Source organism: Mesoplodon mirus, assembly GCF_964341445.2.
Source record: "Mesoplodon mirus genome assembly, chromosome: 6".
Taxonomy (NCBI): domain Eukaryota; kingdom Metazoa; phylum Chordata; class Mammalia; order Artiodactyla; family Ziphiidae; genus Mesoplodon; species Mesoplodon mirus.
The window spans coordinates 14474593-14546681 of record NC_138982.1 but is presented as its reverse complement, the minus strand read 5'-3'; the positions used below and the strand labels follow the sequence as shown (position 1 = coordinate 14546681).

Genomic DNA, 72089 nt, shown 5'->3' with positions numbered 1-72089 from the left:
TGGCGCAGTGGTTAAGAATCCGCCTGCCAATGCAGGGGACATGGGTTCGAGCCCTGGTCCGGGAAGATCCCACATGCCGTGGAACAACTAAGCCCGTGCGCCACAACTACTGAGCCTGCGCTCTAGAGCCCACGAGCCATGACTACTGAAGCCTGCACGCCTAGAGCCCGTGCTTCGCAACAAGAGAAGCCACCACAATAAGAAGCCCACGCACCGCAACGAAGAGTAGCCCCTGCTCGCTGCAACTAGAGAAAGCCCATGCGCAGCAACGAAGACCCAACTCAGCCATAAATAAATAAATAAGAGAAAGAAATGGTGAAACCTGGAGTCAAACATGCCTGACATGCGTGGGTGCTGCCCTCACCCCTACTCCACACCTCACTACTTGTGTCCCCAGAAAAGCTGGGGGCTTGAGAGAATCAGCACCTCACATCTAGGACATAGGCCTCTCCTTGCACGATCTTGGTAGCACCATGCGGTGTTGACATACTGCCCTGGGGCTCGTTGGTCCTGCTCCCGGCACTGACTCAGTGGCTCACTGGGGGCACAGGTTTTCAATCACTGCAGTTTCGTTTTCTCATTATAATTTAAAGGGACTGCACAAGGCAGCCTGAGAAGATTCATTCAGCATTAGTCCAGTGATTGAATCTCAGAAAAGAAAGGCCAAGACCCAGTATTTATAAACGGACCAAGCTGCCATCCAAGCAAGCTGGACTCTTGAGAAGAGTATTGGTCGCACTGCATCATGGAAGCAAACAGTGCGGTGGGAAGGGTGAAGACGAGCAAAGACTGCGAAGTGCCGCAGGATTAGACGCGGGTTCCGACTCTAACTCCACCCTTGCCTAACTGAGTGACCTTAAGAAAGCCATTAAGCTTCCCTGAGCATCAGTTTCATTTGCGAACTGGTCACACAGGGACGTGTCTGGCAGGGTTCTTTGGAACATTAAATGAGACAGTGTCTGTAAATGTCGGCCGCACCTTCGTTCCTACCCTCATCCCGCGTGGAAATCACTCCCGTGGATCTCGAAGTCCCGTCTGCGAGATGAGTCCTAAGTCAGAAGGCGCAAAGTCTCAAAAACGCAGCACTAAGCACGCATCTCTATGAGAAGAACTGCGGAGAGCATCTGGGCGGACGTTTCCTTGATTAACTCCATTAAAACTCTGAACGGTTAATATGCTGTTTTCAGGCAGTTTTGATTGCCCCAGCATTTTGCTGTTGCTGTGTCACCAAAAGAAGAATGATGTTTCAGGACCCAGAGGCTGCTTCTCGAGGAAGTGGGGAGCGCGCCGGCCGCCCACTGTGATGATTTGGCGGGTGCCAACGACTCTGCTTACCGGCCACGGAGCCTCGGGACTTCACTGGAGCCCTGTTGCTTTGATATGTCACCTTGTTCTCTCTGGAGCCATTTGGCTATCTCCAGCAAAATCGTACTTTTCAACACATCTGAGGGATATGATACACCCCTCTCCTTAACAGTACAGTTGTCTGGGGAAGGAGGAAGGTCAATTGGGGAGAAATGGTGGCTCTGGATATTGAAGCAAGCCCCCAGCAGGTGCTTCTGTTACATCACAATTTCCTGGAGAAAACCTCAGTCAGGAATCTAAGCTAATAATAAAGTAACCTACTCAATAACTAACTAGAAAGGCCCATCTTGTTAGACTTTACCTCATCCTTAGATAAAAATATGTTTTGGACAGAATTGTGGATGGTTGGTAAGGCATGATGTCACTAAGTGTGGTTTCGTAGTTTCATAGCAAAACGAAGAAAATTTCTTTTTTTTTTAGTCTTTGAAATGAGGCCCGGAACTACTTATTAACCTCTAAAATTCTTGGTGGCTTGTTTAAAGCTCAGCCATAGGTTCCTAAGGACATAAGCAGCATGGATGAGGGAGGTGAGACCGAAGCTTGGGGTGGCGTGGGAAGGAGGCATGGGGTGGAGATTCAGAAGTGAAAGGAACCAGAGCAAATGGCTTTTAGGCGGAAGTAAGAAAAAGAGCACTGAGATTACCGCCGGGGTTGATGGGCACTGGGAGCTGGTGGCAGGGTGGGACTGAGGCAGAGGCGGGAGGCACCTAGGTGCTAAATTTAAGGAGACACCCACTGTCAGGCTCCTCTGAGTGCAGGGTGGGCACCCGAGAGTGAGTGCCTCCTTAAATTTTGCATCTTGGGTGCTTGGCTTGCACATCCTAGTCCAGGTCCTAGAGGTAGAGTAAAATGGAGAGAGAGTCTGGTTTCTCCAAGACAGTTGCAAAGAGGTTCTGATAAAAATCTAATCAGCACAACTCGGGGAAAGAAAGTCTCAGGTGAATACCAGGCTTATAATATAGCAAAAAATAACGATCACAGCTTAACAAGATGTAAATATTTGTCATGTAAGGTAAAAAAGAAAAAAAAATCTTCCTCCAAATTAGGGTCCGTTTATATTCCAGGTATGAGGCTGGAGAGCTGAGATTTTTTTCCTCCTCCTTTCTTTTTTCTTTTCTCTTTCAACTCTTCCCTTCTATTCCTTTCTCCCCTTTTCCTTCTGCTCTGTGTGACGCTACTGAAGTGATGGCCCTTGTTTTATCCCCCTTCCTTCTTCCTTTGCTTCCGTTGCTTATAACAGATTCGGAGGGGAAAAAAGAATCAAATATCTGTTTCACAGCTATTTCATAAACAGTACTGGCTCCTTTCTTTTGATACCACTAGGCAATGAAAAGCACTGTAGGAGGACATTTGTGACAGTATAGTGATGAATTCATGACGCCTCCATAGCATCGACTTGAAACAGACCCACTGTGTTTCTCTGCATTTAGCCGAGACCAAACCAGAATGAATGCCCATGGGTGCTCAGCTGGATATATGAAACAAAGAGGTTTTCTATTTTGTGATGAAAGGAAAATAATTTGGGTAGAAAAACCCTACCCAGATCAGAAGTTGAGTTTGTGTTTGTTTCAGCCAAACTGCTTCAAGCCCTGTCATATACTTCCGTGGACCTTGATTGTTGCGGAAATGTTTTTAAAGCCTTTCAGGTTTTTGTTAAACCTCTCCGGAAGTTTACTTCAAAATGGAGTCACTAACACAGCTTTCCCAACATTAGATCATATTCAACCTTCTTGGCTTTTAAACAACTTGAACTTTTGGAACCAAGTCTCTTTTTTAAAAATTGCATTTTGAAGTAGTCTCATCTCATGTGAAATGGATTTGCAGGACTTTATTTTAAAATCTGATAAGGATAGAAAATAGTCCAGTTTACCACAACAGGAGGAAGGATTAACATGGCTTATATCATTCTTCTTTTTCTTGTTTTTTAAAACTTTTCATGATCAAGAATATGCAACATATTGCATAAAAACAAGAAAACAAACTTACAGCTGGAGCCGGAAGCCTGACATATGCTGTTGTGTAGAACAGACACACACAATGCTGGGGAGTCCATTCACATCAGAGCCATTGTACATTTGTATATTTATTACAATAATTCCCTAGCAAATAGCTTGGAAACATTTTGGGGAAGGGGCTCCCCCTTCACCCTTCAATTTGCAAAAAGGTGACATCTGGGAAAGCAGTGGCCCTGATGCTGTTAGTATGTAAAAGGTTTATTTTTTGCCCCTTTAGTCTTAGGCCTCTAGCTGAATTGAAATGATTAAGCTGGATTGGTTGTATCCTACTGTGCTTAAACTTAGGACCTTTCTCCCAACTTGTGGGTCATTGCAAGACAAACAAACACATCAACAAACAAAACACGGGGTATTTGCGTTCTTCAGTTCCCCTTGTTTCCATCTGCTTTCTCCTGCGCTGGAACTGCTTCTTCTCCTTCTTCTCCTTAGTTCATACTTTATGCCAGATGTTGTTCTAAGCTCCTGATGGATGCTAGCTAACTGAGTCTTATACGTTAATCCTTTTTTAGGGATGAGGAATCTAAGGCCCAGAGAGGATAAGTAATTTTCCTGTGGTTACACAGCCAGTAGGTGGCATAACCAGGATTTGAACTCAGGCAACGTGGCACCAAAGTTCCTGCTTTTAACCACTCTGCTCTTCTGCCTCTTCTGAGTTGGTCTCTTTCCCCTGAAGCCTGGGCCACTGTCTGAGGCCCTATTTTAAACAGCTCTGGCCATCCACGGCCCCATGGTAGATCTGCCCCTCCTTCATTGTGGCACTCAATCAGATTTCCTCTGGGCACGGTCATTTGGTGTCTCGCTACACCTCCTTGAGGACCAGCCTAATTTGGATCAATTCCCTTAGCGCCGGTCCCCTCCGATTCCAATTTTCTGCCATTCTCTGTTGCGTTCTAGCTGAGGTCTCAGCACACCTTCTGGTGGACCCCAGCCGCCTGTGACAGATGAAGGATGGGTGAGGGTGATTGCTGTTGAATTTGTTTTTACCTCCTGGTGTGCCAAAGCCTCAGGAGTTTGCCACAGGCTGTGTTTGGGGAAACAGGAAGTCTCCTTTGTTGGTGGGAAGATAAATTGGTGCAACTGCTCCAGAGGGCAGTTGGGCAACCTCTACCACGTACTTTCAAACTTTAGTTAGACTCGGACCGCAGCTCTGAGTCACCACATCTCTCACCTGGGTTGCTGCAGTAGACTCCCCTCCCATCTCCCTGCTTCCACTCTTGCCTCCCAAACTGTATTCTCAACACATTCTCTACTCTCAGTACATTCAGACTAAGTATTTTAGAACAGAAGTCAGATCATGTCCCATGTCTTGCTCAAATCCTTCCATCGGCTTCTCGTTTAATTAAGAGCAAAAGCCAAAATTCCCGTAGTGGGCTACAAGGCCCTACAGAACGTGGCCCCAGCACCTCTTTGATCTTATGTCTTATTCCGTCCTTCCTGCTCCCTCTGGCTCCAGCCACACGGGCCTACTTGCTTTTCCTTGAATGTATCAGAGATCCTTCCATTCTAGAACCTTTATATGGGATGTTCCTTCTGCTTAGAACAGTCTTCCCTAGATATCTGCAGGGCTGAATCACTTACCTCCTTCAGGTCTTTGATGAAATATTACCTTCTCAATGGGGCCTTCACTCACCACTCGATTTAAAATAGCAAACTCTTGATCCCATTCCCTTTTACTTTTCTCTACTTATTTTTAAAGCTATTATCTAACATACTGTATGACTGACTCATTTGTTTTGGTTTTGTCTGTTTCTTTCCATATGATATAAGCTCTACAGGGCAGAAATTAATTTTTCTGTTTTGTTTATTGACAGTGCCTGGCAAGCTGTCAAATATTTATTTATAAATACATTTTAAAAATACTTACTGGATATTTTTTGAATTGATTGAATGGTATTTGACTCAACAGTTCCACTTCTAGGAATTTATTCTACGACACACACATGCACAAAGTGACGTAAACACTGAGAGCCACTGAACATTATTCATTGTATGAAAAGACTGAGCATCTATCCCAAGAGGCTTAGTGTTACCTGAAGGGTCTATTGGACAAAGCCTCAAACCAGATAGGAATAAAATTGCTTCGTGTTCCCACTACCTCCTAGAAAGTGGGGGCTGATGTGAAGACTACATTGGTTGTAGTCAAAACCACATTTTCTTTGCACCTCTGAGTCAAAAACTGGAATGTATACCTGTGTGGAGCTGTACTTTTCTTATTTCTCCCAAATTAGTGAATAAGCTTCAATGTTGAGAACAAAGAAGTGTTCACGTGCTGAAGAAAGCTGACAAAAATTAAGGTCAGACACTTCCCTCTGGGCTTCCCAAGAGGTGCCAAACTGGGGCTGCCCCCTCAATCGTCTCCTCTGCCCCCATCTGCTTATATAAACAGATTATGGAATAAGTCCAGTGGTCAAGGTTCTGTCTCCCAAGATATGGTGAAGGGGCTCCAGAAAACTCACTCTTAGGATGGGGGCTCCTGTAAGGAGTGGCATTTCCTTTCCTGGATGGATGTAGCCCCATCTGGAAGCTCACTGTGGTGTTGCCATTGGAGTGAAGCTCACTTGCTGGGAGAGCTTGAAAGTTGCTCCAGGGGTTGGGAGATAATCTGAACCCAGTGACTACTGCTTATCTGGGAATTTCTGTAAGCAGGAGGCCTGCAGGGGTCATCCACTGCAGCAAGGTGAGAAGGCATGGGGGTCGTTTGCTTGGGAAGGGGAAGGGGGCTGCCCCATCTTCAGCTCTCCATGCCCTTAAGAAAAATGGAAGATGAATTCACAGAGTACTGGATCTTCATGTAAAAGAGCATGAGGGACAGAGTTGAGTGTAGCCTATGGGGTTGTCCAGGCAGCATCTGGTGCAAGCGGGTATACAGGGTTTGGGGACGGTATTAGTTTGTTAGGGCTGCCATAACAAAATACCACAGACTGGGAGGCTTAAACAACAGAAATTATTTTCTCACAGTTATGAAGGCTAGAAACCCAAGATCAAGGTATTGGCAGGTTTGGTTTCTTCTGAGGTTTCTCTCCTTGGCTTGAAGATGGTTGTCTTCTCACTGTGTCCTCACATGGTCTTTCCTCTGTGTGTGCAGCCCTGGTGTCTCTTGTATGTCTAAATTACCTCTTCCTAAAGGGACACCAGTCAGATTGGATTAGGGTCCAACCTAACAGCTTCATTTTAACTTTTTTTTTTTTTGGTAACTTAAAACCCTTTTAAAGACCCTATTTACAAATACAGTCACATGCTGAGGTACTGGAGTTTTGGGCTTCAATCCATAAATTTTGGGGGGACAATTCAGGGACCTAGTCTTTTAGTGGGGCTGGAGGGAGACAGGGCTGCCACGTTCTGAGATGGTTCTCAGCAATGGAGGAAGACATGGGGAAGCTGAGTACCATTCCAAGAAAACCATCCCACCTGTGGGGAGACCCCCCCATCAGCAGAGACTACCAGTAGCAGGTAGAACTAAACTGAGCCAGAGAAGGACCAGAGAGGCCTCCTAAACACCCATAAGTTGCCAATAATGTAAGACAGTCTTTGCTTCTCTTCTTCCTCCTACCCCCCGACTCAATCCAAAATGCCTGATCCGGGAAAGGAACCAAACTCCCACTTCCTCCATCCAATGAAAGAGCTTCTTCCCAACTCCAAGTCCCTTGAGGCAATGCCAGGTCTGGGGAGAAGAGAGGAGATGAGATTTACATTGAATATGAGGTGGGGATTTAAAACAAATTAAAATGGAATTTAACTGAAAGTGGCAAGAAAGTTATAGGACCTGCCTAAGCAGTTGTATAGGAGGAGAACGGAGATTCTTCAGAGCTCAGTTGAATATAGTGCTTGAAAAAAATAAAGCTATCTCAATTTAAACTCCACTGAGTTGATAGTTCTCAACAAACTGGCTATCCATCTCTCTATACAAATAAAGGAGCATGTCTTGGAAAACACAACAAACTGTTTTCAGTAGTTATCTCTGGGAAAGGGGAATTAGAGATGGGAGTTGGTGTGGGAAGAAAATGTACTGTTCACTCTATACACTTTTGAACTTTAAAAAAAAATACCATGTGCAAGTGTTACTTAAAAAACAATTTAAAACTAATTAGAATCATATGATACTAATAGAGCAAAGACTGAGTTAAGAAATTGTCCACAAAGACACGTCAAATCCAAATATATTAAAGGAGTTTTTCACCAGTGGGAAAAAATAATTATTCTAAGTTAAACCAGGGAAACTGTAATGGAAAGAAGGTGAGGTTTGCTGGATGTGAGGAGAAAATCTTTCCTAAGAATTTGGAGAAAGATCTATAGAAGATGGAGGAAGGGAGACTTGGACTAGCGCTCCAGTGTTAGAAAACAATGTTAACCGCTGATGCTGTTGCTTGAAGGGAGATAAATGTTGTGACAGATGCCTGCAAAGAATTTGGCAAGGAATGGGGTTCCATTTGGTATAATGCACTTCAAGGTTAAGCTCTTTTGTGTCACGTAGATGTGGCATGTTTTTGGCTCAGTGCTGAACCTTGGGGCTTGGGATTGATATAATTGTGGAAGACATTAAGTCAAGCGGCAATGCACAATGATTTGGCCAGTAACATTTGAAATAATATCTCACACATATGTTCAAGCAATAGAAATCACTGCCAAAATACCAGGAAAGGATTCCAGCAAAATAGGAAGGAAACAGAGAGGGGTCAATTATGTTAACACACCATAAGTTTATTCACGGATCATTATTTCCCCTTATATGATTAATTCTATTCTCAATGTGTTGAGCAAATAAAAATTGAGAAATCATCACAAAAATTGTGAAATCATCCACATTCTGTGTGTACAGACAGTGGCTTAAGAATGGGATCATAATCCCGTCATCTGAACTGAATTAAGCCTGGATAGGAGTTCTGAAGAAATGAGGTGCAAAACTGGACATCAGAATGGATGCAACAAATATGGCCAGTCCACACTACCTGCCACAATTCTTTCCCCTGATAGTCAGAGATGAAAGGGGAAAAACTATAAAATAGTAAGATAAATAGTAAAAAATGCGGGTTTCTGCCTTGTTTTAGAAGGAGCCTTTCCCATTGAGGAGCACACTCCAACGACTCTATAGGATCTTAAAAAAATGCAGTTATTGGCTTATCTTGATGCTTGTTACTCATTCAAGCCACCGATCTGATGGGGGGGGGCGGGTCAGGCCAGTTACGTTGCATAGGAAGTGTCTCCCCAAGGGAGGACTCCCATACTAACTCCTCTTGGCTCATATACATGCTATTTCCATTGAATTTTAAAATGGAAGTTTTTTGTTTGTTACTTAGAGCCTGGATTATGTGAGATGTCAGGAAGCTACTGTTTCACTAAACTTATCATTTCAGCTTTTTGGTGAGACTTGCAGTTCTGAAAAGTATTTGTTTCTGAAGAATCATCAATAAAAAGGCTAGAGCATCGACTGTAGGAAGGTGGAGAAGAGGCAGCCAGGAAACAGGGAAGAAGCAGGGTCCCCAGCCTGCCCTGATGTGATGTAGGCTCATTTGACCATTCTGAGGTCAAGCATTGTGTTGAGCATTTTAAAAACAACATAAAACTATGGAGGGTAGATGAAGTAGATACTGGCTAGTTTTTGTCTACGCACCATTCTTTTTCTCCTTTATGGGCAATGTATTCCCAGTTTGCTTCTGGGAAACCTTCCTCTTCCACTGTCAATTAAGGTGCTTTGACTGAGGCTGTGCCTTCAGCTCCAGGAGTCAGCACTTGACATGGGTCTAAGTCAGTTAATAAACGCTCCTGGGTCACCGTGATTGCTTCAGACTCCAGGAAGAGGCACGGGGCTCAAGTGGAGCCAGTCATAGTGAAGTCCTGGTCCTGAATAGAGCTGACTGGTAAGGAGCGGTGCTCTCTCTCTCCTGAGGGATTTGAGTGAGGAGGGATGTGGTAGGCAGAAACTGTTTTAGACATCTTGCCACCCTGTGGGTGGCGGTGGTGAGGCCTGTCTAGAATGTAGCAGCACAGTGCAAGCATGGAGAGAAGTGGGCCCTGATGAAAACTTTTGCTTTTTTTTTTTTTTTTTTTTTTTTTGCGGTACGCAGGCCTCTCACTGTTGTGGCCTCTCCCGTTGCGGAGCACAGGCTCCGGATGCGCAGGCTCAGCGGCCATGGCTCACGGGCCCAGCCGCTCCGCGTCATGTGGGATCTTCCTGGACCGGGGCACGAACCTGTGTCCCCTGCATTGGCAGGCGGACTCTCAACCACTGCGCCACCAGGGAAGCCCTGCTCCAGGCATTTTGAGTGAGGGCTTCTGTCACATGCAATAGAAGGATCCCTACCTGTTACCGTAAAGTATTATGAGCTAATGGTAAAAATTTGAGATGTAGGAAGAAATTAAAAGGAAAACCAGAATCTAAATATGACAATTAAATCCCAGTAAAGACAAAAGACTGGGAGCTGAAATTATGGATAAATAGGTGATTTAAAATAAAGATACAAAGAATCAAAGTTTAAAAATATAACAGAAGAAGAAGATGTGCACATAAAAGACTAAAACCCATGATATAAAGGTTTAGAATATTAAAGTAAAGGGGATTAAGGATTAAGAAAAAGAATTGGAAACAGTAAAGATAAAATTGAAGATTAAAAACCTCAGAAGAATAAAAATAGTTATGAAGAAATATTTTTGAGAGAAAACAAAAACAAAAACCTTAAAGATTGGAGAGAGTGATAGGAAAGAAAAATAACCCAGTCCAAAGTAAATCAGTGAGAATTCACACAAAGTTCAAGGTGGTGACTGAAAAAATTCTGTTGATGGGATGTCATTCAGTGGGGTAAAGAGCCAAGAAGGCAGAAAGCCCATAGCTTGAGTGGTATCTGTAAATACACAGGGTTTGTCTGCTTAATACTGACACATGGCAGAGCAGTGGGGAAAAAAAGAAGCCTTCTCATCCTTGGGGAACTTGAAAAGTTAGTGTCACTCACCTCCCTCCACCACCACGCACGACAGGTCTAGTTCTTTATTGTCTGAAAATTTGGAACCTTATGTGTACAGCCAATAGAGCCTAGTTATAGTCAATTAGACAACTGGCAGGAAAAGCAGGGAGTCACTCAATACATTTTTTCAAATGATTTTTTTTAAAGCAGAAATACTTGGAGAATATGCCGGAAATAAAGTAGCCCAGCTATAATTAAAAATGAGATTATTCAAAATGAACATTTCATACTCATCAAAAGTCTGAAAATATTAAGTATTATTGAAAACGAGGGGAAGTAAAAACTCATACACTGCTGGCGGCAATATAAACTGGTATACCACATGAGAGCAACTGGACTATATCTAGTATAATCAGAGATCCCTACGTGCTTAGATATATGCCTTAGAGAATGCTTACAAATATACATAATTAGACATACCACAATTACTTGTAACAGCTAAAATGTATATGAAACATATTAATAGAGGAATGAATAAAAATTGTGGAATACTGAATATATAGAGCAGTTAAAATGAATAAACTATTGTAATTATCAATGTGAATAAGTATAGAAAACATAATGCTAAATGAAAAAATAAGTTGCAGATTCATAGGATAGGCTACTGTTTACGTAAATTTTTTAAAACACCCCACACTACTATTTTTACTTTGGGACAAATACACATGTAGTGAAAGTATAAACATATGGAAAGAAACAATAGACACCATGTTCAGAGCAGAGGAATAAAGAAGGATGAAAGATTTGGGAAGATTACAAAAGGAGTTTCAAATATAACTCTAATGTCCTTTTACTTAAACCTGGTGAGGATGGGATAGAAGTGAGAGAGGAGAGAACAGCACTTGCTGAAAGCATTGCTGTAGGAGTGGAGTGGCTGCTCCAGTTTTTGGTTGGCAGCGTCTTTGCATTTTGGAGCCAGGGCAGACAGTGGGGAGGGGCAAAGCATCTTTCTACCTTCTTTTCAGCCATCGGGTTTTCTGCAGCCCAGTGCCAATATATTCATGGGTCACCAGTTTTATTTCTCAATCCAATTCTGAGGGCTCTGCAAGTAGTTGCCATTCTCCCAGATTTTGCCAATTAATTGTCAGTTTTAGTTTTCTCTGCTGTGAGTTTCCAACATTTTCTGGGGTCTTTTAAAGTATCTGTCTGTATTAGTCTGAGTAGGCTAGACTATGCTGTAGTACTAAATACACACCCAAATCTCAGTGGCTCAATTCAGTGAAGGTTTCTTTAAAGCTCCTGCAATGTCAACGCAGATATTCTTGGTTAGGAGGCTTTCCTGGGTGGTTCTCCTCCAAGCAGTGTATACTAATTTACCTAGACTATGCCACCTTCTTAGCCACAGAGATGGAGGAAAAAGATGGTGGCAAATTGTGAAGGATGTTTAATGGCCAATTCTGAAAGTGGTGTCCTTCACTTTTGGCCAATACCATCAGTCAGAATTCAGTCACATAGTCCCATCTAGATGCAAGGGGATGCAGGGAATGCAGCCTTCCTCCGTGCCTGGGAGGAAAATAAAATAGTTTGGCGAATTCATAGCATGGTCCAGCCACCACATTTTATTAAGAACATAAGACCCTGAGACATCATTTAAAACCACCATCTTTTTTTTAACTTTTGCTTTTAATTATTTAGTTATTATTAATCATGCGATAAGCACCTACAAACTCACCACCCAAAAGAAGAGTAAGGACCTTGACAATAATGTACAACTAACTATATGGTCTTCTTTCCTGCATCCCCTGACTCTATTCACAAGATAACCATCATCCTGAAACTGCAAGGATCATCCCATTGTTTTCCTTTTTTCAAAAAAATTAACCTTTTGAGATAATTCTAGATTCATATGTAGTTGTAAGAAATAACACAGAGTGATGCTGTGTGTCCTTTACCCAGATTCTCCCAATGGCAACTTCTTGAAAAATTGTACTGCAGTATCATAGCCAGGATATCAACATTGATATAGTCAAGATACAGAACATTTCCACTATCACAAGGATCAATTATATGGTCCTTTAACAGTCATATCAACTCCCCTCTGGCCCTCAACCTCTCCTTAGTCCCTGGTAACCACTAAATTGTTCTCCACTCCCACAGTTTTGTCATTTCAAGCATGTTATACAAATGAAACCATTTCCTTTTGGGAAAATGCATAATTCTTTGGAGATTCATCCAGATTGTTGCACGTACCAACAGTCTATTCCTTTTTCTTTCTCAGTAGTATTTCATGGACGTAGTGCAGTTTGTTTAGCCATTTACTCATTGAATAACTGGATTGTTCTTTTTTTCTTTCTCTCTCTCTCTCTCTCTCTCTCTCTGGCTGCATTGGGTCTTCGTTGCTGTGCATGGGCTTTCTCGAGTTGCGGTGAGCGGGGGCTACTCTTTGTTGTGGTGTGCGGGCTTCTCATTGCAGTGGCTTCTCTTGTTGCAGAGCACGGGCTCTAAGCAAGCAGGCTTCAGTAGCTGTGGCATGTGGGCTTCAGTAGTTGTGGCTCACGGGCTCTAGAGTGCAGACTCAGTAGTTGTGGCGCATGGGCTTAGTTGCTCCGCAGCATGTGGGATCTTCCTGGACCAGGGCTCAAACCTGTGTCCCCTGCATTGGCAGGCAGATTCTTAACAACTGTGCCACCAGGGAAGCCCTTGATTGGTTTTCCTTTGAGCTATACAAATTAAGTTGCTATTAATATTCACATAAACATTTCCTTTGTGTGTGTGAACATAAATCTTCATTTCTCTGGAATAAATGCCCAGGATTACAATTGGTGAGTTGCATGCTTCAGCTTTTCTAGTTCTCTCACCTTTCCATATAAACTTTAGAATAAACTTGTCTATATCTGCCAAAAATCTTGCTGGGATTTTGTTAGAAACTGCATTAAACTTGTGTATCAATTTGGGGAGAATGTTGACTCTTCCAATCCAAGAACTTGGTGTGGCTCTTCTTTTATTTAGATCTTATTTGATTTATTTAATTAGTGTTTTGTAATTTTCGGCATACAAGTCCAGTACATATTTTGTTAGATTTACACTTTATTTTTTGTGCAATTTTTAATGATGTATTTTAAATTTGAGTGTCCACATTGTTTAAGTATATAGAAATATAATTGATATTTCTATGTTTATCTTGTATTTTGCAAACTTACTGAATTTGCTTATTTCTAGGAGTTTTTTTGAAATTCTTTGGGATCCTCTATGTATATAATCATGTCCTCTGCAATAGGGACACTTTTATATCTTTCTTTCTTATCTGTATGCTTTTATTTCATTTTCTTGCATTATTGCACTGCCTAGACCTTCAAGTACTATCTGGAATAAGAGTGGTGAGAACAGATACCCTTTCCTTGTTCCTAATCTTAAGAGAAAAGCATTAATCTTTCACCATTAAGTATAATATTAGCTGTCAGGTTTTTTTTGTTTATTTGTTTGTTTTTGGTTTTATTTCATTTTGTAGATGTTCTTTATCAAGCTGAGGAAGTACTCCTCTATTCCTATTTTTCTGAGAGTTCTTGTAATAAATGAGTGTTGAATTTTGTCAAATGCTTTTTCTGCATCCATTGATATAATCCTGGGACTTTTCTTTTGGGAGTTTGTTAAGCTCCACTTGGGCATGGTATGTAAATCTTTTTATATCCTGTTGAATTCTATTTGCTAATTTTTTATTAAGGATTTTTGCATCTATATTCATGAGGGATATTGACCTATAGGTTTCTTTCTTCATACTGTCTTTGGTTTCAGTGTCAGGGTAATATTGGCTTCATAAATGAATTGGGAGTATCTGCTCTTCTTCTATGCCTTTTGTTGGAAGAGATTTTTAGAATTGGTATTAAATTCTGTTAATTTTTTTCCATTGTTTTAGATTGGGTAATTTCTACTTATTCTATTCTATTGTTTACTTGTCTGTCTACTCTGCTGTTGATCCTATCCACTGAGGTTTTTATTTAGTCAAACATTTTTGTTTGAATTCTTAAATTACCATTGGTTCTTCTTTTTAATCTTATGTATCTTTGTGGATACTTTCTATTTTTTGCTGGGACTTTCTAGTTTTCACTTGTTTCAAGTGTGCTCCTAATCACTCACTGAAGCATTTTTTTTTATCATGGCTGCTTTACTATCTTTATCAGATAATACATTTCTTTCATCTCTGTCTTTTCAACTATTGTCTTTTTCATTTAGTTCTAGATCTCAGTTTTGGGTATGCTGAGTAATTTTCTTTTTTCTTTTTTTTTTATTGTTTTGATGATTTTATTGCTGAGTAATTTCCAAATGAAACCTGGACATTTTGGGTATTACATTATGAGATTCTGTTTAAACCTCCTGTTTTATTTGGCTTCCTCTGACACCTCTCAGGCAGGGTAAGGGAGGGCACTGTCTTATTACTGCCAGGTAGATGTAGAAGTCCAGGTGGCTTACTTGGCCTTTGTTGATACCCAAGGGTGGGGTCCCTAGTTTATGCTGGATAGGATTGGGAGTTCTGGCTGCTCACTAGGCCTCCACTGAAACTTCCCGGGCAGAGAGTGGCATGAATACCTCATCACTGCTCCTCATGTGGCCTCCACTGACACAATGGAGTGTCAGGAGTGGCCTCCTTTCTGCTGGGTGGCAGAGAACCTTCCCAAGGCTTCACACATCCCCACTGTGGAGAGAGGAGGGCACCTTCTGATAGTGCCTGGCTGGAGGGGAAATCCAGCTTCCCATGTTGTCTTCACTGAACCCACTGGGTGACCTCATTACCTCGTGGTGGAGATGAAAGTTCTGGTTCCATACTCTGCTGTCTTTGACACCATCCTTGTGGGTATTTTGGAGTTCCTTATTACAGCCTGATGGGGGTGGGTAGGGTGGGGATGGGGCTGGGTGTGGGGTGTGGGAGTGTGGGGGATGGAAGTCTAGACTCCCTCCTCAGTCTTTGCTGGCATGGGTTGGGCCACAGTTTTTACACAGTGTTTTGCTGGAATACAGCAGTTATTGCCTACAAGTTTTCTGTCTTGATAAACTGCCCCTTTCCTGGTTCCTTGGCTAGGGAGAGTAGGCTTTAGTTGGGCCTTTTTCACTCTGTGTCCATTGGTGTTTCTATGTTGATAGCTTCTCCAGGTTTAAGTCTGGTCCATAGAAAGCAAAAAGAAAACCCATGGAATTCACCAGCATATCCGACCTTGAGTCCCAACATCCTTAAATGGTCTGCCTTCTCTCCACCTTTTGGGCCTTCTGATGTTTGCATGTAAGTATGTATGTGTTTAAAACTGAGCTATAATTGACATATAATATATTAGTTTCAGGTGTACAACATAATGATTCTATATCTGGATATATTGTGAAAGGATCACCACGATAAGTCTAGTTAACATGCATCACCACACACAGTGACAAAAGAATTTTTCTCTTGTGATGAGGATTTTTAAGATCTCCTCTCTAACCAACTTGCAAATATGCAATACAGTATTATTAACTGTATTCACTATGCTGTACATCACACTGTACAAGGAGACCTCAGCAACCTGTACTTGAACTTCCATGGTGAGAAGATCTCTGAGAACCAAGACCAGCTGCTCGGGGATCCCAACATCCTCCCCAAGAGCGAAAGTACTGTACCTGGCGGAGAAGCTGTGATGGCATGAGATGGCTGTGTCTCAGCTCGCGGAGGGAGAAACGGTGAAAAGACAGCAAGCAGGCACCGGATGAACTGGTGAACTGCAATTTCAACGCCGAGGAGGCCGGGTGCGGGCTTCCGAGTGCACCAGAAACGCTTCCACCCAATCCAGGCCAAGAAGGTGCACAGGCGGTTGGTGGGAGCGAGTGGGGAGTACTACTCCCTGTGCAAGCAGTTGGAGTGCTCAGACTCCTCTGAGCAGATGCGGCTGAGGCGGAGGAAGTACGGACGGCTTTCCAGGAACCACAGCCGCAAAACAGAACTGGGCCGCTAGGTTCTCGCCGCCCGGCTGCCGCGGCGGGCAGCCCGCAACAGGAACCCCTGCCACGCATGCGCACAGTGCGCAGAGCGAGGAAGCGCGAGCGGCAGGCTGGCTGGGCCTGGGAAAGCTCTGACGGCCTTGCGGCTTTGTCCCTGTCAGTTCCAGTAGCTGGACGCGCCCAGGTGTGTCCCTGCCCCAGGGGCCCCCAGCCCTGGCCGACCCGGCCGCAGCCGCTCTGGAGCCTGGCGCCAGCCAGAGACTGGCAGTGGATTGGCCCTGCCCGGACCCTCCTGGAGAGCTGTCCCTCATTTCCAACCACTTGGATACGAACTGAGGGCCTGAGGAGGCCGTGCCCGGCACAGGTAACCTTGTCCGTCATTGAGTTTGGAGTCATTGGCGTTGAGGATGTGAATCCCTTCCTGGCTGCCGACGCAGCGTGCTTGGCCCCTGGGCGGCACTCAGAGAGGCCCTGTTAGGCTGAAACTGATGACCTCTTGATCCCTGGCCACAGGCGGGTGTGTGTGGCCAGACTGGAGATGGGGCTGCCGCAGGGCCTTGCCTCTTCGCGACCCTACCCCTCCTTGTGGGCTTCTCTGCTTCAGCATACTTCAAGGACTAGGGTGGGAGGTGGCCCGGCCATGGGCCCGCCCCTCCCTACAGGCACCACCGCCCTGCGCCGGGCTGCCGCCCCCTCCGTGGGCCCCATCTGGCAGCTGGATACCCACCGCGTACCCGGCAGCCAGCAGAGAACAATATTTTGATTGTAATTGTTGGATGCAGAATTCAATGTATGTTCATTAACTTAAGTTTCTTAGTTCTGTCCTTCGGATCTTGTATATCTTGGCTGATTCTTTTAAATTAATTTTTATTTTTTTAAATTAATTTTTATTTTTTGGCTGTGTTGGGTCTTCATTGCTGCATGCGGGCTTTCTCTAGTTGCAGCTAGCAGGGGCTACTCTTTGTTGTGGTGTGCAGGCTTTTCATTGTGGTGGCTTCTCTTGTGGAGCACGGGCTCTGGGTGTGCAGGCTTCAGTAGTTGTGACGTGTGGGCTCCAGAGCACAGGCTCAGTAGTTGTAGCACATGGGCTTAGTTGCTCCGTGGCATGTGGGATCTTCCCGGGCCAGGGATTGAACCTGTGTCCCCTGCACTGGCAGGCGGATTCTTAGCCACTGCACCACCAGGGAAGTCCCTGCTGATTTTTTTTTTTTTTTTTTTTTTTTGTCTATTTGACTTCTCAAGAATTGAGAGAGGTGTGCTGAAATCTCTCACTATGATGGTGGATTTATTACTGTGTCCCTGCAGTTCCAATAAAATTAACTTCATATGCTTTAAGGCAATTTTATTAGTAACTGTGTATTTAAAATTACTTCATCTTTTTGGAGAATTGAATTTAGTAGTAAATTGAATTATCTCTCCCTAATAATACATTTTACTTTAATATTTATTTTATCTATTATTAGTATAGCTACAGCAACGTTCTTTCAGTTGTATTTACTTCATATTTCGTTTTCTATCCTTTTACTTTTAACCTTTGTTTTCTTATAGTTTAGGTATATCTTTTATAAACAGCATATTTTAGATTTTATAAAATCCGAACTGTGACTTTTATCTTTTAAAGTTTTAGTTCATATTTATTTATGTAATGCTAATATACTTGGACCAGTTTTAAATATCTTAACTTATTATTTGTTTTTTTCTCACATTTCTATTTCTTTCCACCATTTCATTTCCTTCCCTCCTTTAAATTGATAGCAGCTGTATCTACTCAAAATACTGATCTGGGAGTTGTTTGTTACTGATCCACAATGAGGTAAGGACCTCATGCCAGAACTTAAATTAAAGCACTGCTCCCTTCTTTGAGAAAGTATGTAAAAATCATATCAGCAGTGTGGATGGTGACGTGGTTGATGTACACTCTGGTGCAAAATCCTTCTCTTGTCAAGAACTGATAAATTGTTCACAGACCAGCTTGGTGGACTACACTTTGAGAAATACTCTTTAGCGTGTTTTCACATCCCTTGTGAGATCCCAACATTCAACATACTGATAATATCTGACCTTTTAAATAAGGATTGTTATGAATATGTTTCTTTTTTTACTTTGATAATAGAGTTCTTTCTTGCCATCTCTTTAAAATAGCAACCAACTTTAAGATAACAACCAATATATTGGGTCTCTTTTATTCATATATCACAGCATCTCTTGTATTTGTTTGTTCTCTTATTTAAGAATATCCCCACCCTATTTTCAACATGTATATTTGCATGGCAAACCTTCTGAGGCCTTATATGCCTGACAGTATGTTTATCAAGCCTTTACATTTGACTGATATTGGGCTGGATATAAAATTCTAATTTCTAAGTTCTTTTCCTTCAATATTTTGGAAATTCTACTCCCATAGTTTTCTTGCAGTCAGTGTTGCTTTTCTTATTCCTTTGATGTGGCTATGCTTTTTCTTTCTGTTAGCTTTCAGAATTTTCTCTTTATCTTTCTTATTCTTAAATTTTAGTATAATGTGTAGATTTTTCTTTCTTCTCTTTGGTACTCTATAGGTTTTTTCAGTCTTAGTCCTGTTATCTTTTTAAAAATCTGGGATTTTTATCTACATTATTTCTTCAAATATTTACTCCTCTTTTAAAATTTTCTTTTCTTTCTGTGATTTATATTATTTGGATTTTAGCACTTCTGTTTCTATTCTTTATACCTATTGACTTTACTTTTATATTTCTCAGTTCTTTGCCTTTTCTTTCTTTTCTCAGAAAATTGTCCTTTTTAAAATGTATCTTACCTTTCTGTTCTTTGTTTCAACTATTGTAATCTTTAAAGTATCTGCTTGACTCTTTTTAATGTATTTTTTCTTTTATCATATTGATACATTCTTCCCTTTTTAAAAATATATTTCATTAAGGTGATTTAAAATTATTAGTTTAAATATTTTGCTTCTGATGGAATCTAAAATACAGATAGTTGTACTCCTCAAATATCTTATCATCTTGGTTGGGCTTGTTTTTCCTGGAGGTATGTTTGACTCTGTCAAGCCATACATATATGGAAAGGCCAGACCCCTGTCTTTGTCACTACAACCAGCTCAGGGGGTGAAAGTGGCGTGAATGCATGAGTCCTAGTGTGGAGAGGTCCAGGCAGTGAGGTCCGGTCACTCCTCATTCTAAAAAAAGAAAGCAGGGCTTTGCTTGCCCCTCAGCTTTAGAGATCTTCCTTAAACATAACAACTTCCGAAAGTCATTACCTTGTTTTTCTACACCATAACACAGTGGCTTCTGCCATTGATTTTCTTTTTTTGTTTTGAGGTCACTTAGACCAAGTCTGAGTTGCTGTAGGTGTGGGGTATTCTTTGCCCCAACAGTACCTTTTCTTTCTTTTTTTTTTTTTTTTGGTTTTGTTTTGTTTTGACTATGTGCCAAACATTGCATTAAGTGCTTTTTTTTTTTTAACTTTTTATTTTATATTGGAGTATAGCCAATTAACAATGTTGTGATAGTTTCAGGTGCACAGCAAAGGGACTCAGCCATACATATATGTGTATCCTTTCTCCCCCAAACTCCCCTCCCATCTAGGCTGCCACATAACATTGAGCAGAGTTCCCTGTGCTATACATTAGGTCCTTGTGGGTTATCCATTTTAAATATAGCAGTGTGTACCTGTCAATCCCAAACTCCCTACCTATCCCTTCCCCCTATCCTTCCCCCTGGTAACCATAAGTTCATTTGCTAAGTCCAACAGTACCTTTTCCACTTTATCCTGGGCTGCCTCTTGTACAGGTTGAAGCCACTCTTTCTCTCTTATAGTAATTCAGAACAACCTTCTGTCTTTATTTCAAGGATTTGTCATATCTTTCTTGGTGTCTTTGGTTGATCTTGGGTGTGAGAGCCAATAATAGTGCCTGTTCACCTTCCTAGTAGGATCTGGAAATGGATCCACCACCCTTTGCTACTGTTTTTAGGGACTAGCATTTTTTTTTTCCAGCACAAATTAACATATAGTTTTGTCTCATGGTTTTATTTTTACAAAGAGTGTTTAGCATGTAAATATAAAGGTAGAATATAAAATACTATACTGAAGCTCTTTGTGTTCCATTTCCAATCTTTAGCCATACACAATCACATTTTTTTCTGCTGTAAGCTTTTTTCACCTTATTATTTTGAGGATACTTCTTTTGATTTGTTCTTTTTGTTTATTTTAATGGTTCTAGTGTTTATTCTTAATACATTGCATAATATTCTAAAAAATTACATACTAAAATTTATTAAAGCTCTCTTATGTTTAGGTTACTTTTACTTCTCACTACTAGAGATGATTATAACATCTTTAAAAATATATCTTTTTCTTTTGATTTATTGGTTTAGATTTATTTTAAGAATGAGGTTACAGGGTCCATGGATGTAAAAACTTTATGGCTCTTGATAAGTATTGCCAAATTGCCCTTCAAAGAATTATGTTGTTCTTCGAATGGTTTTCCATACACTTATTCTGATGTATACTTAATTGCATATGCACAAACTTGTATATCACTTAAGACAATTCCTCTTCTGTTTTTTTACACTACTCTGATTACATTTTTAAGGATACATTAAATTCAAATGGTGATGAACCATCTTCCCTTTTTTAAAACCACTATTACTTCCAAATAGCCCTGTAAAATCCTCTTAATTCTAATTTAAGTAATTAGGAATATAAATATAAATTGAGACAATGGGTGACATATACTCCCTCAGATTCTACTGGTATAGAGAGTATGTATTATTTATATAGTTTGAAGTCTTAGGTGTCCCAGAAAGGTACAAAATATTTTTTGAAATCAGTGTTACCTCCAGAAGTTGTCTGAAAGTGTGACCCTCCCCTTCTGTTTGGAGCCATGTTAGTCCTGGGGTTTTGTCGTGTCAGAAAGGGACGGGGATTGAAAAGAACAGCTGTTACGCTTCTTGCCAACCCTAATGCCTGGTATTCCAACTAGATTTAATTTGATCTAGAAAAAATGCAAAAAGGTAACATTGTGTACATATTGAAGGTCTGCTGTTCGTACCTGCTGTTATCTTTCAACAAAGACTCAGAATATATTGCTTACATTTTTATTTTCAGTATAATTTATAAGATTCCTGAAATAATTATGGTCAATATATGCTAAGCACTGTTTTAGATAAGTATATGTTTAATCCTCTCTTTAATTTTTGCTGCATAACAATGTCAAAATCTTGGGGATTTACAGTAATAAACATTCATTTTCTCCTTCACAGGTCTGTGGGTTGTCTGTGGCTCAGCTGGGCTCCAGGATCGGCCATCCTTGGCTCCAGCCTGTGGGTTGGATTCCCGTCTGCTTCACCAGTGCCAGCGGCTCTCTGGGGCATGCTCTTCTTACTGCAGACCACAGAAATGTAAGTCGGCAGGACAAATCACACAACCATATTTAAAACTTCTGCTTGCATCACATCTGCTAAAATTCCATCATCCCACGCAAATCACGTGGCCAAGACCAACTGCAGTAGGCTGGGGTATATACTCTGCCCCCACTGGGAGACACTGAAAAGTCACATGGCAAAGACTGTGGATGTGTAACTTTATTAGGGAGTGAGTGAGGAAGTGAGAATAATAATCCTGTATATCATAATCCTCAAAGCCACAGTGTAGATGGTCTATTGTTAACTCACCGTCATCCCCATCCCTGATATTATATTAAAGGTATTGATTGCACTGCATTTCATGGTGGATGCCTAGAGTATTAGTCAGCTTGGGTTGCCATAACAAAATACCATAGACTGGGTGGCGTAAACAACAGATGTTTATTCCTCACAGTTCTGGAGGCTGGGAACCTGAGATGAGGGTGCCAGCACGGTTGGGTTCTGGTGAGAGCTCTCTGCCTGGCTTGCTGCCTTCTCACAGTGCCCTTATGCGGTGGGTAGCGAGAGGGAACAAACTCTCTGGTGTCTTCTTATAGGAGCACCAATTCCATCATGGGGGGCCCACCCTAATGACCTCACTTAAACCTAATTATATCCTAAAGGCACTGTCTCTAAATACCATCACATTGGGGGTTAGGCTGTCAACATGTGAATTGGGGGACGAACACAATGCAGTCCATAGTACCTCAGAGCAACATTTCCCAGAACCCCTAGCCAGCAGAGTTCTGGCTCAGATTCTGTTAATGAGAAACATTTACTTGACATATGCAAAATGGAAAATTAAGAGAAGGCATTATTTTCCGCCAGCAGGTGGGCAGTAAAGGGCATATGGCAGTCATGAAGTTTACTTTGAGTTCTGGGCATGTTTTTGAATCACTTGCTTTGGTGCTGGGGGCAGCTGAGAAGGATCGTTAGCAGAGGTTTTCCATGATTCTTAAGCCTTCTCATCTCTGAAAGCCAGTGATGGTTTCCCTGACTTTTGCTCCCTCAGACCTTTCCATGATTTTGTAAGTACTTATAATATTTTATTGAAGTTAAGATCCCATCAGTTGTGTCACTATGAAAGAAAAAAGAGCTACCAATTAGATTAAAAAATTTTAATCCCTAGGATTTTTATTCTATACTTTTAAAAAAGGCTCTTTTAGACTTATTTAGACAGGTCTCAAAAATATGTGTGATAAAAAATATATCACAATTGTACATACATAAAAATGCAAATATGAGCACGGTAAATTTGCTGTTATTCCTGAAATAACCTCATATTCAGAATTTTGCTCCTGTGAATAATTTTTCTCCACTTAGAGGCCTCAGTGTGTGTGTTTTTCCACTCAACAGGAGGCATCAGGAGCATTGGTAACAGATCATTTCTTTAGAGTGCTCCGTCATTATCTCCTGTCTCTTTTCTTACAAGCTGCGAACAACTGTTCTGCCAGTTTGGTTGGAGTTATCTTGATTTTATGTCAACTCGTATTCTATTCTCAAGGAGTACTCAAATGGTCTGTGGGTTCAATATGTGAGGATTTGCAATAGTTCAATTAGGCCACCGGGAATGACCATGAGATTCTGCACTTCTCAATGGGCTTATTCTTTACCCATCTTTATACCCATTTCTGTGATGTATCAAGAACTAACCTAACTGGTGGGTTGTGTAGGGTTCCTGGATATCTATTCTGAGGACTCTGAGTTAGCTCAGTGGCAACCCAGCTATGTTTTTTGAGCACATACTACAACATTGTGGGGGAAGATCTCAGTTTTGTATATCATTTTGCAGTTTAAAATTAAATATAAAACCCGTGGAATGTACAACAGCAAGAGTGAACCTTAATGTAAATAAGGACTGAGTGACAGGGATGTGTCAGTGTTGGTTCACTGATTGTAATAAATGTACACCGTGGTGGAAGACGTCGCTGAGGGAGGCTTTGCACATGTGGAGGCTGGAGTTGCATGGGAGCTCTCTGTGCTCTCTGCTCAGTTTTGCTGTGCACCTAAAATTGCTGTGAAGAATAAATAAAGTCTATTAAAAAGTAAATATAACAACAACAGTTACTGGCAATTATGCATAGCTTTACAGGTTTAGGCTGCTTTTTATAACCTGTGTCATGATCTCGATCTCTTTAGCACCTTTATCAGTGATGATATCATCACTAGAGTTTCTTTAGCATTTTTTATTCGACTAATAAACAAATAGTTTTATTAATTTCCTCAACTGAATCACATGTTGCTGGAAATTAAGCAACTTCTGTTCACAGTCAGCCAGAAGTTTGACAAATTGATACTTAGGGCCTTAAGGATAATCCTGGGTGGTGCATGAATTATTCACATAAGCCTCTGTTTCATCTCTTCTGGATGATTTGGCCATTTCTCCTGCCTTCATTTCCCTTTTAGTTTGGGTTCCCCTAAAAGCAGAGCCTGAGACAAGGATGTGGGTACATAGAGAACATATTTAGAAAGTGATCTCTGGAGGCAGGTGGCCTTCTAGGGGCATTAATGTCACCCCTGGGGGCATTTACTATCCCTTGCCCCCCAATTTCCAGGCTTCTCTACGGTAGAAAGCAGAAACACCCTTATTGTTTTGAATAAAGGGAAAGAATGATGATAAAGACAGAGGGATGGCTACTGGGAGGTGCTATGCTGGTTTTGTTTTTTCCATGATACTTGCTAGGCCAAAGTGCATAAACTTGAGACTTAGCATGATCTTATGACATTTATTCTCCCAGCCTGTTTGCATTTCTGCTTCTTTAACAACTGCTGGGGATGGATGCTGCTTGTCTATCCCAAGTGTGTCTACGCGTTCTCCAGTTCACTCCAAACCCCTATCAGCCCACCATACATTAATAATTTGGCAGTCTCATTGTAGAAGTCAGGCCCTAGTGAGTCTGGTTGACGTGCGTTCATTTAGCAGAGGCTGTTCACTCCTCATCACACTTCTGCACGTCAGATTCTGAACTGTGGTCCCTCCACCTAGGCATTGCCATCCTAGGAGGCCCTGCTGAAGCAGCCTGCCAGCATTGGTCTCATCCTTTACCATGTCATAGATGTGGTAGGTGCTATGGGGAATAAAAAGGAAGTTTATGCAATAGTAACTGATTTCCAGGAGTATAGATGCATGCTCAGGAGTAACCCTACACAAGGGGTAGTTTATCAAAGTCAGCGACTCAAACTCTGGGAACAAATGCAAGCGAGGAGGCTCCCATAGACTGGAACCTTTTGGAAAGGCTCCACGAAGGGGCTGGTCTGAGCAGTGAATTTGAATTGGGGGAGTGATGTTGATAAAGACTCCTAGGACACGTTCTTTTTAGATTCTGGTCCTCTGGAGCAAATGCCATGTCAAAACTCGATCTTATTCCTCTCTGGTCACCAAATTGTCCAGTAAGTTAGTTGAAGTCTGTAGACACGAAGAGCAGGCAACTTGATTGTGGGATTGAGGTTTTCATGTAGGTCCAAATGCTATGTGTGCTGAGGAGGTTGGTGACTGACATTTAGCAGTGTCCTTGGAGAGGCTTGGTGGCTTACTTGTGTATGGGAAGTTCAGTTTCTGAATGCCTGGAAGCTCTGGATAAGAGCCATAGATGCAGTGGGACCCATAAAGGGGAGAACCAGGTAGCTTGCTCTTTGAGACAGCCAGATGTACTATGGTCCACACACTTGGGTCCAAGCCATCGTGCCACCTCGGCTGGATTGCTGTGGGAATTGCTGTCCCTGGCCTGGTGGGTGACACTGACCAGCTCTTGGGTGGACCTTCACCTTCTGGAGCCATGCTCCCCTCTTCATCACTACAGAAGAGCTGTAACCATTGCTTTTCCATGGGCTATGGTAGGATGGAGGCAGGGGTCTAAGGTGGCTGGGAGGAACACTAAACCTTCCTTTTGTTTGCTCATTTCTTGTGAGCCTGTGGTGTCTGTAAAGTCTCACTTGTTAGACAGGAAACGGTTCACTTTCAGTTCCAGAGGACTTGAATGAGTACCACAAGAACTTATGGTCACTTTCAGAAGCATTGTGTTTGGGGCTCAGACGTGGGTTCAAACCTTAATGCTGCCCCTCCAGTGAAAACCACGGGTGATTCTCTTAGATTCTTTGAGTCTTGGTTTCCTCCTTTATATGGTGGTTAATTATACCTAGCTCATAGCATTGTTGGGAGATTAAATAAAATGCTGTAAGTACCTGGCATGGAGCTCCAGAAGTGTCAGCTCCCTTCTAATACAGCCTAGTATGTCAGTTATGATACCTGAAGCTAAAGCCTTAAAAGTCCAATTTAAATTTAATGAAAAAATAAGATATTCATGCATTATTTAAAAAAGAAACACTGTGAGAAAAATCTTTAGATTTAAGCTGAGGAACTTTGAAGGTGGAATTATAGTCTTATTTCCTAAATGCAGTTGTTTTCAGTGACTATTTTATTCACTTTATATGGAAAAAATATGTCATATAGAAGAGATAGCCTTGGTGTATGGGCATCTGATGAACTGCAGCTAATTAAACACATAATTTGGTACAGACTGTGTACCCAACATATTTTGACACATAAAATATTTACTCTGATAGACTGAAGCTGTTACTCTGAACTGGGTCTGAGTTGTTATTGAGACTGAGTGTTTTTAATCTAGCAAACGATAATGATTTCATTACTTCTGACTTTGTGTATCTGGTTTCAGCCTGGAATGAGATTTTATTGCTGTGCTTTCAGCTTTTGGTAAGATTGCTTGACAGACTGTCTCTGCTAAGTTCCTGTTTTTGAAAAGAACATTAAATACTTATTTTCTTTTTTTTAAATTTTAATTTATTTTTTATTGATGTATAGTTGATATACAATATGATGTAAGTTACAGTTATACAATATAGTAATTCACAATTTTTTGATTAAACTCCATTTATAGTTATTATAAAATATTGGCTATATTTCCTGTGTTCTACAGTATATACTTGTAGCTTATTTTATTATTTTTAATTAATTTATTTATTTTTTGAATTTTAGAATTTAATTTTATTTGTTTATACAGCAGATTCTTATTAGTCATCCATTTTACACACATCAGTGTAAACATGTCAATCCCAATCTCCCAATTCATCACACCAACACCCCCACCTGCCACCACTTTCCCCCGCTGGTGTACATACGTTTGTTCTCTACATCTGTGTCTCAGTTTCTGCCCTGCAAGCCAGTTCATCTGTACCATTTTTCTAGGTTCCACATATATGCATTAATATACGATATTTGTTTTTCTCTTTCTGACTTACTTCACTCTGTATGACAGTCTCTAGATTCATCCACGTCTATACAAATGACCCAATTTCATTCCTTTTTATGGCTGAGTAATATTCCATTGTATATATGTGCCACATCTTCTTTATCCATTCATCTGTTGATGGGCATTTAGGTTGCTTCCATGACCTGGCTATTGTAAATAGTGCTGCAGTGAACACTGATTGGGGTGCATGTGTCTTTTTGAATTATGGTTTTCTCTGGGTATACGCCCAGTAGTAGTGGGGTTGCTGGGTCGTATGGTAGTTCTATTTTTAGTTTTTTGAGGAACCTCCATACTGTTCTCCATAGTGGCTGTATCAGTTTACATTCCCACCAACAGTGCAAGAAGGTTCCCTTTTCTCCACACCCTCTCCAGCATTTGTTGTTTGTAGATTTTATGATGATACCCATTCTAACTGGTGTGAGGTGATACCTCATTGTAGTTTTGATTTGCATTTCTCTAATATTTAGTGATGTTGAGCAGCTTTTCATGTGCTTCTTGGCCATCTGTATGTCTTCTTTGGAGAAACGTCTATTAGGTCTTCTGCCCATTTTTGGATTGGGTTGTTTGTTGTTTTAATATTGAGCTGCATAAACTGTTTATATATTTTGGAGATTAATTCTTTGTCCGTTGATTCATTTGCAAACATTTTCTCCCATTCTGAGGGTTGTCTTTTTGTCTTGTTTGTACTTTCCTTTGCTTTGCAAAAGTTTTCAAGTTTCATTAGGTCCCATTTGTTTATTTTTGTTTTTATTTCCATTACTCTAGGAGGTGGATCAAAAAAGATCTTGCTGTGATTTATGTCAAAGAGTGTTCTGCCTGTGTTTTCCTCTAAGAGTTTTATAGTGTCTGGTCTTACATTTAGGTCTCTAATCCATTTTCAGTTTATTTTTGTGTATGGTGTTAGGGAGTGTTCTAATTTCATTCTTTTCCATGCAGCTGTCTGGTTTTCCCAGCACCACTTATTGAAGAGACTGTCTTTTCTCCATTGTATATCCTTGCCTCCTTTGTCATAGATTAGTTGACCATAGGTGCGTTGGTTTATCTCTGGGCTTTCTATCCTGTTCCATTGATCTATATTTCTGTTTTTGTGCCACTATCACATTGTCTTGATTACTGTAGCTTTGTAATATCATCTGAAGTCAGGGAGTCTGATTCCTCCAGTTCCGTTTTTTCCCTCAAGACTGCTTTGGCTATTCAGGGTCTTTTGTGTCTCCATACAAATTTTAAGATTTTTTGTTCTAGTTCTATAAAAAAATGCCACTGGTAATTTGATAGGGATTGCATTGAATCTGTAGATTGCTTTTAGTAGTATAGTCATTTTCACAATATTGATTCTTTCAATCCAAGAACATGGTATATCTCTCCATCTGTTGGTATCATCTTTAATTTCTTTCATCAGTGTCTTATAGTTTTCTGCATACAGGTCTTTTGTCTCCCTAGGTAGGTTTATTCCTAGGTATTTTATTCTTTTTGTTGCAGTGGTGAATGGGATTGTTTCCTTAATTTCTCCTTCTGATCTTTCATTGTTAGTGTATAGGAATGCAAGAGATTTCTGTGCATTAATTTTGTATCCTGCAACTTTACCAGATATATTGATTAGCTCTAGTAGTTTTCTGGTGGCATCTTTAGGGTTCTCTATGTATAGTTTCATGTCATCTGCAAACAGTGACAGTTTTACTTCTTCTTTTCCAATTTGTATTCCTTTTATTTCTTTTTCTTCTCTGATTGCCATGGCTAGGACTTCTGAAACTATGTTGAATAATAGTGGTGAGAGTGGACATCCTTGTCTTGTTCCTGATCTTAGAGGAAATGCTTTCAGTTTTTACCATTGAGAACGATGTTTGCTGTGGGTTTGTCATATATGGCCTTTATTATGTTGAGGTAGGTTCCCTCTGTACCCACTTTCTGGAGAGGTTTTATCATAAATGGGTGTTGAATTTTGACAAAAGTTTTTTCTGCATCTATTGAGATGATCATATGGTTTATATTCTTCAATCTGTTAAATGGTGTATCACATTGATTTGCATATATTAAAGAATCCTTGAATACCTGGGATAAATCCCACTTTTTCAGGGTGTATGATCCTTTTAATGTGTTGTTGGATTCTGTTTGCTAGTATTTTGTTGAGGATTTTTGCATCTATATTCATCAGTGTTATTGGTCTTTAATTTTCTTTTTTTGTAGTATCTTTGTCTGGTTTTGGTGTCGGGGGGTGGTGGCCTCACAGAATGAGTTTGGGAGTGTTCCTTCCTCTGCAATTTTTTGGAAGAGTGTGAGAAGCATGGCTGTTAGCTCTTCTCTAAATGTTTGATAGAATTCACCTGTGAAGTCATCTGGTCCTGGACTCTTGTTTGTTGGAAGATTTTAAATCAGTTTCAATTTCATTACTTGTGATTGGTCTGTTCATATTTTCTATTTCTTCCTGGTTCAGTCTTGGAAGGTTATACCTTTCTAAGAATTTGTCCATTTCTTCCAGGTTGTCCATTTTATTGGCATAGGGTTGCTTGTAGTAGTCTCTTAGGATGCTTTGTATTTCTATGGTGCCTGTTGTAACTTCTCCTTTTTCATTTCTAATTTTATTGATTTGAGTCCTCTCTGTCTTTTTCTTGATGAGTCTGGCTAATGGTTTATCAATTTTGTTTATCTTCTCAAAGAACTAGCTTTTAGTTTTATTGATCTTTGCTATTGTTTTCTTTGTTTCTATTTCATTTTTTCCTGCTCTGATCTTTATGATTTCTTTCCTTCTGCTAACTTTGGGTTTTGTTTGTTCTTCTTTCTCTAGTTCCTTTAGGTGTAAGGTTAGATTGTTTATCTGAGATTTTTGTTGTTTTTTGAGGTAGGCTTGTATAGCTATAAACTTCCCTCTTAGAACTGCTTTTGCTGCATTCCATAGGTTTTGGATCATCGTGTTTTCATTGTCATTTGTCTCTAGGTATTTTTTGGTTTCCTCTTTGACTTCTTCAGTGATCTCTTGGTTATTTAGTAACGTATTGTTTAGCCTCCATGTGTTTGTGTTTTTTACATTTTTTTTCCCTGTAATTGATTTCTAATCTCATAGCGTTGTGGTCAGAAAAGATGCTTGATATGATTTCAGTTTTCTTAAATTTACTGAGGCTTGATTTGTGACCCAAGATGCGATCTATCCTGGAGAATGTTCTGTGCACACTTGAGAAGAAAGAGTAATCTGCTGTTTTTGGATGGAATGTCCTGTAAATATCAATTAAATCTATCTGGTCTCTTGTGTCATTTAAAGCTTGTGTTTCCTTATTAATTTTCTGTTTGGATGATCTGTCCATTTTTGTAAGTGAGGTGTTAAAGTCCCCCACTATTATTGTGTTACTGTTGATTTCCTCTTTTATAGCTCTTAGCAGTTGCCTTATGTATTGAGGTGCTCCTTTGTTGGGTGCCTATATATTTATAATTGTTATTATCTTCTTCTTGGATTGATCCCTTGATCATTATGTAGTGTCCTTCCTTGTCTCTTGTAACATTGTTTATTTTAAAGTCTATTTTATCTGACATGAGTATTGCTACTCCAGCTTTCTTTTGATTTCCATTTGCGTGGCATAGCTTTTTCCAACCCCTCACTTTCAGTCTGTACATGACCCTAGGTCTGAAGTGGGTCTGTTGTAGACAGCATAAATATGGGTCTTATTTTTGTATCCATTCAGCGAGCCTGTGTCTTTTGGTTGGAACATTTAATCCATTCACGTTTAAGGTAGTTATCGATTTGTGTGTTCCTATGATCATTTTCTTAATTGTTTTGGGTTTGTTTTTGTAGATCCTTTTCTTCTCTTGTGTTTCCCAGTTAGAGAATTTTCTTTTGCATTTGTTGTAGAGCTGGTTTGGTGGTGCTCAATTCTCTTAGCTTTTGCTTGTCTTAGCTTTTGATTTCTCCATCAAATCTGAATGAGATCCTTGCTGGGTAGAGTAATCTTGGTTGTAGTTTCTTCCCTTTCATCACTTTAAGTATATCATGCCACTCCCTTCTGGCTTGTAGTTTCTGCTGAGAAATCAGCTGTTAGCCTCCTTGGAGTTCCCTTGTATATTATTTGTCATTTTTCCTCTGCTGCTTTCAATATTTTTTTTTAATCTTTAATTTTTGCCAATTTGATTACTGTGTGTCTTGGCATGTTTCTCCTTGGGTTTATCCTATATGGGACTCTCTGCCCTTCCTGGACTTGGGTGGCATTTCCTTTCCCATGGTAGGGAAGTTTTTGTCTATGATCTCTTCAAATATTTTCTTGGGTCCTTTCTCTCTTTCTTCTCCTTCTGGAACCCCTATAATGCGAATGTTGTTGCATTTAATATTGTCCCAGAGGTCTCTTAGGCTGTCTTCATTTCTTTTCATTCTTTTATCTTTATTCTGTTCCATGGCAGTGAATTCTACCATTCTGTCTTCCAGGTCACTTATCCGTTCTTCTGCCTCAGTTATTCTGCTACTGATTCCTTCTAGTGTAGTTTTCATTTCAGTTATTGTAGTGTTCATCTCTGTTTGTTTGTTCTATAATTCTTCTAGGTCTTTGTTAAACATTTCTTGCATCTTCTCGATCTTTGCCTCCATTCTTTTTCCGAGGTCCTGGATCATCTTCACTATCATTATTCTGAATTCTTTTTCTGGAAGGTTGCCTTTCTCCACTTCATTTAGTTGTTTTTCTGTGGTTTTATCTTGTTCCTTCATCTGGTACATAGCCCTCTGCCTTTTCATCCTGTCTGTCTTTCTGTGAATGTGTTTTTTATTCCACAGGCTACAGGATTGTAGTTTTTCTTGCTTCTGCTGGCTGCCCTCTGGTGGATGAGGCTATCAATACTTAATTTATATGTATATTCAAAACTCTAAATCCATGCTAAACATAAGCAAGTCTCCTAATTATGAATTTCCTTCCTATTTTCCATTTTATGTGAAGGCTAAGAACTTGCACAGCACAAAAAGTAGATCAGCTGAAAGTTTCTTCTCAAAATGCTTTGATGTTTTGGTCTCTGCTCTCCGCATTTCCTGATGCATTTGTATTAGAAGAAAGGTACAGTTTTGGTCATGTTCAAAGTAGGTGTATTTTCAGGGAAACCCCCTCAAACCTGTGCTTTTAAGAAAGCACTGCTTGGGTTTATTTCAGTTTCAAGAGTGTTTAGTATTTTTGTCTACTTCCAGAGATGCAAGTTCCACTTTAGTTCAACTTTAGTTTCCTCCACTAAGTCTCTGTGGGGCTTTTAGAAATTCTAGGCTTCAGATTTGTGACCTCTCAAATTAGGGGCATGGTCTGAGAATTTGCTCATGTTATCTAAAGCTCACGATTGAAAATTCTTTCCAGCTGTAAACATCTCAGGCACTGTAGCATAGTGCTTTAGTACAGACTGTGGGTCAGTTAGTATGGGGTAGGTGTGGTACTGAGAGTTTGCATTTCTGTTAGGCCTCCAGGTGATGCTGAGTAGAAGGAGTTCAGTGTGCACATTTAAAATTTTAACTGCTAAAAAAAAGAAAAATAAAATAAAATAAAATTTTAACTGCTAGAAGTTGAATGCCTGTTGTTCCACTTATTAGCTCTGTGACCTTGAGTAGGGCATTCCGCTGCTCCGTGCCTCCATTTTGGCATCTGTCAAAATGGGAGTGATTAAAATGGCATTTAGCTCTAAGGATTCATTTAAAGAATAACTGGTATAATTCATGTAAAGTATTTAACATCTAATAACAAAATGATAACTACTAATAAATATTGATATATATTTTATCTGGTGAGGTAGTTTGTCAAGAATTGGAATGGGAGGCGTCCTAATGTTTATTTTTGCTTGAGAAGCATTTCAGTAGAAGTCAGTGACCAACTGTCCCAGTTTTCCCAGGACTGTCTTGGTTTTAGCACTGAAAGGCTCATATCCTGGGAAACCATCCACTTCTGAGCAAACTAGAACAATTGGTCACCCTTATGTTTTATATAGTTATTTTAAAATTTTCACAGTAACCTCGTAACATAGGTAGCATTACCTGAATTTCACAGATGGACCATAGCTAGTAAGTGGTGAAGCCTCTCTTCAGACCTGCGTTTGAGTGACTTCAGAGTCCTTGTGTGTTCCTTTACATCTGCTGTACATTCAAATGTTGTTCCTGTATTATTAGTCTTACAAAATGTATATCAGAAGCATATTTGGTTTAGAATAAGATAAGGGAATAAAAAATCTTTAACTTCCACAATGTTATTTTAATTAAAAAATCAATAAGCAGTAAATAGGAATATACTAGACACACCAGAATCATGAGGCTACCCTGATCCACAGTCTGAGGAAAGTTGACTCATCTCAAAGCCTTGCTTTTTGTAGACCATATGAAATGGACAGTTGGGTTAAGATGAAGCTTAGAGGCAGAATATTTAAATATTCTGGGAGAAGGTGGGTGTTTGGGGAAGTGGCTAGGGAAGAATCTGATTTTATTACTTTTTTCTTCCTGACCCTTTTTTCCTAGTCTTCTGCAAAAATGACTAGACGTGTTCTTTACCTTTCTTCATTTCTCTGTCTTTGAAAAAGATTAATTGCAGCAGATTCAGTTGAGCTTTGTCCAGTGGCAACATCAAGGGTTGCCAGAACATAAGAAAGTCCTCAGATTATCCCGTCACCCTGTCTGAGCTTTTTATGTGACAGCCAAAGAACCATATCAGCTGGAATCCTCCCCTTAGTCTTCACTGAAACAAATGCTGTTAACTCCAGAAACACTTCTGCAGATACTTCTCATAGAATTTGCTCAGTTTTACTATTAAGAAAGCTACTGCTCATTGCTGAAGGATTCTTTAGTCCAAACCAAATCAGAGTTTCCTCAGTTGGATATAGCCATAGTGAACCTAGGCCTTGGCAGAAGTGTTATTTTTATGTTCTAAAAATGGATTTGGATATGGCTTTAACTTAAAAACTTTAAACATTTAAATAAATTGATAAATAAAAATATAAGTTATAAATATAAATAGTAAAAAATAAATTAATGCCAGTTAAAATCTGTAGAATCAACAGAATTTCAAAGGAGGGACCCTTTCTTATTTATTTATGTATATTTTAAACTGTTTTAATGTGTAATGGATTTGAAATGTGTAAATCTTTGTTCAAATACTTATTTACAAACATTTTTATGGAAAGATAGAAATTGAAATGAAAATATTATCCCCATTTCATCTATTTAATTTGTCTACAATTTTAATTGAAGATAAAACCTATGAGTAAATTACTTTTGCAAATAAACTGCACACTTCAATAAAGATCATAATTATTGAGAAAAACAATCATTGAAAAATAGTTATTTTTATTTTAGAACATTTAGAATTATTCTATACCAGTGTTTCTCAAAGTGTGATTCCTGGACCAGCAGCATCAGCATTATCTGAAAACTTGTTAAAAGTGAAAATTATTGTGCTCCACCCCAGATCTAATGTTTCAGAAACTCTGGGGAAGGGGCCCAGCAATCTGTACTTTAGTAGGCTTCCCAGGTGATTCCAATACATGTTCAAGTCTAAACCATTTAGAAGAGTGTCTGATGGGTTGTTAAGAAGATATATTGATACCTTTGGCAGGGTTGGAGAATTAGAACCTAAATTGATGACTCACAAATTAGATAACCTCTTTCACTCTCTCCTTCTAGGAAAGTGATGACCATTGGACAGTGTGGTGTAAGGAAAAGAATTTGAATTTTTAAGTGTGAAGGTCTAGTTTCAAGTTGCAACTTTATATATGCAAGTCACTTAAGAGCCATGGTTTCTAATACATAAAGTGGAGATAATACTAGCCTCCCCCCAACTCAGTCTCAGAGTTGTGATCAAATGCAGACATGCAAGTGAGGGTAATTTTTAAATTATCCAGTGCTATGCAAATGTTACTTTTCATATGATCATTACTGCCAGTATGATTACAATTCCCCCAATTTTTCCTTCTCACCTCCCCTCTCTTTGTCCCATTAAATTTGATTTCCTCTTGGAATTTGTTTTGCAAAGCAGAGATTAACAAAAAGAAATTGGAGACTTTTTAAATAAGAAGAGAAACCAATGTTCTTGCAATTTCCTTTACATATGAAATGATACATATATGGATTTTTTCTTTGTTTCATGAATAGTCTTTTAAGTCTAATCCACGATGTAAAATGAATCAGTAGCACATTTCAGTGATACCATGGCAACAATAATGCATTTGGAACATTAAGTGTCAAATTTCCCTCACATATATCAAAAATTGTTTTACATTTTGCTGGTTTAACCTCTCTTGACACCAGTGAACTTAAGGCTTGTAATTGAAGGATAAGTGAGCAAAAAAGCAGTTCAAGTGATAATACATCCATTTCAATTCCTATTTTCTGGACGGAGACCTTTTATGCTAAGTTCATGTGAGAGTAAATTTTTATGACAAAATTATAACCCTCAGATAGATGCTACTCAGGCAGGCTGAGATCTGTCCTGGTATAATGGATTTTGTGACAATGAAATGCAAGAGAATGTCCCAAAAGCTTTGCCTAAGGAATTTCTGACAGTAGCCTATATGCTGCCGAAATTTTCAAGATGCTATTATGACTCATTTCTACTCATTATAGAAAGATGGCTTGGTATTTTAATCGTGAAATACCATTGTGTTGAAAGGAGAAAGAAGTATAAAGGATAGTCTGAAAAATTGCCATGTACTCATTAGTTGCACTATTTAGTAAATTTTGTTGTTTTTGCTGTGATTTTACATAATAAAACCTTCTAATTTAGAAGGTCGAATATATTTGTTACTCCTAATTTGAGTTTCACAAATAACTTTCTCTTTGTCACTAGTTGAATGAAAAGGAGGTGTCCTCTGCCACCAGAGGTAATCTGAACTTCCTATAATTCTGTATAAGTTCTCTCTTCCCTGAGTGGTAGAATACTGCTTCTTCTCCTATTTCAATGTGTTATTATTTTTTTTTGAGGGTAAGTTTGTAAAGTTGTCTCATAATATTGTAACATGTGCAGTTAAAAATATTACAGCATCTATAAGGGCCAAATATTTTTTCTTTTTCTCCCCCTAGTTTTATTGAGATATAATTGACATAACACTGTGTACGTTTAAGGTGTACAACCTGCTGATTTGATATGTATATATATTGTGAAATGACTACCACAGTAGGTTAGTTAACACCTTCATCACCTCACATAATTGCGTGTTTTTTTTTTTGTGATGAGAACATGTAAGATGTACTTTCTTAGCAACTTTCAAGTATGTGATATAATATTGTTAACTGTAGTCACCATGCTGTACATTAGATCCCTAGAAATTATTCATATTATAGCTGGAAGTTTGTACTCTTTGACCAATATTTTCCCATTCCCCCAACTCCCAGTGGCTGGCAACCTCTCACTATTCTACTCTGTTTCTATGAGTTTGGCTTTTTATATTCCCCATATAAGTGATATACAGTCTTTGTCTTTCTCTATCTGACTTCATTTCACTTAGCATAATGCCCTCAAGGACCATCCATGTTGTTACAAATGGCAGGATTTTCTTCTTTCTTATGAATGAATAATATTCTTCTTTATCCATTCATCTATAGCTGGACACTTAGGTTGTTTCCATTTCTTGGCTACTGTGAATAATGCTGCATTGAATATGGGAATGCAGATATCTCCTTGAGATCCTGATTTCTTTTTCTTTGGATATGTACGGAGAAGGGGGATCATATGGTAGTTCTATTTTTAATACAGTGAAGAGCCTCCATACTGCTTTCCATAGTCGCTGTACTGATTACATTCCTACCAACAGTGCCCAAGCGTTCCCTTTTATTCACATCCTCGCCAACACTTGTTATCTCTTGTCTTTTATGTAATGGCCATTATAACAGGTGTGAGGTGATATCTCATTGTGGTTTTGATTTGCATTTCCCTTGATGATTAATGATGCTAAGCATTTTTTCATGTACCTGTTGGCCATTTGTATGTGTTCTTTGGAAATGCCTATTCAGGTCCTCTGCCCATTTTTTAATTCGATTTTTTGAGGTTTTTTTGTTTTTGTTTTTGTTTTGCTATTGAGTTGTGTAATTCCTTATATATTTTGGATATTAACCCATTATCAGATAGATGGTTTGAAAATATTTTCTCCATTTCCACAGGTTGCCTTTTCATTTTGTTGATGGTTTCTTTTGCTGTGCAGAAGCTTTTTAGTTTGATGTAGTCCTACTTATTTATTTTTGCTTTTATTGTTTGTGTTTTTGGTGTCATATCCCAAAAATCATTGTCAAGACCAATGTCAAGAAGCCTTTTCTCTAAGTTTTCTTCTAGGAGTTTTATGGTTTTACATCTTACGTTTCAATCTGTAATCCATTTTGAGTTAAATGGTTTCCATCTGCATGGAATATCTTTTTCTGTTCCTTCACTTTGAACCTGTGGGTGATCTTAAAGCTGAAATGAGTCTCTTATAGGCAGCATGTAGTTGGGTCTTGGTTTATTATCCATTCTGTCTTTTGATTGTAGAATTTAATTCATTTATATTTAGAGTAATTATTAATAGATAAGTGCTTACAATGCCAAATTATTGTTTTCTGGCTGTGTTGTACTTCCCTTGTTCCTTTTTTCTCTCTGTCTTCCTTTGTGAATTGATGATTTTCCATAGTGGTGTGGTTTAATTCCCTTTTCTTTATCCTTTGTGTATCTACTGTAGGTTTTTGCTTTGTGGTTACCATGAGGCTTACATAAACTGCCTTACAGTCTGTTTTACATTGATGACAACTTAACTTCAGTTGCATACAAAAACTCTACCCTTTTATTCCCCACATTTTATGTTTTTGATGTCAAAATATACCTCTTGTTATATTGTATATTTATTAACAAATTATTGTAGCTGTGGTTATTTTTAATACTTTTGTCCTTTAATCTTTTTAATACTTCTGTCCTTTAATCTTTTTTTACTAGAGTTAAGTAGGTTAATATGCCACCATATTAGAGAGAGTATTATGAATTTGACTATATATTTACCTTTGCCAGTGTGTTGTATATTTTCATATGTTTTCATGTCACTAATAGTTTCCTTTTATTTCAACTTGAAGAATTCCTTTCACCATTTCTTGTAAGTCAAGTCTAGTGGTGATGAACTCCCTCAACTTTTGTTTGTCTGGGTAAGTCTTTATCTCTCCTTCATTTCTGAAGGAAAACTTCTCTGGACAAAGTATGTGTGGTTGGCAGTTTTTTTCTTTCAGCACATTGATTATATCATTCTGATCTCTCTCAGACTGTAAGTTTTCTGGGAAGAAATTCACTAATAGACTTATGGGGATTCCCTTGTAAATTACAAGCTTCTTTCCTGTTGCTGCTTTTAAGATTCTATGTTTGTCTTTGATATTTGACAGTTTTATTATCAATATAATGTGTCTTGGAGAAGATCTTTTTCAGTTGAATTTTTTTGGGGACCTGTGAGCTTCATGAACTTGGGTGAGCAAATCTCTCCCCAGATTTCAAAGTTTTCAGCCATTATTTCTTTAAATAAGCTTTCTGCCTCTTTCTTCCTCTCTTCTCCTTCTGTGACTGTAATTTGCAGATTGCTTCTCTTGATGGTATTTCATAATTCATGTAGGCATTCATTTTTTCTTCTCTGGCTGGAGAATTTCAAAGTTCTCGTCTTCTACTTCACAGATTCTTTCTTCTGCTTGATCCATTCTGATGTTGATGCTGTCTAATGCATTTTTTTCATTTCATTCATTGTATTCTTCAGCTCCAGAATTTCTGTTGGGTTCTTTTTTTTTTTTTTTTTTTTTACAATTTCTGTCTCTATTAAACTTCTCATTTTTTGTGTATATTGTTTTCCTAATTTCATTGTATTATTTTTCTGTGTTTTCTTGTAGCTTATTGAGCTTCCTTTAAACAGCTGTTTTGAATTCTTTATCAGGTAAATTGTAGATCTCTATGTCTTTGGGGTGAGTTACTGGAATATTATTGTTTTCCCTTGGTGGTGTCATGTTTCCTTGATTTTCCATGTTCCTTGTAGTTTTGTGTTGCTGTCTTCATATTTGAAGTAGCAGTCACTTCCTCCAGTCCTTACTGACTGACAGTAGGAGAGAAATAACCTTCCTTCAGCCATTCTAGAAATCCTGAGACTTTCTCAGACTTTCTGTAGATATGCCGGCCCCACACTTTTTACTCCATCTTGTGGCAGAATTCTTAAGCTTGTATGCCTTCTCTTGATCCTGAAATATACCAGGCTGGGTGCTGACAGCCTCCTTCTTTACTTTCCCAGGGGAAGTGCTAAAAGTTCAAGTTTGTGGTTTCTCTTTGGCCCACAGATTCAGGCCTGCTTTGAGCATGTGCTCACTATCTGTCTGCCAAAGGTTGCTCTCACAACTATTGGAAGCACACACAGGGAGCTGGCCATGGGGTGTGGGTACATGTGTGTGTGTGTTTGTGAAGAGCTCGGAGTGACTGGGCTGGTTGGGGGGAATCTGCAGGCAGGGCATCCCAGTGACTCTTAGGCAGGTCTCTATGATGGAATCTGTGGTATGGTTAGTGTCATTCATGTCCCTTTGATATGTTCCAAGCCCTGGCTCCTGTTCTCCCAGCTGCTCACTGCTCGCAGTCATGCAGCTCATGACTCAGTACCCTGGATGAGATGAGAGAGAAATGGGCCTCTTTGGTAGTGTCCCACATAGCTGGGGAAGCCAGGTGCTCACTCACATGCTCTCCTTTTCCTCTGTGGGAGAAATTGCAGGCCAAGAAGGGCTCTCTTAGGCTGAGTTGTGCCACCTTGGGGGAGAGGTGATGAGGGTAAAGTCAAACTATTCCTCTTACCCTCTCCAATGTGTCCAGTCTTGGATTTTTTTGCTCCAGTGGTTCAATGGCTAGAACTTCTCCACTGAACTCCTGGATTTTCACAAGGTAAGAGGCTGATGTTTTTTAAAATAAATTTTATTTATTTATTTATTTTTGGCTGCATTGTGTCTTCGTTGCTGCTCTCAGGCTTTCTCTAGTCACGGCAAGCAGGGGCTACTCTTCATTGTGGGCTGTGTGGGCTTCTCATTGTGGTGGCTTCTCTTGTTGCAGAGCACGGGCTCTAGGTGCACAGGCTTCAGTAGTAGTGGCACATGGGCTCAGTAGTTGTGGCTTGCGGGCTCTAGAGCATAGGCTCAGTAGTTGTGGCGCATGGGCTTAGTTACTTTGTGGCATGTAGGATCTTCCCAGACCAGGGCTCAAACCCGTGTCCCCTGCCTTGGCAGGTAGATTCTTAACCATTGTGCCACCAGGGAAATCCAAGGCTGATTGTTTAAGTCAGTATTCTCCAGGGGCTCCCAGACTGCGGCCAAGAGGGTCTAGAGCCAGTTCATGGGCCACTTCAGGGTCCATAGGCAGGGTTGAGGTATGTATGTCTATTACCCTTGGCATATGGGGCTGGATTCTGTGGCTCCCACAGAGGCACCTTTGTCCATGGATGGATGCCAAATTGTTGTTGTTGGGGGGAGGATATTAGTGAGGGACATCTTGTTTGGCCATCTTGGTGATGTCACTCTCCATATACTACATTTGAACAAACACCAGCTCAGGGTCAGAGCGACTGGGGAAACTGTAGGTGGCACTAAAGAGCAGGGACACGTTCAGGCCACACACTGTAACAAATACGTTGTCATGCTTTAATTATTTTATAAAATTTTGGGGTGTCCAATTTACTTGTTTTTGATAATTGGAAATGTTTTATATTTTCCAGCTATCTAGTAGACACTTTATGTATTTCTTCTGAATATTGTTAAAAAAAACAAAGAAAAAAAATCAATATTAATAAACAACAACAAAAAAGAAGCAAACTTCTCTACAAACTCTGAGTTCCCTGGGTTGGAGTTCATTTTTATGTGTGCAGATATCTTTCAAATTATGTTGGATTTTGTTTTCAGTTGTGCTTGTAAACTTTTGAGCATCAATAACCCTTAGATTGTAACAATCTGATGAAAACTTTGCATGCAGGGAAATGTCTTATGCACACATCCCTTTGTACCTCATTATAGCAGAGCCCTGGGGGGAAACCACACCTGAGGGCAGCCATGGTGCCATGTTTCTGTACCACCCGACACCTACCTCAATTAGGAACCACATGAGCCAACTCTCTTTAGGATAAGTGTTCTTTGTCTCAAATATAAACAAAATGGAAATAAGTAGCTTACCTTGTTGAGCATCTATTATCTCAAATCCTAACTAAAATCTAGGAGATAAGGAGGGCAGGCAAAGCGTGATTGTGTGTTACTGAATATCATTCAGAGGTTGAGTCTAACCCAACCTCCTGATTTCTAGTTCTGTGATTTTGTATGATACCCTCTGGGGATTTTCATCCAGATCACATCTGGTACTGTTATGATAGCTCCTACTATCATATTTTTAGCTTCAGTTCTCAAGAACATTTTATGGTCCAAGCTGATTGCTCAGCCTCAGTCATCACAGTTGTATTCCAGCCAAAAGAAAGAGAAAAGAACAGAAAGGAAGGACCAAAGTGTATATGCTAGAGGTCTATGAAGTTAGCTTTCTAGACTTTGCCATATGGTGTTTCCTCTTGCAACTCACTGGCCAGAACAGTCCAAGAGCCACTCTGTTTGAAAGGGAAGTTTGGAAATTGAGCCTTTGAGTAACCATGTGCCCAGTTCAAAATTGGGAGGCCTATTACTAGGGAAGAGGGGAGAATAGATTTTAGGGGACAACTAGCAGTTTATAAGCTTGGGCACAGTTTCTAGGTGCCATTGCTTCATATAAATGAGTGTTCAACTCAGATTGCTTTCTGCTACTGCTTCTTATAATTTGTGTCCTGGGAAATCAACATCAATTTAATACTACCATATTTCATTGTAGGTTTTTGGAACCAGTGCATGTTCTCTTTTAGAAAAACTCCCATTTACATTTTGTATGTTAAAGGTAAAAGGATAGAAGTTCTCTGTTTTTGATCTTTTCCCATGTCCACAAAAGCCCAACATTCATCTATTTGAAATGACCAAAATAATTTAAACACTTTGTGAGAACAAGTTGGTAGAACCTGAGAATAGAGAGAACTTGAGTATTTTCAGTGATTTCTTGCACGTTTCTCTGGGAATTACTTGTTTGTTTTTTCATCTAAAGAAAATGAGGCATAAATGTTTGTTTCAAATGAGAAACAGAAACTCTTGTCAATAAGCCTAATGTTTACTTGGGCAGTGAGCACTTATGTAGTAATAGAATGTATCCGATGTGTAGGGTGTGGGGAGGGTACTTCTGATATGACATTTTAAAATCAGTTTGTAGTCATAATGCCCATTGGAAACTCAAATTTATTTGCATTGCTAAAAATAATCAGTAAGATGTTTCATTTTCTCATATAATGGAGGTCTATGTCTCAGCTACTAGATCATGGCCATAAAAATTTTCAAAGTATGAAACAATGTTTCTTGAGTGAATTTTGTGGTATGAAAACTAGAAGAGGAATGATGACCTAGAAGATAATTTTTGTGAGACATCGTCAAGAATATTTTAAGAGACAGCACTACTTGTAACTTGGGCACCAAGTCATTTTACTGATAAATGAGAAATATGACAAGGGAAGAATTAAGCACTGACTACTTAAACTTTTCCGTAAATAAAATGAAGCTTTATAGTTTTTAAATTTTAACATATTGATAGATATTTTTCTTCACATGTTTATTTTCACAATTCATATGAAGACAAGCAAAATACCCTGAGATGTCATGCAAAAGGTATTCAGTTAAGATAAGGAATGATCTTGTTAGGATTTTTGATTTTTAGTCACTCAAATGATTGAGAAGAGAAATATTAAGCTACATAAAGGCTCAAATAAAATGGTGAGTAGAACTTTTGTGTCTTTTATAAACTAGGTGAACACTGGATGATATTCAATAATTGGGATTATCTCTTTTACCTCCGCCACCTGAAGACCTAATGGACTTAGAAATATTTATGTAAATTTTAAGATTACAGTTTCTTTCAGTCCTTTATCAGTTGAGTAAGTAAGTGTGAATGAGTGTACAATTCCCATATGACATGTTTAATGGAACAAATTTGCATCCCTGGGTTCTGAGCCAGTTCTGAATGCTAAATATTTAGGTATAGATATTGTATTTTTTATAAGGGACAGTTTAACCTCATAATCAGAGTTTTATGTTTTACTTTCTTGCCATTGTCACCTTTCCCTCCTCCACCTGTAAAGCAATTTTGTTAGTTTATATTGGTTTCCCCTAGACAATTCTGCACGGGAAACTTTTACCTGCCTTCTAACTATCAGAAATACCATCACCTTGTAGATTTGATGGCACTCTTTCTTTTACGGGCCCTTAAAGGAGTCGTGAGGAATGTCCCAGATTATTTGTTAACCTGGTTTCTCAGGCTCTTTTAAGATCCTCAAAAATTTTATCCAGATTGTTCTGAGAAGTAAGTTTATAGGAAGTCAAGGAACTCTACTTGTCCCTCAAATTCTGGTCAGGCATCTATGTTCTGGATTTTTACAGTGTAGATGCCACTGTTGTCACATGATGAAATATTGAAGAATACAGTTAGGGAAAAGGTATTTTGTGACACTATCTTAAGCAATATTATTATAGACAGTATAAAGGTAATAAGTTACTCCGATTGCCCTTGGTCGACATGACTTTCTCTTTTCCTTTTCAACTTTATTTCCAGGCTTTTTTTCTATCCATTATTAGGCAGGGCTCACAGCTGACCAGATGTTCTGGCTGTGTCTGTAACTGCCAAGAGGTGTTTTGGCAGGTAATTTCCTCTGATTATGGCAGTTTAAACTATTTTGAATTTTATGTACATTATGTTGATGAGAACTGGGTTGGTTGTTTAAAGCACTGAGATTCATCTCTAAATAAACCACTTTATTTCCTGCTAGAACATCCTTTTGCTAGTGTGAAGATATAAACATTGTCAACTTGTATTAAAAAAATATGTAGGCAAAATATGTTTTGAAAAATTGAAGGTGTTCTTTCTTATTAACAGAATGCATAAGAAGCATTAATGATTATTAATGCTAATAGAGGAATGTAGAGAACATAATTTATAAAAAACAGAAGGTACATTTTGGAATATGTTTTATTTTTATTATATTGACACATGAGATGATGAAGCCACATGGTGAAAGTCTGGTTCTGGAGAAAGTGAAGATTCTCATTTCCTTCCCGTGACCCACTGTATATCACCTTTCAAAATAATACTTTGTGCTGGGTTCTAACTTAACTTGGTTAAACTTTCACCTAAGGCTATTTGTTAAGATACTATTGAGAGTAAATAAAAGCAAAAAGAAATAACAGAGGACTTAAGTGAACAAGAGAGGACCTATTCAGGTGATGTGGAAACCACACTTAGGGATAGGCAAAGATTGACATTCTAGTGAAAGGCACGGGAAGAATTAACTGGCTTATTCCAAACAGAGGGCAGTTCTTTAGGAAGTATGCTTGAGGATATACTTGACAATAAACTTGACAGCTAGCATGGTCTCTTTACAAGTTGACTTTATCTGAGACCCTGGACGGAGAAAACCAAATTTGCCTTTATCTCGGAGCTCAGAGGCAACTGTGTGTTTGATGCCCACGTTGTAAGCCCAGTCTAAAGAAGAACCTGATGTCGGGTCTGTAAAACATAAGCAATAAATATTTAATTAGAAACAAATGTTAATGTTTTTCTTGAAATGGAAATTCACTGGTGTAAAATTAGCAATAAAAAATTTCATGTACAGTTAATTTCAGTATGAATGGGAGTAGTGGTCTGCATAGTATAGTGTCAAGTAAAAAATAATCATGGCTTTGGAATCCATCACACGTTTTAAATGTGTGCTGCATTTTCGAAATTACATTTTGCTTGGATCATTTTGAGTCTAAATTGAGTTTGTCTTCTGGGTGCACATTGTCGTAGATGGAGGTGGTCTAAGCAAGGGCAAGCAGTTGAGGAGACCAGCTGAGGAGGGGTCACTGGTCACTGAAAACCCACCAAGGAAAACTACACGTACAAGCTATGCAAAATTACATTCTTTCTAGTAGTTCAGGTCTCTTTCCTTTCATGTTGCTAGGATAAACTATTTTATAGTTAAAAGACCAAGAAAGTTTAAATCAATTATTTTAAGGATATATTTAATCCCCTAATCCAACTTTTCCATGTCAATTTTTATGAAATTTTACTGAGAATGTTATTTGTTAAAAAGACTGAGAATATAAACATCTAGAGGTTATATACACATAAGGTTTATACAACATACCTTACATACAGTGTATGTAAATACTGTAAGAGCATTTATGTATATTTTGTTTTTTTTTTGTTTTTTTTTTTTTTGCGGTATGCGGGCCTCTCACTGTTGTGGCCTCTCCCGTTGCGGAGCACAGGCTCCGGACGCGCAGGCCCAGCGGCCATGGCTCACGGGCCCAGCCGCTCCGCGGCACGTGGGATCCTCCCAGACCGGGGCACGAACCCGTATCCCCTGCATTGGCAGGCGGACTCTCAACCACTGCGCCACCAGGGAGGCCCTATGTATATTTTGATTTACATAATTGAAAAACTAATTTTTTTGTACATAAAATTACTTATGTTTTAGGGAAAGTAATGAGTTTGATACAAACATCTTAGGTTTGAAAGATAAAAATTCAAAGCTGTGATGAAGAAAGAGAGAAGGAATATTTTGGTAGAGAGAGACAGGGTTGGCTTTCAAATTATTCAGCAAATATTTATTAAAACCTTTAACATGCGCAGTGCACTTTACTTGGCACTGTGGAGGGTGGGTGGTGCAAGGGTACAAAGATGAAGAAGACGCTACTGGTGTCTTTGGAACTTACAGTTGGGAGAGAAGTCAACTATGCAAATTAACAGAGATAGGGCAGAATATAAAAGTACCATAGGAAAGGTACAGTATCTTGTGAAGATTGAAAGGAAGAAAGCAATTATGCTTGGTGAGGAGGATGGCGTTTCATGCTCAGTACCTGCTCAAATACCACCTTCATGATGGAGGTTGTATTTGGGGAGAGCCTTGAAGAAAGGCTAGTATTTTTCCAGATGGAGATTGAAGAAAAGCATTCTGGCCAGTGAACTACAAGGATAAAGCGTGGAGGCATTTTTAGGGACCAGTGAGATATAGTTGGACTGGAAAATGGAGCAGTAAGAGTTTGTGGGCAAAGCTCAGAAAACCTAATAAAAAAGGAAAGATGTTTTGTTTGGCAGCGCTGGAGAGAGACCAGTTAGGAGGTGTTGTGAAGTGACAGCCTGAACTAGTGTAGAGTCACCACACTGGGGAGAGAATAGGTGGGACTCTATGGAAGAAACGTTGGAATGGAAGAGTCACAGAATTTGATGAAAATGATTGAGATTTCAATCTGGGTAGTTGGAAAAAATCCACATGTTATTAACAGAAACAGGAACTCAGAGGGAGTAGTGATGGGGAAAAGAAAGGGTAAAGGAAGGAAGAAAAAAGATGTTTAGCATCAGTCATGCAGGGGATGGGTGCTTCCTGCTAGGGCTCTGGGGACTGGCGGCCGAACATTGCAGAGCTGTCTGGGCTGGAGCAGTCAGGTGAGTATGGTCACATGTCCAGCCTTGGCGGAATGAAAGAGTCATGTCCAGTCCTGGGATAGAAGGCAGGGGGGACTCCATGGGTGGGGCTTGTGCAGGGTCCTTGAGGCAATAGTTGGTCTCTGTGTGCCTTTTCCCCTCAGTCCTGTGCACAACACCTACCAAATACATAGTGTTTGACGCAGAAGGATATGTGAAGCCTCAGTCCTGCGTTGAAATGTGAGTTTGGAGGGTGGGGAGGCTGATGAAAGCCAGGGGTCGCTGCCACCTTTCTCTGATTTACTGTGCCATGGAGGAAGGAGCCTGGGAAAATGGATTTGAAAATTATTGGCAGAAGCATCATAGGTGAAACTGGCTTGCACACATTCAGGATTATTATGTCTTCTTGGTGGGTTGATCCTTTTATCATTAATGTTCCTGTTTCTGGTAAATTTCTTTGTTCTGAAACTTACTTTATCTGATGTTTAATATAGCCACTCCTACTTTGATTAATGTTTGCATGGTGTATCTTTTTCCCAGCCTTTCAATTTCAACCTGTGTTAAATACGAAGTGAGTTTATTGTAGCCAGTGTATTGTTGAATCATATTTTTCTTAATCCACTCTGCCAATCTCTGTCTTTTAATTAATATATTTAGGTAAATTATTGATATACCTTAAATCTGCCATCTTACTATTTGATTTTTGTTTGTTCCCTCTGTTTTTCATTTCTCCATTTCTCTTTTATTGCCTTATTGTTGGTTACATGAACATTTTTAGGACTCCATTTTGATTTATGTATAATAATGTTTTTGAGTGTATCAGTTTGTTAACTTTTCTTAGTGGTTGCTCTATGTATTAAAATATACATACATGACTTATCACAGTCTACTGGTATCAGTGTTTTATCATGTCAAGTAAGATATAGAAATCCTACTTGCATTTCGATTTTTTTCCCCTTCCCACTTTTAAAATACAGTTGTCTTGATTACTTCTCTACATATGTTAAATATCACATCAGATGGAATTATACTTTTTGATTCAATCATCATGAGGAGAAAGATAGTCTATCCTTCATTCATCCACCCATCCATTCATTATTCATTCATTCATTCCCTAATCTATTGTTTTTCCTTCCTTTCCACAGTTTCAAGCCTCTGTTACCATTTCTTTCTTATTTGGAGAGCTTTCCTTATCCATCTTTAAAGGGTAGGTCTGTAGGTAGGTGACAAATTCTCTTAGTTTTCCTTTGTCTGAGAATATTTTTATTTCCTCTTCATTTCTGAAGGATATTTTTTTGCTGAATATAGAATTAATGATTGATAGTTCTTTTAGCCCTTGAAAAATGTTATCCCTTCCTTTTGGCCTTCCACGTTTTCAAATGAGAAATCTGCTGTCATTTGAATTGTTTTGCCCCTTCTAGATTGTTTCTCTCTCGTTGCTTTCAAGAGTTTTTACTTTGACTTTAGTTTTCAGAACTTTAATTATGGTGTGGCTTGATGTGAGTTTCTTTGAACTTATTCAGTTTGTGGTTCACTTGGTTTCTTGAATATGTTGGTTTATGTCTTTAGGAAATTTGGGAAATTTCAGTCTTTGTTTCTTCAAATATTTTTTTCCAGCACTATTCTCTTTCTCCTCTCCTTCTGAGACTTTGATGATATGAATGTTTGATCATTTGTGATTATGCCACAGGTCCCTTAGGCTTTGTTTATATATTTTTTCAATTTGTTTTCTCTCTTCAGACTGGTAAGTTCTATTGTTCTGTCTTCAAGGTAACTGATTCTTCCCTCCATCTTATTCATTCTGCTATTGATCCTCTCCAGTGAGTTTTTAAAATTTAAGTTACTGTGTTTTTCAGTTCTATAATTTCCATTTGCTTCCTTTTGATACCTTGCATTTCTTTTTTTTTTGCGGTACGCGGGCCTCTCACTGTTGTGGCCTCTCCCGTTGCAGAGCACAGGCTCCGGACGCGCAGGCTCAGAGGCCATGGCTCACGGGCCCAGCCACTCCGCGGCATGTGGGATCTTCCTGGACCGGGGCACGAACCCGTGTCCCCTGCATCGGCAGGCGGACTCTCAACCACTGCGCCACCAGGGAAGTCCGCCATTATCTAATAATAACCTAAAATAAACTATAATCTGCAAAAATTCTGAATCACTATGTTGTACACCTGAAACTAATATAATATTGTAAATCAACTACACATCAATTAAAAAAAAAAGATACATAGCTAGTAAGTGGTTGAGTCAGGAATCAAACCCAAGCTGCATGTCTTCAGAGTTTGCGTGACTAACCATTGTACTGTACTACCTACCATATGTCAATCTATAGTCCTCTCAATAAAAAGTCTTAATTGAGTTCTACAAGATAATTTTTTTTGTTGTTAACATTTTCTTAAAATGTTGACAATAAGAAAAAAATTTCCTACTCCTTTCAATGCACATTAAGTGCAAGGAACTGACTGTAATACAGTCAAAACAAGTCAAGATAAACCTGAACTGAACTAACACTCTTGTTTCACCCCAAAGAAATCCACGTAAAGTGACACTGGTGACTTAAATTCTATGTTTTTAAAAAAATATGATTGATAGGCGTTAAGCATAACAACACGCACTTTTATGTCAACAAGAGTGGAAATTCTATTTGAAGCAAGAGCTGAAGCTAGAGATGCATGGGCATGAACTGAAATATTTACTTTGCACTTCTGTTGCCCTTAGTATAATTTCAGCTTGAATGTCATAGTGGATAGATAGTGGGTGTTGAGCTACAAATTCGGGGTCTTGATTTTCTCCTTTTCAAAATGTAGAGTAGTAAAGAGTATAGAAAACAGTACAAAGTTGAGAAACAAGAGCAGCGCTAGCGATTTTGATGTGTGGGGAAGGCAACAAGAAAGGCACTTTGAAATTAACTTTTTAATTCATTGTGTGACTCATAGATGGATGATATTAATGATACAAGCTACTTGATTCCTATCAATTCAGTGAACTATTCTTGCTAACTAGGAACTATCTTCAGTTATTTCTAAGATGGTAAAGGATTGGCTATGCTGTAAATATGCAAATATAAGCATTTCACAATCTTTCAATATCAATTTTTGTGTCATCTAAATATTGCTGCTTCGTGGCAAAATAGTTAGTATACAGTTTGTCTCTGGTCTGGAATGCTGATTTTTGACCCTATTCTGCCCCTAAGTGAGGAAATCTTTCTGTATCTCAATTTCATAGTCTGTAAATGAGGGATTTAACTTATATCAGTGGTTCTCAACCCTTGTTTCATCTTAGAATCACTTTGACCACTTAAAAAAAATTCAAGTGCCTGGGCCCCACCAGGGACTAATGGAATCTGAATCTCTGGGGATAAGACCTGATCATCTGCATATTTTAAAAGCTCCTCAGATAATGCTAATTGGACGTCAGACTTGAGAACCATGAAATAGATCATTTCCTAGGTTTCCTCCTGGTTTCAAATTTTATGGTTTTAACTTATTTGTTTATTAGGTTCAAAGTGCAAACATATTTTTCTGGAGGTCAGAGATCTCTCCACAATTTGGGTTTTAAAAATGCTCTCTCAGTCCTTTTCTTCTGTCTCCATCAAATCAAAGAGAGAAAAATACTGGTAAATGTTAGATGCTTCCCCCAAGTCCTGGAACTTGTTAAATGACAATTAGGATATTGGAATGACTAAACTTTAATTGTGGGGTGCTCCTATTTTCTTACCAAGTGCTTTGTTACTGCCTGCTTCTTGTGAATGTTTGATTAACATTTAATCAGGTGCTTTATTAAAGCAGTCACTCCTAAAAGTTTTGAACATCTATCAAGCTGCTGTAGCCCCATGTGGAAGAGGCAATTCTTTCTAAATCTGAATTGCTTTAAAAAACTTATAATAAAATAAAATAAAATAAAAGAGTTAAAAATACTACTACACAGTTGTATAGAATAGTAATTCCTCTTTATCCTCCCATATTGAAAGTGACACATGATAGCATGGAACTATGTTATCTTTGGTGATCTCCTCCTCCCAGTTAGAATGTAACTCTTTGAAAGTAGTCATTGTGTCTTCACTCTTTTCACCTATCTCTCAAAGCTCCAAGCACTGGGCTATTAGGTGGGTGCTCCATAAATTCTTGCTTATTAAATGATTGTGATTCAATGCAAATGCATAGCGCTAATATGCTCATAATTTGCATATATATGCAAATATACATCATGTATATACATGTGTGCATGTGTGTGTGTATATATATATAAATATATGTATATTTATTTATAGAAAGTGAGAGTAATAATCCTTTGATGCCCTAGCTGCCATTTACAAAGTTTTCTCCTGTTTGGAACGCTTTGTTCTTTGCTGCCAAGAAAATCTGTGTGTTTTTTCTCCTTACGATGTAGGAATTCCTCTTACATCATATCTGGGTGGCTTATCTGGCCCTGCTCTTTCTCAATATCCACTAAGTAGGCTGCCATTTTAAACTGGTGTTCTAGTCTGTCCTTTGGTCCTTTACTTTGCTTACTTTTGTCCACTTATGTAGCTGGGTATATCATCTGTTTTGAAATCTTGTTGTCATCCACTTGTATGTGTAATGAATCCCTGGCCTGGCTGTGTTGCAGCAGATCTATCTGGATGCTGGTGATCGGCTGTGTCACTGTACTTTCTCTTCTGCCCTTTAAAGCACACAACTGGTTGATACGTGATTGCTGATGAATGTTCTCTGGGAATGGAACTTGTTGGTTTTTTTAAGTCATTTTTCTAATTCCACCAAAGGAACCTCCAGTAAATAGGCTCTAGAAGTTGTTTGTGATGACTAAAGCATTTTCAAATTCCATAGCAATTGTTGAGGGTGTAGACTTCTAGTTACAGTTTATTCTTTCAGCTTGGATTAGGGAAGTGGTTTATGAGGTATGGCCAGGTAGAGTTATTGCGTGGAATCCACAGATGCACATATTTATTTTTTCAATCCACACATTCTAAAAGTATCATGGAAATAATCATCTGTATTTGGTGGTGGTGAGTTGTTCCATGAAATGTTTAAAAGTTAAACAGCAGTCTTCATGCTAAAAATGTTGGATATCTTGGCTCTAGAGAGTGATACAGGCTAAATCAAGTCTAATTTTGTTGTGGTTTCAATCCACATTCACACCTTTTGGACAAGTCAGGACACCATTTTCTTTGACCAAGTTTATGAGAATTAATTCTGTTATTGTTCCCTGCCCCATACTAGATATTGTATGATCTGAGAGGAAATCTGAAGTGTAATCCTTGCATTTGAGGAATTAAATTTTGTTAGGAAGTTAAGGTTTTGTGAGCAGTTTCATTGGAATTTCCTGTAAAGTTTGGCCCTAAGAACTTAAACTTGGAAATAGTTTGGAGGAAAGGCGAGTTTTACTAAAGAATTTCCAAACTAAGATCAGTGGGATCTGAGGAGAAAGAGTCTCACTTCCCAGGGTCTGAATTAATGGTCTTTGGTGAAAACTAAATGAATTTCTTTCTATTGCTTGAAAATAGAAATCGCTAGTTATTTTAGCTGCAAAAACCAAATGGGAAAGCAGTATGCGCAGTGGTCAAGATCACGGACCTCGGTTTTGTTAAAACCTGGGATTGAATCCCAGTTAAGCTAGTTGCAAGTACTGCACACCTCATCAAACATTGTGAGGAGTAACTGAGATTGTGAAGATCAAGGGCTGAACACAGTGCCTGACTTGTAAGAAATCTATGTCAATAATTAAAAAATGCAAAGACAAAGAAAGTTTAAACATAGTGAAGATTAAGAAGTGGTTCTGAGACACTAAAGCAAAAGCAGCAGAACTAGGACCTTGTGACCTCCTTTCTTAATCCACCATATAGATTTCGGTTGAACACAGTAGGAAGGGGCTGGTGAGAGGGACAGGAGACTGGCTTTACATGAGCAGAGTGGCTGAAACTGTTGGCCTACCCGTTTTCCCCCTAGGAGCTAGGGAAAAGACTGTGCTTTCATAGGGACAAGGCCAAGGAAGAAAGAGTCCAGCCAGAGTTAAATGGTTAAAAAAAAAAGAATTGACTCTGCCCCAGTTAATTCTTGTTAGTTCCTGTGAGGATAAAATGGTGGTGGTAGTGGTGGTAGAGAATAGGACGATGAAAGAATTAAACTGTAAATTTGTCTTGATGTAATTACTTCTGTTGACCTTGTAGCCTTGTAAAAGTTCAGTATAATTTGTTTCTAGAAAAATCTTATCCCCCCCCCAAAAGGGTGGAATCTGTCTCCTAGATTCACGTATAATTCAGAATCTCCTGTTAAAACCGAAGTTTAAATTAGCAGTTCCAAGATGTTCTAATCCTAACTTACAAATTCTATAACTTTCTTTAATGTCTCCAAAAGAGAATTAGGGGAAGTGACACAATAAATAACAGGAAAAATGTACAAATGGTTGATGCTGTTGAACCACAGGTGTGGAGTGCCTTCCTACTGAGTTGATAGGACATCAGTGCCAATCTTTGCAACTTTGGCCTGGAGAGAAAGGGAAATAGAGGTGGGATAACCGGATACCATATGAATGCCGTTAATTCACTGGAGATTAAAAAAAGTTGATTTTACTGGTGATTTGGCATTTGAAGATCAAAATAAAATAAATGATTGAGTGAGAAATTTATTTTCAGTACGATATACATATTGTCATCGTGGGGCCTTCTAAATGTGAAATCAGTTATGTACAGTAATATCGTAACTCGTGTTTCTACAGAACCTTTCTTCATAGTCACTCTTCTTTCCTCTCTCCCTCCCTCCTTTTCTTCCTTTGGACTTCTGACCTTCCTTCTAAAAAAACATATTCTTTCTTTTTCCTCTCAGATTTGTTTTTGGCTTCAGATATTTGTCTCTCTCAAAGTCAGTTTCTCCCACGTTCCTCCTTCCTTGGTCTTATAGTTTCCACGCCACCATATGTCTGTCTCCACATATGATTTTAGTATGCCAAGGGAAGAAAGGTGCTTGACTCCTTTTTAAAGTACCTCTGTTTAAATTAGAGTTTTTCTTCTTGAGTGGCAGCTTATGACCTTTAATACACAATAGTGTTTTGTGCTATGGGAATGATTATTGGAATTCATTTTAATGGAGTATAGTCACTAACGTTTTTGTACTCTAGTGAAGATTTTATTTAGTCCACATGTATAATGTATATAACCAAAAAGTAAGTTTTTTTCTTAATCAATTTCATTGCTGTGTAAGAACACTTAACTTTACTCAAAATGGTTTGTTTTGTATTTTTTAATCCATAATACCATTTTCCTAAGGGTAGATTGAATTGCATTGCTGTACCTTTGTATATATTAATAAAACTCATGGGTTCAGATTCTCAATTAGATTGATTAAATAAATGGCTCTATGGGCCACATATTGCTTATATATTTGTTGTATATAAACAGAAGGTTTTAATGACTGGTTCAAATCTTTGCTCCCACTCAGAATTGAATGCTGAAAACAGTTGACTCAAGTCAGAAAGGCAATTGTAACCTCTAAAATATTAAAAAAAAAATTTTGTGAGGCAGTATTTGAATCACAGCTTTCATTTTTTCTAGAGCAATTAAACATATTTATCCCTCATATGCAGAATTTTTTTTTTAAAGCTAACATGGTTAAATTAATTTTCACAGAAAGGAAAAGAATGCTTAGTGGATCATACTTTTGGAGAGAGTATGTTTTTAGTGCAGAAGCTTCACAATCATTCAAAATTTCTTTCCTTGGTTAATAAAAGAATTAATGTAATTTCCAAGTTGATCAGGAGGATAAAAATACAATTGCTCTCCTTAAATCTGGTGTCTCGGTGACAGGAATAGCAGATGTCTTTGCTATTGTCTTAGGCTTTTGCTGTGTATGGTTTTATGTTATGACCCATGGTAAATATTTAACTAGGCAACATTTTTGTAGTAATGGAATTCTACTCTGGTAGCCTAGACCTTTTTTCATACTGGCTTTATCTTAGAATCATATCAAAAGATTCTATTACCTGTGTACTTTTATCACATGAAAAATTAACCTAAGGTTATGGTTTTAACTCTAAGGTAGACTTCATTAGTTCTCTTCTTTGGTATTCAAATGTGACATTTTTTCAAGATAACCCAAGTTGTTAATGATGAACAGACTGAAAGTCAATGGTTGTGTCAGTGCATAAACCACAGGCTTTTCCTACATACCAGTTCCTCGTGGTTAGGTGGCAGTTCTGATGTATATCCGTAGGGAAACAATAGCTTCTGGGAGTAGGAATGGAAGGTAAGGTAAGCCTTGATTGATTTTCGGTGGCTTCGAATGAATTCAGTGACAGCTTTGGTCTCTTTCTCAGACTCTGGTGCAGGGCCCCGATAGATCTCCCGACATGGGACCTTGGTGTGAGGGAAAGCTGCAGAGGACATGGAGGGATGAGATCAGAGTCTGCCCCCCATCAGTACAGCCCTTACTTCTTTTGACAGGGATTCACAAAATATTTTTAACATTTTAGTCTCCCAGGTTTACAGGGCTGCCTCAGTGTCCCTGCAGACTAACTTTGTATGCATAACTCAAGAGTATAACAGACTTAGCCCACTTGAATATTCTTATTCTTAGCCTTGTTTATTTTCCCTCCGTTTCCCAGGGTCACAGGAATAACGCATCAGAAGCAGCCCAGGGCCTGGAGTCAGTTCCAATTCAGCCTCAGCTCCAACCCATTGGAGACTGCTGTAAATTACCTTCTCTGAGCCTGAGTTTCTTTAACCTATTTCAGTAGGCAGCCTTCACTTAGGGATATGTGCTATTATCATATTCATTATGGTAGAATAGAATTAGATGCTGAGGTGGTATTTTCAACAAAGTTAGATAAAGAAGAAAATTTATGAATTGGGATAGTGGCAATTTCTCTTTGAATGTATGTAATGATAAAGTAATATTTGTGTAGCAGCTGCGGCATCATCTGATGTAGCAGGTCTCTGCTCATCATTGCTTTTCCCTGCAACCCTTTCACTTTCTTTGCCCCAGATGTTTCTTTTCACTACACATCTGACGAACTACCTATATGTTGGTTCTAACCACTGGTATTTCTCAAATTTTATCAGATCAGGAAGAGGAGGGACCTGAGATATCTGTTCAGAGTATCAGAATTTCTGGATTGTGCCTGATTTTTAGCAAGCTAGATATATTAAGTAAGAGATTGTTTGATAAACAGTCCTACCTCCTACTTCCACCCATTCAACAAAACATTCATAATACTTCTATGGTAGTGATGTTATCTTTCATTTTTTAGATTAGAAAATTAACACTTAGGGAATACCTATCTTTACTGAATAAGTAGGTAGTTTAACTAAATTCGGTGTCTAAACACTCTTTAGAGCTATTTCCCTTGAGATCTTGTCTGCTACTCACAGTTCCATGAGACATTAAAGTTCCTGTTGAGGTCAGTTCCAACGCATTCGGAACGTTGGTTCTTGGAACGATTTTTTCTCCACATGCGGTCCTGCAGTGTTGAATGATGGAAGTGTGTACACAAGCTCAGTTAGCATTTTTCAATTTGATCATTTCAGATTCTCCCTGCAGGTGTCTACAGCTGTATTTGAAATTTATCTAGTTAACCTGAGACCCATTATATAAAGAAAAAAAATTTTTTCTTATAACTTGTAATATTTTCAGAATCGTTTTTTATATTAATAGTCTAAGGCCTTGATAAAAAATTCAGTTAGTTTTAAAAACTGTTGATTCGTTCTGAGTATTAAAAAATGATCAATGTTGTTCTGAAATTACCTATAATTTGAATTTTAGCTTCATTACATCTTTCACCATTTATAGATTCAGATATAATACAGGTCAAATTGTGATTGTTGGAGCATAATTTTCAGAAAATAACTTTTTGTGATAGTATCTGTCTGAAATCTCAAAATCTTATTTAGCAACAGCAGGGTATAAAGAATTCTCTTAAAAGACAGATATCTGTGTCACTCTTTTATTTATTTTTTGATACAATTATTCCACTGCAGATTCTGTCCCAAATTGATGGAATACAGTGATTTTGTTTTGAAGTCATTATGTTCAGAATGTCTCCTAAATGACTTTTATTCTTAGCTAGAAATACTTTTGCCATATTGTATAATATACATTTCCTTTATAATTAGTGCTTTATTTCATTTTTCTGCATTACTAGCTTCAGCAGCAGAAATTTCATATTATTTTAAGAACTCCTGCATAACCAGGAAATCATGCTTTCCTTAGTTGAAACTGAGTTTTTAAAAATATACTTTTCTGAACTGGAATTGATTAACCAAACCTTAAACTTAATGCATAACACTCAATGTGCATGAAAGTCAGTAAATAATATATTACCTAAATGCAAACAGGAGACTACAGAGCAGTACCCATCTCCATGACTAAATATATCCATCAACATTGAACACAGGAAGAACATAAAAATTCATTCGGTCCAGGAGTTTGGTCATAATTTTGTTTTTACCATAAGTTTTGGTTGCCTGTAGGGGTAGGAAATAATTAAGCTATTGGTATAAAGTTTAGCTACCATGTGGAAAGCTGTGGTTATGATTGTAATGACAACCACTCCTTAAGTCCATTTGCCCAAGGTCACATGATTTCAAACGTATTTCCCCTAACTGCATAAAGATAAATAACCCATATAGATAACAGAAAAAAATGACACTTATTCAGACTAGTGAAATTAATTGAACTAAATATTCTTTAAAGGATCATTTAGGGCTTCCCTGGTGGCTCAGTGGTTGAGTCCGCCTGCCGATGCAGGGGACACGGGTTCGTGCCCCGGTCCAGGAAGATCCCACATGCCGTGGAGCGGCTGGGCCTGTGAGCCATGGCCGCTGAGCCTGCGCGTCCGGAGCCTGTGCTCCGCAACGGGAGAGGCCACAACAGTGAGAGGCCCACGTACCGCAAAAAAAAAAAAAAAAAAAAGGATCATTTAATTATCAAGACTTGTAGCATTCCAAATGTAGCATGCAAGATACGTTTCATGGAAAGAATAGAGGCCAAGTGAAAAATTAGCAGTGCAACTTGTTTTAAATAGATTCTTTTCCTCACATCTTTCAGTAAATATATATTGAATTTGTAAGCATAGGAATATGTAAATATTGGGGGGGATTCATGAATTAATTATAAGTAGGATTAAAGAAAAAACACTTTGTTAATAAAAAAATTAGAGCATTTAGATTGACCAATCAACTTGTTTTCTCACATCAGATGGAAATTTCTCTAATTATCTGGACTTTCTATGGCTATCTAAAATCTCTCATTATTCTTGGAAAATCTCTTCCAGGTATATCTGTACTGGAGCCAAGATATTTCTTGTAGCCCTATCTTGTGTGTTTCTTTATGGCTTAAGTATGCGAGCTTATTACTTAAGTAAGCTGAGCTCTCGGCCCTCAGCTGGAAGAACTAAAACAACTGCAGGGATAAATGAGTTCTACTGGCAGATTCATTCCTAGTGAAAAGTATCCTTGCCCTGAAAGCAGTTGTGATGTCATATTCCAGTGGCATGATGTATGCAAAAGCTGGCAGAGAAGAGAAAGTTAAAAGATAGTAGGAGTCAGAATACAATAGAAATAGAGTGAGAAGAACAACAAACTTATAAACTGGATTTACTTTCTTTAAAAAGTGAGTCATTTTTTCACTGGGAAAGGAAATTTAAGTATGAAAATTCCAAATGTGTGCATAGCCAATTCAGTATCTAAACAGGAACTAATGTTCTGTGCTTTGAACTCACTGAAGAAAGGCCAAGTTTGTAGGTTGTAATATAAAGATAGTTTCAGATTTCCCATACTTAACTATAGGAAAAACCATATTGTAGCCAAAAATTGTTTTTTAGTTTTATAAACTGTCAGCTGGAGTTCAAGAAGTTTAAAGGAAGGTGTCAGTTTTATAAAAACCTCAACGATGAGTAAAATCCAGAGCGTTTATTTCCTGACAGCACCAAATGTGGGCTCTTCTTGTTAAGAGGAACTGCACTCATTTGTAAAGGGGTGTTGCCACTCAGTGAAGTGATGGAGACTTGACAATCAAAGGAGAATTGTGTGAATGTTCCAATTGATTTACCTGATAGACAAACCACGGGCAGAATGCTGGGGAGATCCATTCTCGTGCAGGAATGCCACAATCCATAAAAATAGCCTTTCTTCTTTCATCCTTTTCCCCAATCTTTTAAAAAATAAATTTGATATACTATTTTACATGAACTTACACACTGATCTCTTGTTGTCCAAATACTCATTCATAGTATCAGAGCAATTCTTTTACCTGTCTTCTGTTGAATGAGTAACTGTGTATGCACATATTTTTCTCAGGGAGGACCATGGCATGTATCCTTAAAATACATAATTCATAATCTATTTTATAGTATATTTTTCAAAAAATTTTCTTAGTGTCAGAGTTGCTTTTAGGGTTTAAAAAAATCACAATCTATTGTTTTTCTTATTTTATTGCTAACATCCTTTGGCCTGAGAAAAAGATTATAAAGTTGCTTCTGTTTCTGCCATTTCCTTTTGTTTTTCTTACTTCATAAACATGATGTTTAGCCTGGAATGGAAAAGATTTTGTAGTTGTGTTTGCAGCAGGGAGGAGGGATAGTGGCTGGATATTTGAAGAACTGTCATTTTAGAGAATTTAGATTTGTTTTGAGTGGTTGGAGAGCATGAATGGATGGGAAATCAGGGTAAGGAAGGGCTTCTCAGTTATTAAGGGGATGCTTTAGGGAGCAATGTCTTTGGATGTACAAAAATCCAGCAGCAGCTGAATGGCAATTGTCAGCTCGGTCATAGAAGGGGATTCCCTATCAACACAGAGTTGAAATGCCTCACTTACTGTACTGGGATCCTATGATTATATGATTCTTAAATTTATTTTCTTGCTGACATTTAGTCATCAGTTTCACTGAATTTTAATGGATGGAAAACTGTTTTATACACCAGGGACATCATAAACTCTTATTATAAAGATATGGGGTAAGAAACTTGTCTGGCTTTGTCCACTGTGTCTGTCAGGTGGTTTATTCAGGGACTTTCTTGCTTCTACCTAAAACCACCTGGCACTTCTATTCTTGAATGGATGTCTAGAGCTTATATGTTCTTCAAAGAAATAAGACTTTTTATTGTCTAAAGATTAGCTAGTTGTGTCACAAAGTAACTCTTACATTCATATTTTTCAACAATAGTAAGAATCTGTAGTTCTTAAATTACTTTTACCTTGAGAACATACAGTGGATTATCTTCAACAGTAGTTCCAATTTTAATTCGAGAGACCATTTTAGGATGCTTATGTACCATTCTTTCAGTCCAAGCAACAGTCTTAAGAACAAAAACAATTTTGAGAGATTAGAATAAAAGAAAACTAAAAGACAACAAATGTTGAGGGTGAGGTTTTTCTTTTTGGAAGTGCAGGCATTTTATATTATACCCTGCCCCAGTTATTGTATTTTGCATAGCTGTGCCTGCCTGGGATATCTTCTTTGACATCAAACTGTTTCTCAACCTCTTCTTGTACATCGTGAATCAAGATTCTGTTTAAAAGGGGAATGATAAAATTCACATTTACCGGAGAAAGAAAAACAGTTACCTTTCATTTGCAGAAATTTTCTCTTCCTTCATTTCTATCTTAGATCAAGTTTACCTTGTTTCTTCTTTATTCTGTAACCGTGTCTTTTAGATCTGTCATGTGTCTGGCTTCCAGTCTTCCCATTTATCTAGAGCTGTGCTGTTCTTGCTGATTGACTGATCTGAGTGTAGAGGAAGAACATAAATGAGGTATACTCTTAATTAGAGTTTATTTAGCACATGAGACCAAGTACTGCTCATGAATATTGATTCCCATTAACATCACTGGCAAGCACATTATTATGCATATTATATCTAACTCACTGTATGCTTGGCTTTTGACCTAGGATGAATCTGGGATTTCTGCGAAAAAAATTATGACAACAAATTTGGAATCAGGTGGGGCATGTTGCACTAAAACTCACATGAAGTCTGAGAAGTTTGGAAGTTATATTCTGGGTTGTCTCTACAGACATAATTAATTGTCTTAAGCTCTAAAGAGGGTATGTGGCTTTTGCTCCACCTGCATTAATAGAAGTAGAGGAACCAGGGAAAAGAGAGATTTTATGGTCTCAGAGGTTGATTTGTAGCATACGGTAGTATTAATTAGTCACAGGAAGCTCATATCTAAGAATATTTTTAGACTTACACGTATCAATTTAGCTCTTGTGATAACAGCAGCAAAAGAAAATCGTGTGAGCTGAAATACAACCTTTCCACAAATGCAGCTGCATGAAGACATCAGAATGGTAACAGATTGTTGCTGATAAGGACTAGAAATTAAGCCTAAGGCTGGAAATTAAGAACTATGGCCAGATGTTATTTTCATGAGCTCTTCCACTAACCAGCAGCCAGGTTTAAGTAGATGAAACCAAATTACTTTCTCTCAAATATTATTTTAGCACTCCAAGATTTGCTTAATTTGTTAAAAATTGTTCCTAAATGTAGGTGAAAGGATAAATAATTATCCCTGAGGATTTAATGATAGATATGGCTTTAATGATAGAAATGGCTGTTTACTGAGTCTTTCTTATGTACCAGGTACTCTGTTCAGCATGTTATATACATTTTTCACTTAATCTTTACATCAACACTCTTAGTTGGGTACCATTATAACTCCCATTTTTTTTTTTTTTTTTTTTTTCTTTTTGCGGTATGCGGGCCTCTCACTGCTGTGGCCTCTCCCGTTGCGGAGCACAGGCTCCGGACGCGCAGGCCCAGCGGCCATGGCTCACGGGCCCAGCCGCTCCGCGGCATATGGGATCCTCCCAGACCGGGGCACGAACCCGTATCCCCTGCATCGGCAGGCGGACTCTCAACCACTGCGCCACCAGGGAGGCCCTATAACTCCCATTTTTATGGAGGTTAGGTAGATTTCCAACATGGATATAACTAAAATACAGAAGTTGGGATTTGAACTTAGAGATGTATGACTTCAGTACTCTAGCTAAACCATATACAGCAGTGCCTCCATCGCAAGGAGTGAAATCCCTGGGTATTGCTGTCAGATCTTCTTAGTCTACTGAGGCTTGTGCAAGGTTTGCCCAGTTGACCAGCTCTCCAGGAAGCCTGAGTCCCAAGATCAGGGAGCTGGTAAATTCAGAGAAGAGGCAAAATGAATCCTATGTTGACAATTTCAAGATTCCCTCCTTCTGCTGCTTTTAGAGAGTAAAAAAGAAGGAATGGAGATTGCTTTGGCAATATGTGGTCTTTTGTGGGTACATAAAAATTTTAGGATTATTTGTTCTAGTTCTGTGAAAAATGTCATGGGTATTTTGATAGGGATTGCATTAAATCTGTAGATTGATTTGAGTAGTATGGCCATTTTAACAATATTAATTCTTCTAATCCAAGAGCATGGGATTTGTATCATCTTCAGTTTCCTTCATCAGTGTTTTATAGTTTTCATAATATAGGTCTTTCACCTCCTTGGTTAAGTTTATTCTCTGGTATTTTATTCTTTTTGATGAGATTTTAAACAGAATTTTTTTTTAACTTTCTCTTTCTGATAGTTCATTATTAGTGTATAGAAAAGCAACAGATTTTTACATGTTAATCTTGTATCCTGCAACTTTGTTGAATTCATTTGTTAGTTCTAATAGTTTTTGGATAGAGACTTTAGGGTTTTCTATGTAAAGTATCTTGTCATCTGCAAATAGTGATAATTTTACCTCTTCCCTTCCACTTTGGATGACTTTTAATTCTTACTCTTGTCTGATTGCTGTGGCTAGGACTTCCAGTACTATGTTAAATAGAAGTGGCAAGAGTGGACATCTGTGTCTTATTCCCCAATTTAGAGGAAGGGCTTTCAGCTTTTCACCTAGCTTGAACCCAAGCTTGGATTTGTAATAAATGGCTTTTATGTTGAGATACATACCCTTTATACCCACTTTGATGAGAGGTTTTATCATGAATGGATGTTGAATTTTGTCAGATGCCTTTTCTGCATCTATTGAGATGATCATGTGATTTTTTATCCTTCGTTTTGTTACTGTGGTATATCATATTGATTGATTTGTGAATATTGAACCATCCTTGCATCCCTGGAATAAATCCCACTTGATCATAGTGTATGATCCTTCTTATATATTGTTGGATTCGGTTAGCTGGAGGTATCACTCTCTCTGACTTCAGACTATACTACAAAGCTACAGTAATCAAAACAGTAGAGTACTGGCACAAAAACAGACACATAGATCAATAGAACAGAATACAGACCCCAGGAATAAATATATGTATCTATGGTCATTAATCTGTGACAAAGGAGGGAAGAATATATGATAGAGAAAGACATTCTTGTCTCTTCAATAAGTGGTGCTGGGAAAACAGGACACCTACATCTAAAATAGTGAGGTTAGAACATTTCCTCACTCTATATACAAAAATAAACTCAAAATGGATTAATGATCTAAATATAAGACCTGAAACCATAAAAATCCTACAAGAGAACATAGGAAGAACAGTCGTTGACATAAATTGTAGCAATATTTTTTTGGATCTGTCTCCTTAGGTAAAAGAAGCAAAAATAAACAAATGGGACCTAATTAAACTTAAAACCTTTTGCACAGCAAAAGAAACCATCGAGAAAGCAAAAAGACAACCTACTGAATGGGAGAAAATATTTGCAAATTATATGACCGACAGGGCGTTAATACCCAAAACGTATAAACAGCTCATACAACTCAACTATAAAAAAAAAAACCCAATCAGAAATTGGACAGAAGACCTGAAAAGACATTTTTTCAAAGAAGACATATGGATGGCTAACAGGCACATGAAAAAGATGCTCAACATTGCTAGTTATTAGAGAAATGCAAATCAAAACAATGAGATATCACCTCACACTTGTCAGAATGGCCATCATCAGAAAGTCTACAAATAACAAATGTTGGCGAGGATGTGGAGGAAAGGAAACCCTTGTGCACTGTTGATGGGAATGTAAATTGGTGCAGACCTACTATGGAAAACAGTATGGAGGTTCCTCAAAAAGCTGAAAATAAAACTACCTTATGATCCAGCAATTCCACTCGTGGGTATATATCCAGAAAAAAACAAAAACACTAATTTGAAAAGATACATGCACCCGAATGTTCATAGCAGCATTATTTACAATAGCCAAGATATGGAAGCAACCCAGGTGTCCATCAACAGACAAATGGATAAAGAATACGTGGGGTGTGTGTGTGTGTCTCTGTGTATAAATACATACATATATATATATACATATATATATATATATATATATATATATCACACACACACACACACACACACACACACATACATATACAATGGAATATTACTCAGCCATAAAAAAGAATGAAATTCTGCCATTTGCAGCAACATGGATGGACCTAGAGAATATTATGCTTAGTGAAATAAGTCAAACAGAGAAAGACAAATACTGTATGATATCACTTATTTGTGGAATCTAAAAAAATAAAGCAAGCAAATGTATATATATAGCAAAATAGAAACAGACTCACAGATTTAGAAAACAAAATAGTGGGGAGATGTATGTGGAGGGGGAAAAGATAGGGGTATGGGATTAAGAGATGCAAACTACTATACATAAGAATAGATAAGCAGCAAGAATATATTGTACAGAACAGGGAGTTATAACCATTATTTTAATAGTAACTTTTAATGGATTGTCTTCTATAAAAATACTGAATCACTATGGTATCCACCTGAAATGAATATAATATTGTACTCAAGTGTACTTCCATTAACAAAAAGGAAGGAATGGAGAACTGTGTGCCAGTATACGTGACTGCCATGAGCTTTTGTGTGTGTGTGTGTGTGTGTGTGTGTGTGTGTGTAACTGTAGTGGGGAAGGATGTTTCAGGGAGGCAGAGTCATTGTTATGGTGTCTTATAAACTGGTCTGGACTGCGTTTGCCCCATGCCCACATTCCTGAAGGATAGGGTCTACTCAAAAAGCATGATTTCAGGTTTCTACAGGATCTCATTTGTCTCCAATAACTCCCTAATTGGGTTACTTTGTATCATACTTGGCACTTATCGACATGGATTTCCGCCAACATTTGAGGCATACCTCTGTGTTGGATAATAAACTTTAAGGCACTAATTTATTCAGTAAGAGGGAAAGGGTGCAGCTGATGATAGTCTCTAGTTATCCCCTGTTGCACAGTGTGTGTGCATGTGTGTGCACATGCTCATGTAAGCACATGTATAAGTGGTTGTTCCTCCACTTTGCATTAATAAAAGTAGTAAAGGAACCAGCCAAAGAACATTATGTGGTCCCAGCCAATCTTCATGAAACCCCTATGAAACATCATTTTAAAGATGAAGAAAATGAGATGGAGAGAAGTTAAATGCACTGTCAATGTTAAATACCTAATGCATGGCTTAAATGGGACTAGATTCAGGCACCTTCACTCCAGAATCTACATTCTTATCTACCACACTCTTCTGCTTTCCACCATGACCAACATATCTTTGACATTTGTATCAGGTATTAACAATACCCATTTTATTCTTGGGTAAGGAATATATAAAAATGTGGAGCAGAAGGAAAAATGAATAGGATGAAACACTAGAATGATTTATTTGATTGAAATACTTATTTGATAGGACCATGCATATACTTGGAATATGGATTTGTATCTGACTGAACATTATTAGGTAATTAGACATTAATATGAAGTGTTGATGATCAGTTTGGTATAGATCTCTTCCACATTTCTCACATAATCTTATGTGGGTCTTAATAAGATTTTACGTAATTGTATCATTTGAGTTTTACTATTAGTTGTTGTTTCCTGAATTACCTTTCATTAACAACTCTTTATTTTCTAATTTTAACTTTTGATCAAAGAAGAGATAATCTAAAATGTATCTAAAATACGAATATCTAAAAGGTAGAAAAATTAGTAAAAACACTAGGGTTTTCAACTGCTGATTCTAAATATGGTGTCTGTCCTTTAAGGCTCAGTCCAAGGGATGTGCATTCTTTTAGACATTATTGAACCAGTCTGTTCAGGTTTGTTAGTATATACATATTATTTGTTTTTTAGGCTTGGCCTTTTGTCATTTTGTAAGAATGTAAGGGGAAAGAAAGGGAGCAAATATGCTACTTTAAAATAAAATCTGTCTTGGTAATTTAATTTTCTGAAAATTAAAAAAAATATCACACAGATGCTTTAAACTAAGTAGTGGTTTATATGCACTGTCTGATGAAGGGTATCTTAGTAAATCATTGTGTCAAGCCAGCCTCTTAATGTGGTTTTATTCTGACCGGTGTCTGGGTCCAACCAGATGTTTCTGTTCTTAGAACCTTCTTCTGTTACTGACTGACACCAAGTAACACATGTAATTAATATGCAGGTAAAATTATCTATATAATTAGTACTTGGAGACAAGATTTTAAATAGTTCTTGTCTGCACAGATCACTTTACATATTTATATTTCTGAGGAAGGTAACTATCTAATTATGTGGCTTTCTCACAACTGTGGCTAATTTGGATCAATTTCTAGAAATCATCTCCTAATTAGATAAAACTGGTTTTTATAGGTAGTTTAACACTTTGGTTCTTGATGTAGATAGCAAGGAAGTATTTGGCATAAGACAAAGTGAAAAACCACACTACTCGTGAAGATCTGGATTTAGACCTCTGTTTGAGTCAGAATTGTTCCAGGCTAGGAGAGGATCAAAGAGGAGAAAGGGCTGATGTGAGTTATCTGATCAAATGGAAAGATGGCAGCCCCCTGCCTGGGTGTCTTCTGTGACAGTGATTTATTCCACTGTCGACACTCAGTGTAGAGCAACTAGCTGCTTGTCTACATTACCAGGATATTAAGGAAACATACTGCTTCATTTTTACCCTGCTGTTCAAACAAAATTATACGAAGTTTGCCAACTAAAATATATTTTAGCTTGGGCTACTTACCTTGTAAGAATTAGTTGATCATAGGAATCTGGGTCAGGTTTATATTAATGAAGTAAAGTGAAGATTGTAATAATTGAGGCACACATTTGAGAAGTCTGGCTGTGAAGTGATTCAAGAGACACGGTCACCAGGGAGTATATAGGGTAGAGGGTTGATTTCTTTTAGATGAAAGAATCGAGACATCATATCGACCTTAGCAAAAGCATACAGTCCATAACACACTACTAATTTCTGTGATTTGAAGGTATATTTATAAACTGTCTACTTCTAATTTTAATGGTACAATTTATAAAATCATAGAAAAACATATATCAGTATATTAATTTAAAAGGTTTAAATGCTGGTATAAGTTAATTTTGAATATGTTCTCCCCATATATTAACTGCTACATTTGTTTTACAGCCCTCTTGAAACAACAATAAAAACAAAGACAGTGATAAAAACAATCACACACAATAGCCTGTGACTTTAAGCCATTAAGCCATAGACAGGAATATTTTTTGTTTACTTGTCTATGTATGTGTTTCCTTCACTTCAATAGTATTTATATTTACTAGGAATATTGAAGCAATATAATAAATACAATCAAGTCATGATGAGCTGCAATAAATCCTGCTCTGTAATATGACATTATAGGATCTTGTCTGAGCCAGAAGTAGAAGGCCTTTTGAGTTACAGCACCAAGTTAGGTAGCAGAGGCATGAAATAGCAAGTCAAAAAGAAAGAACTGGTGTTTAGCAGTTTTGAGTGGGGGGTTTCTTAATAAAGGGGACTACTGGAATGACAAGGGCTGGGGGAGTACAGGACCTCTCAGTACATCAAATTGCTAAATACTTTAAAGTATAAAAACACATTTTGTTTTCTATATTGTATATTGATTTGTGATATTCATCTCTGGGCTCCCTGCTTATTTGTTGCCCCAGGGCTCAGACTGCGTGTCCATGACCCATGGTTAGTGCTAAGTTCCAATTTCCTTTTATTTCTCTGTGGGACCACAGCGACTCATTTCTGCATCTTTGGCCATTCGAGAATTCTCTGCTCTTAGATTTGCCTTATTTTACTGCATTGTTTTTGCTTTCTCTGAGGAAGAATTTCTTGCATAAAGAATTATTTATTTATTATGTATTTTACATTCCTACATCTCTGACTCAAGGATGAACATTGTTAGGGTCTCCTCTTATGTATCAGGAGAATTCAAATACAAGAATGTGGTGCTGGTAGTCATCAGTAGTGCTGAGCTCTGGGTTGATTACCTGGCAGGGGTGACGAGTGGGACCAAACCGTCCATGCCTGATCACGTGCACACTGTCCTTACCAGGGGCTGAGTTGTAGAGATGGCAGATATCGTAACTGTCGTTCTTGCAGATCATAGCAAATGTAGGATAGACGTTGAGTGGCCAGCTTTGAGCTCATCACTTTTATAAGCAGGCCTCCATGGTCTGTTTGGAAGTAACTATAAATTTTATCTCATAGATAGAGCTTTCATTTTGGGGGGCCCAATTTAAAAATTACACTTGCCTTTCAATTTCAAGACTCCAAGACTTTGAGTCTCTAGCACATTTGAATATTTGCATAGGACTTACTCGTAGTGCATTCTATTTTGATCCAAGGCAGCCTGAACGGACTGGAATTCCTTTTCACTAATTTGGAAATCCACTGTCATGTTAGCAGCTACATGGTGGGTGATGTCTGGATACCAGAAGTCAAGCTGTGCAGATGAGTTCAGTGTTAGTCGCAGTTGTTTATTTGCTCACCCAACACATATTTATTAAGAAATGACTATGTGTCATACACAGTGAAAGGAATTTGAGGTTCAACGTGACTGACTTATGGACTCTTAATAAACCTATGAGATTTTTGCAAATGTATTTAAGAACTGTTGACTATTAGGGAGTGGGAAAAAAACTATTGCACTGATCACTTTTTTAGGACATAGTATACAGTTGCAAAAAGAATGAGCAGCTTTTGGTTAATCTGTTTGCTTCTACCATCTTGGGGCCAATTGGAGTTGTTTCACAATTGATTTAGCCCCAGCATCTGTTTCTAATTGGGAATATGGATTAATATATGGCATCACCCTCCCCTGCTCCTGAGTCAGGCCTCAGAACCACATGTCCCAGTAAACTCTGGAATTCCTAGAAGGTTTGTGTCCAATGAAAGCATAATCTCTAGCCATGTCATTTTTCTAGCAGTATGTCCTTGGGCAAATTACTAAAACTCTTTGAGTTTCAGTCCTCACCCCTAAAAAAGGGGCTAACAGTCCTCCATTGGGAGTGTTGTGAAGATTGTGAAACAGTTGTGACATGTGGGCCATGCAGGCATTTAGCAACCGCTGATTCCCTTCTCTTTATCTTCCTCTAGCTGAGACTTTCAGAAATTTGGTGAATGGGACTATAAAGATAACATTCAGATTAAAGTAATTTAAGAAGATTCCAATTCATGTTCTTCAAAATCATACTCAATTGTGAAACCCAACGAAGTATAATTTCACAACCTTGTAAATGTAGAGAAAGTGCTCACTTTCTACCCATCATGCCAAGCTTGCAGGCGTGTCTAAATCTACCTGGCTGTTTTGTGATTGACCTCCTCTCTACCTCTAGGTCAATCAGTTATGTGCCAATAGGGGGCTGCAGTGAACCAACCAATATTTATTGGCTTATTTGGATCAGGCAGCTACAGCCTGAATTAGACATGTGAGCGATGTCATGTGGGATGTAAAGGTAGGGCCCTCTAATCACAATAGCAATCTCTCTGTTCCAACAGGGTAATGTAGTACAAGAGTTAGGGCTCAGTGAACCTTCATGAGCATTTACTAAGCACCAGGCCCAGAGCTGGGTGCCAGGGTTGTAGAGGTTAAGAAAAGAGAAGCGGGCCTCCCTGGTGGCGCAGTGGTTGAGAGTCCGCCTGCCGATGCAGGGGATACGGGTTCGTGCCCCGGTCTGGGAGGATCCCATATGCCGCGGAGCGGCTGGGCCCGTGAGCCATGGCCGCTGGGCCTGCGCATCCGGAGCCTGTGCTCCGCAACGGGAGAGGCCACAACAGTGAGAGGCCCGCATACCGCAAAAAAAAAAAAAAAAAAAAAAAAAAAGAAAAGAGAAGCAAGAAGTTCAGTGTGGGAGGCAGAGCCATGTATGCACTTGCAATACGCAGACCAGTGCCAGAGGCAAGCACACGCGTTCTAGGAGCACGACAGGCAACCTGAACTGGGTCATGAGAGTTGATGAACAGAGAAGGACTTCCTCCAGGAGATACTGCCTGAGCTGGGTCTTTTTTTTTTTTTTTTTGCGGTACGCGGGCCTCTCACTGTTGTGGCCTCTCCCGTTGCGAGCACAGGCTCCGGACGCGCAGGCTCAGTGGCCATGGCTCACGGGCCCAGCTGCATGTGGGATCTTCCCGGACCGGGGCACGAACCTGCGTCCTCTGCATCAGCAGGCGGACTCTCAACCACTGCGCCACCAGGGAAGCCCCTGAGCTGGGTCTTGAAGAATAAATAGCAGTGAGCCAAGTAAAGAGGGAAGTGCCTTCCTCCTGAGAAAAGGTGTGTAGGGCCAAAGTGGGTGAGTTTTTGGTGTTTATGGTGCTTGAAGGGTGAGAAAGAGGGTGGAGTGCAGAGGTTGGAGATTATGAAGTGATTGGAATAGCACCCTGATCCCAACAGAAGATGCTTCTACGGTGCTTACTACGGCCAGGCCCACTTCTGAGCGTTACCCAAATATTAGCTCATTTAGTCTTTACAACAACGTTAGAAAGTACGTGTGATTGTTATCCCCACTTTACAGAGGAGGAAATTGAGTCCCAGAGAGGTTAAGTAACTTGTATAAGGACACAGAGCTAGGGTAGAGCTGGGGTTGGAACCTCTGAAGACCATGCTCTTTCCAGACTAGGCTGCCTCTTACTAAAAAGCTTCAAGTGGAGGAATGCAGTTGTCCAGCTAGAGAGCAAGCAGGGTGCCATGAGGACTTGGCTTTGTGGGAGGCAGGGCTAGACCCCTGAATACGAGACAAACTGTAATTGTCTATTGAAATCGTCCCTGTAAAAGGTAGGGCAGACGTGAATTTGGCAGTGACAGAGGAATGAAGAGGAGAATATGGATGTGAAAACCGTTTGGGAATCAGTACAGGAAGAACTTTTGATGGATTTGATGTGGAGATAAGGGGGTATCTGACTAGGTTTCAGATTCCATTCTGGCTTTAAATTTGATATGTCATCTTGGTCATTTAATTTACTGTCTTTGAACTTAAGTTATTGTTTTCAACAAGTTCCATTTGGACACTGACATTGCAAGTCTGATGGAGAATTTGAAACGATGTACGTAAGGTGGCTGGCACGGTGTGTCTTGTGCATAGGAGCAGCTGAATAACTGAGAAAATGATAACTTTAGCCCACTGGATTTTAAAAGACGGATCTAACTTCAAGAGTTTTCTTTCACAATGGACCTGCTCTTGGAAAGGGTCACATCTTGATATTATCAACCAGTGCATTGCTGTTATCAGGTAACCAGTACCTTGATGTTATCGTAATTTTGACAGAAATTATGCCACTGGTACAGATCAGTGTGGGAGTGAGGAGAATGGAGCAGGCAAGGCACTACCAGCAGGGAGGGAGAAGAGGCCATGATAAAGGTGTCAGGAGCGTCTCCCTGTTTCACACTTTCACCTAGAAAAAGCTGTTGTTTGCAAAGCTTTTGGGTGGGAAAACAGAAGTGGTAATTTGGGGAAAAATAAATAAAAACAAGGGAAGTACTGGCAACTGGCTGAATTATCCAAGTAGCTCCTGTCACTTCCCCCTCTCTTTGTCTTTGGTAGCTCCGTGGGCATTGAAAATAAAAGACAAAAGAAGCAGGTTTTAGGGAACAGAAAGAAAAGATTAAAAAAAACCCTCTATTTGCTTTACCTGGTTGGTTTTGGCCAAGTCCTTTATGATGTTTGCTTGTTTTTCATCCTGGGGCTCCACACGTAGCACCTTCTCCCTTTAAGAATACAAAAGATGAAACCTGTAAACTGTAAAGAAGCGTTTCATAATCCTCTTCCCACATGGAGTCTGGAACGCAGGGCGGCAAGATTCACCTGTCAAAGCGACAGGAGCAATTGCAAGGGTGACAGCGATCAAACCAGAGGCAGGATGAACCTCATGGTTCTTCCTTGCCTGTCCCAAGCCCCTCTGCCAGTTCTATGCCTCAGCTCTTGTCTGGAGGAGCAGCTCATTTCCTCTTAGGGTTCTGGTGGATGAAATGCCCCCCCCCGCCACCATATTTTCTAGTTGGGGAGGGGAGTAGGGTGGCAACACTAATACTAAATGCCCATTTTGTGACAGGTGAATTCCATGCTACTCATATACCTTTTACATTGGGAATACCCATTTTACAGATGAGATGAGAGGCAGATTCCTTGTTTAGCAAGTAACTTGCCCAAGGAAGCAGAGCTAGTATGATGAGATTTGAACCCAGTTCTTTGTTCTAAAATACTACTCTACCATATGCTTGAATTGAAGGATGGAAGGACTCGGTTTAAATTTGCACTTGGAACCCGAGATGAGTTTGGGTATCTGGCCACAGAACCCTGATGGGTGGTCCTTAATAGCAAAACTTTTTTTTTTTAACATCTTCATTGGAGTGTAATTGCTTTACAATGGTGTGTTAGTTTCTGCTTTATAACAAAGTGAATCAGCTATACATATACATATATCCCCATATCTCTTCCTTCTTGCGTCTCCCTCCCACCCACCCTCCCTTTCCCACCCCTCTAAAACATATGTTTTTGAAGCTACATTGTAAATTGTTAAAATAAGAACTTTT

The 72089-nt window shown here is 38.8% G+C and overlaps 1 protein-coding gene across 1 annotated transcript; it reads right to left on the bottom strand.

The window, feature by feature from the left end:
* Nucleotides 1-44264: 44264 nt before the first annotated feature.
* CPA3 (carboxypeptidase A3) lies at nt 44265-71427 on the bottom strand (the record flags this gene model as incomplete). Its single annotated transcript, XM_082625956.1, is given in 15 exon segments — nt 44265-44452; nt 52748-52790; nt 52792-52833; nt 54513-54715; nt 55711-55801; nt 56694-56705; nt 56709-56804; nt 58390-58491; nt 59535-59636; nt 59746-59848; nt 67879-68003; nt 71189-71264; nt 71362-71374; nt 71377-71409; nt 71412-71427. Coding segments are annotated over 15 exon segments (1245 nt in total).
* Nucleotides 71428-72089: the final 662 nt, after the last annotated feature.